General features: G+C 47.8%; 2 protein-coding genes and 1 long non-coding RNA gene across 3 annotated transcripts; all 3 read right to left on the bottom strand.

Moving 5' to 3' along the window:
- Positions 1 to 14,243: 14,243 nt before the first annotated feature.
- Positions 14,244 to 14,780, bottom strand: NEUROG1 (neurogenin 1). Its single transcript, XM_032196634.1, has one exon. It carries the CDS (start codon positions 14,778 to 14,780, stop codon positions 14,244 to 14,246), a length of 537 nt encoding a protein of 178 aa, XP_032052525.1.
- Positions 14,781 to 30,775: 15,995 nt separating this feature from the next.
- Positions 30,776 to 38,114, bottom strand: CXCL14 (C-X-C motif chemokine ligand 14). Its single transcript, XM_032196995.1, has 4 exons — positions 37,927 to 38,114; positions 36,875 to 36,980; positions 32,663 to 32,773; positions 30,776 to 31,043 (listed from the first exon to the last, which is right to left on the bottom strand). The coding sequence occupies exons 1-4, from the start codon at positions 37,988 to 37,990 to the stop codon at positions 31,028 to 31,030; spliced, it is 297 nt and encodes a 98-aa protein (XP_032052886.1). The 5' UTR covers positions 37,991 to 38,114; the 3' UTR covers positions 30,776 to 31,027.
- A 26,158-nt stretch (positions 38,115 to 64,272) lies between these two features.
- LOC116495062 lies at positions 64,273 to 65,559 on the bottom strand. The gene is made up of 3 exons (XR_004253921.1): positions 65,470 to 65,559; positions 64,452 to 64,631; positions 64,273 to 64,353 (listed from the first exon to the last, which is right to left on the bottom strand). It is a non-coding gene; the product is annotated as an uncharacterized LOC116495062 (long non-coding RNA).
- Between the last annotated feature and the right edge of the window lie 4,621 nt (positions 65,560 to 70,180).

The raw sequence follows: 70,180 nt of genomic DNA, 5'->3' as shown, positions 1-70,180 counted from the left end.
CTCGCTACTCAAAAACTGGATACTCTGTTGTGACATTTATTTTTCCGCTGGTGGACTTCAGAAAAGAAAACGTCTGCGTGCCGGCAGCACAGGGCGGCAGGTGAGAGGGGCAGTGGGTGCCCACCTCTCTGTGTTTTTTTTTTTATTTTATTTTTTTATTTTATTTTTTTGTTTTTTGTAGGGTTTAAAGTAAAGATCAACATCTGGGAACTTGTGGAAGAATACGGCAAAAAGGCAGCTGTAGTTCTTGCTATTGAGGCAGCCCCCAAACTGTTGAAGGGCCACTGGAAAAGCCATTGAGCTTTTGTCTAATAACTCCGGTGATAATAATTAGCTCAGCAAAAGCAGATTTTAGAGGGCTTTAAGACTCTTGTTCGGTGGTTTGAAAGAATAAAAAGCAACCAGAGGCTCCTCTCATCCGAACATCAATGTGATTCCCGCAAAATCCCATTATTCCCCCTTTAGATCAGCTGTTTGACCAGCTCAGCCTTTTCCCTCCCCAGGGCAACAACTTTCCCCCTTTGTGTGTTTTCCCTCCCCGAGAGCCTCGTGGTGCCACGGAGCCTGGGTGTCACCGCAGGAGCCTGGGACCTTCCCCCTGAGCCCTCGCAGGTGCCAGCAAGGGTGGCTGAGGGACTGCAAATGGGGGTAGAGGAGGAGAGGTAGAGAAGTAGGCAGCTGTTTTTCTGAACTTAAAAAGAAATAATTTTCTGTACTTCAAAGCCTGCTGAGGCTCTCGGGCTTTCCTTTCAAGGTGCTGGTGAAGTTTCAGTGCCTGAGTGTTGGAGGCAGAGCCCAACGTGATGCTCAGACCTCTGTCTAGCAGGAGGTAAAGGCAAAATCCTCATAAAGGTGGTGTTTGCAGTGAGCCGGACACACAGGAGTGGAGGAATTGATGCTGACACCGGCTCGGATCTGTCGGTCAGAGCCCTGCTGTGCCGTGCTTCTGCTGGAGACCTTCTGCACGTCCCCTCTACAGGCTCGGTGACATCTCGAGCAGCTGGCCGGCAGCTTGGGCTTGTGTTTGCTGGCTTAAACAGGGAGCCCTGGCCACAAGAAGCCAGCTTGTGGGGACGTGGAGCTACTGGGAACACCCCATCTGGATGCAGTTACAGACAAGGGCTTAGAGGGAGCTGCACTTTTTGCACTCCCAGGGGACACCAGGGAACCTTTCGCAGGAAAACTCCGTAAGTTTGCAAAGATCCACAGCCACCCAAATTTCCATCAGCACAGCCACAATCTAAGGAGTATTTCAGCAAGATTTGACATAAACAAAAACTTGGGTGAGAATAATAGAGGCAAAACAGGTGGTGAGGCTTGACGATGCGGTGCTTGGTTGTCTTCCCCCAAGGGCCGTGGTGTTGGGAGAGCCTTTCTGGGCTGTGAGATGGAGCCCCAGGTTCCCCCCAGCTCTGCACAGCCCCACCAAGCTGGGTCCTGCCTGGCCAGGAGCTTTCCTGGTTTAGCAGCACCGTGAGGAGCAGTTTGGGGCAGGGCAATGAGCTCCTCCATGAGGGAACAGGGTGCTTCTGGCTGCAATGCCACATGAAGCAGCAAGCTCAGATGCAAACAAACCCCATCTTCTGTCTTGAGGGGAGTGGCATCTCCTGGAAAGCAAGTTGTGCAAATAAAATATACTAATAAACTGCTTTGGAGTCTAATAAACTCTTTTTTTAATTATTATTATTTTTCTTTTTTTTTTCTTTTTTTTTTTTTTTTAAAGCAAATAATAAAGGAATCTAATAAAATGTGCTTTTTTCTTTTTTTCTTTCTTTTTTTCTTTCTTTTTTTTTTTTTTTTTTTGATGGCAATTTTTAAGCGGCTGGAGCAGAGATCAGGAGTTCAGCCTCTTTCCTTGTTCTGTTTGTGGTATATTTATCTTCATGAAGAGAATGGGAGCAGGGGGATTTATTTTTCTGAATGAATGTCTCTAAGCCCCCCGTACCTCCAGGGCTTAGAGCGGGGTTGGATCCAATGACAGGAGAGTCAACATTATAAGCCCTTAGAGAGGGCTGAGTGCCTTGTAGATAGTCTCAAGTGGATGCGCTTTCAGCGCGCCGCTACCCGGCTTACATTAGCTGCTGAAGAGACTTTGTCTGTCCCCGATGCCCTCGGGTGACCCGCGACCCCTGCGACTTCGCTCCGCCGAGATCTGACGCCCGCGCCAGCCCCGGCCGAGGAAATGGAGAGGCGCATTGTGCCGCGGAGAAAGAGCAACACAAACACGGGGTGTGCTCAAAGGAAACAAAACCCGCTGGAAAAAACCCTCCCCAAACTGGCAGCGAGGGGCAGCCGGGGCGAAGCGCAGGCACACGAGCTGCCAGGCAAAGCAGCCCCCGGAGAAGGGGCTGTCGGGGGGCTCGGGGCTGCCGGGGGGCTCTGCTGGCTTCAAGGGGGCTGAGCAAGCTGGGGGGTAATGGAAAGTGAGGGTCTGCTTTCCTGCATATTAAAATCAAATAGGTTTGCTTTGCTTAAAGAGTGTTTAATGAATGCAGTGGCAGAGATACAGTGCAGAGATTGTGCATCTGCATGCCTAAAACCCCAAAAAAACAGAGCTAAACGCTACTGGTGTTTTGGGCAGAAAATGCTGAAATTTCACTCGGCATCTCAAATGTCAAAAAGGGGCTGGGGCAGCTGAGGCCATGCAGCAAGGAGATTGCCAAGCCCCGACCTGACCCACTCCGGAGGTGCCACCACTGATGAGCTGGCCAGGCTGGGGGTCCCTGGGGGTGGCGGTGTCCCTGGGGTGGCATTGTGGTGGGGAAGGCAGGGAGCACAGCCCCGCAGGCAGGACGGGCAGCGGTCTGTAAGGGAGCTGGGTCGCTACTGCTGTTGTTATGCACAAGCAGTGCCTTGCTTTGAGCAGGTCTCAGTGCCCAAAAGGGCTGGGGTGGCTGCTCGCTCCCCTCCTGGGGAGCTCTGGGCTCATTTCAGATGTTGAGGGTCACCATCCTGCCCAGCTTTGGAGCTCAAAGCCGTGCCCAGCTGCTGCTGTCACCCTAACCAACTTCGTACAGCCTCCAGCCACTGCGCAGGGAGCTGCAGTGTGAGATCTGCCATAAATCACAATCCAGCAGTAACAGCATCACGTTCCCACCTTCCCTCCTGACACCAGGGCTTCCCCACCTGTGTGCTTCCCCCCATCTTGCCTCCAGGCCCTGCTGCTCCAGCTCAGGCTCTGATCTTTCTCAGCACACCACGAGGGCACACAACTTTTTCTCCTCTTTAACTGGGTGCTGCAGCGAGGAGGGTGCAGCCACGGCACCCTGGAGCAGGCAGGGTGGGGAGGAGGTGGCAGCGAGCATCTTCCCTGTCCCCTCAGAGGGGTGGGACGTGCCCTGTGCTGCTGGAGGCAGGATGGGGCATTTCTCTGCCCCCCTCAGCCCACCCAGAGCTGCCAGGCCTGTTCCGCACATGGGAGCATTTTCCAGATGCCAGTGTGTGTTTAAAGGTTAAAAAGATGAGCGGAAAAGCACATGTCATGGGTGCCTGAGCGAGCAGGAGAATTTCTCTCCGGCGTGGTGGGGTGCATTGTCTCCGGAGCAGCAGAATGGATTTGCATGCTTAATTCCTGCCGAGCGTTTTGGGGGAGCGATCTGCTCCAACCTTCAACCTGCTGATAGCATCACCTCAGCTGGGAGTGCCACACAAAAAACCTGGGGGACTCCCAGCCCCAAAATGCATGGAAAGAAGCAGGTCAGAGGCCGGGCAGAGCTGTGGGCATGTGGCTGAGCCCGGGCCCATGCTGGGAGCTTGTGTCTGGGTGGGAAAGAGTAGCAGTGGAGGACAGACGGATGGAGGAGCGCTCTCCAGCAGAAGAAGACTTTTATCCTATTGTTTTTCCCTGTGATTAATCCATCTAAAGTGCTCCTCTGAGCGTAGCCAAGGGCAATGGAAGAAAGAAGCAGTTTGAGCTTTGTGGGGCTTTTTTTCTCTTTTTTCTCCCCCCTTTCCAAGTGTGCTTTACAAACATCCTCTCCGCTCGCCCTCTGTATTTGCAAAACCGTCTCCTTCTGCCCATGGCTCCTGATGAAGTCCTTGCAGAGCTCCTTGTCCACCTCCAGTCTTTTCAGCACGTATTCAAATTAACCCTTTTGTCCCATTCACACCCCCTTTCTTTGGCGGATATTGTGGCTCTGCCAGCAGCGATCCTGCAGCGGCTATTCTAATGTAATTGCATTCTGGCAATGCCTTGAGAACCTGATCAAGATCATCCGCGAGTTTAATCCCCCCAAATTACAAAATGTTTACTATCAATCACCTTTCCGCAGCTTTATTTCCCTGGGCTTTCTTCAAGGAGCGAGCGGGACGTGTGCGCTGCCAGAGATGCCCCTTCCCGTCTCCAGCTGATCACCTCAATGGGCCCAGAGTCAAATGGTCAAGGCCATATGCGTATGAAAGCCCGGGCTGTGCTGCCCGCTATTCTCTCTCGCTCCGCATGGATTTCACACTTTCTATCCTGTTAGGGTGCCTCCCGTTTTACTTTAGCCACGATTTTTTTTCTTTTTCCTTGATTTTTTTTTTTTTGCTGGGTTTTGTTTCTGCGTCCTGTGTCATCTGGATTTAATCTAGTTAGCAGCTTTTTATGCCTCCAAATTGCATTGTTAAGGGGCAATTGTTTAAATGGGGGGCTGCGGGAACCCCCAGAGCCCGGCGGGAGCCGTGTCCCCCTCCCGGCCGCCCCGCGCTCCCCTGCGCCGCCGCGGCCCCGGGCGGCTGCGAGGGGCTCGGAGGTGGCTTTGCTTTTTTCTTGAAAGCATCCATTGCTATTTTCCGAAGCACAAACAGATGCAAATGTCTCTGCAAACATTGCACAATGAGATGCAGGGAGAGGACAGCCTTTCAAACCCGCTGAATAGCCCTTCAAAGCAAGTCTAATTAGGGTAAGTGGAGGTAATAGGCCCACTTGCGTTTTTACGCACGCATTTTTTCCCCCCTCAAAGCCTCTGCAAGGCTGGGGAGGGGGGGGGACACCCTCGCCCGTTTGTTTGCGCTGACAAATGTGGGCCTGGAAAGAAGGGGGAGAGGTGCGGGGTGGGGGGAAGCGAAATCAATCATTCGAAAAGTCCCCTCTGCTAGTTTTATTTATTTATTTATTTATTTATTTATAATTATATATATATATATATTTTTTTTTTTTGCGGCTTTTCCTGGCGAGCAGGATTGCGGCGGGGCCAGCAGCATCCCCGTTTGGGGCCGGGGTGCGGGGCCGGCAGCAGAGCGGAGGCTGCAGCTCGTGTCATGGGGAACTTCAGTAAGTGCAAAAGAAAAGCAGAAGGTATGGGCTGAATACTTGGGTAAATCAGTAATAGAGCTAAAGGGCATATGCCTGTAGGGAATATGTTGGCATAAAAGAGCTTTAAGAGGGGCCATTCATACTGACAAAGGGAGATTTGAATTGCTGCCTTCACAATAGCATGAAAGGATGGGCTTGGGGTGTTCTGAAACAAAGTGGAAATCATACTGCCCTGAACGGCTCTAATAAGCTTTTAACTATTTTACATTATGGCATTACCTCTTTTTTTTTTTTTTTTTTTTTTTTTTTCTTCTTCTTCTTCTTGTGAGCCGAGTGCCAGGCCCACTTAAAAGTGTGATTTATACTTTTTTTTTTTTTTTTTTTCTTCATGGTAACTTTGGAGGAAAATAGATGGGGCCTGAAAGGCAGTAATTCAGCTTTTTCCCAACGAGGAGGGGGAAATGCCATCATTTCTGCACGCCCCGTGCGCGGGGAGCTGGGCCCGAGCCTTGCCTGGGGATGGCAGCTCTTTGCCCCTACCTCTGATCCAACAGTGCCCACTTAATTGTGCTCATTAGCAGCTGGGCAATCAGGCAGATATCACCCCTCGGTGCCACTTGGCTTATTTCAGGGCACAGCTCAGGTGGGCTTCAGAGCGCGCCGAAACCCCACAGAAACCCTTTGGCAGACCCCAGCTTTGGGGTCGGGCGCTCTCAGCAGAAGTTCAGGGTCTCAGGCGGTGCCCGGGGGGCTCGGGGGGCTGCCAGGAGGGAGGCAGAGGCCTGGCCCGGGCCGGCTTTGTGTGTGCGTGGGGCTCGCTCCCCGGCTCCCCCCAGATGGTGCGATCGCACGACTGCACTGTTAAAATAGGGCTCGGATAGACAATTAGCCAATTACTCACTCTGTCATTGCACTTTCTTCTGGTAACTGAGATGCAAACTGGACTATGTCTTCTTTGGTAGCTTCATTCACGGGCAGCATTATTTAATGACACTTTTGTCAGCTTTGGGTCTGCCCAAAGATTTCTGAACGTAGCTTTATGAACCCAGAAAAGGCGCCCCGCCGAGCGAAAGCAGACTTTGAACCTACAGACTGTGCTAAAGACAATGAATTTCCCAAAGTCAGGGAAAGAAACCCAGAGTGTGGCTACCACAGGGCATGTGGCTCAGCCCCACATTGTCAGCAGCCGTGGCTACGGGCGGAATGGCCCAGTAGCCAAGAAGCATTAAGCGTGTGCCTGCACGGGGCACTTTCTCTGCTTAAATATGTCAGAAAGGCAATGTTGGTACAAACACTTTGTACTAGGAGGGCTGCACAGCTGGAAGAGCTGTCCTGGGCCAGAATCTCACCCAGGGTCCTCTGTGGGGGTGGCCAAAATTCAGTCCCCTCTGCTTTGGTGGTTGCTTGTCTCAGCCACAGCTCAGCACCAGGGTGGCTGTGCAGAGCCGTGGCCAGATGCCGGCAGGGCTCCCGGTGACAGGGAGAGTTCGGTTTTGCTCCTGGCAGTGTTGAGGGAAGAACAAAACCTCGCCTCCTGCCTAATGAAGGAAACTCCATCCTTCTACATATGTTTCTTTTAAGAGGACAAATGCTCTGATTATCCTTAATTTTGACACCAAGCATCATTAGCATCTCTTATTCACCTCCGAAGTTCAGCCCCGTACAGGTGCAGAGACGTTTCCCAGCTTATTTTTAACACCCCTAAAAAAAAAAAAAAAAGAAAAAAAAAAAAGGAAAAAAGCAACAACAACAAAAAAACACAAGTCCCATCTGTTTCCTTCAGGAGGGTAGAGTTTCTGTGCTTACTGCAGGATGCATCTCGTGGCTCCTCGGAGCCCTGCAGGCAGCCAGAGGCACGCACCCCTGTCCCTGTGCCCCAAGTGACCCAGGGAATGTCCCCATCACACCCAGGACCCCGCTGGTGGGTCAAGAGCGGGTGCAGGTGGTGGCCGCAGCCAGGTAGCCCCACTCCTCTGTCCCCAGTCCCCAGCACCGAGGCGGACCTCATTAGCTGCCACTTGATTTACCAAGAGGGCATTACGGCTTTGGGAGCTGACATCTTTTTGGATTGCAAATAGGAGAGGAGGAAACTGTACCCTGTGAAAAGATTGATTAAATCCTAATTAACCTCTTTTCTCAGATAATGAAAGCACTTCAGTGAGCTGGATAAACACGATGCGCATCAGTTGCTCTCCTGGTGAAGCGAGGGGTAATTGAGAGAGCAATATCCATTACTGCTGTTGTGACAGGGAAGGTTTTCCTTTCAGCTCAAAGACGACGTGGTGCAGGGTGGATGGCACTCGAATAGGAAGGAAATAAATGCTTTATTCTTTTATCTCAGGAGTTACACTCCTTGGATACTCATACCGATGAATGAGAGAAACAACTTGAGCATTTCTACCTAGGGATAGCCGAGTAAAGAAATATAGAAATGTAAATTGAGTTATGCAGGCTTTGGAGGGAGGGATTGACCCAGCTGTATACAGTTGCTGGTTTTCACTGCTAAGGTCTCCAGCTTTTCTGTGTTCTGGGAAAAATAACCTATAAATAAAAATAATTGTGGCCTATTTGTCACAAATCCAAGAGACCAAACTGGAAAAACACAGGGGAAGAATATTTGCTTTTTCTGGCCCATGTCAAGATTTACACCCTAACATCCTAAGGCCAGGTGCCATTCTTTTACAAGGAGATTGGCCTTGCCGAAGGAGAGACCTGCTTTTTCAAAACTAATTATTTTAAAGGACAAATTGAGCTGAGAAGGGCTGTTCAGTGGAGGCAGTTGAGCTTTTGCTTGCCATTAGTGATTTCCAGTCTCCGATCTCCAGCCTGTGAGATGCTTTTTTTTGGTATGTTATCCTGAAGGTCAACATGGGGAATTCAACATGAATATGACCATGCTTGGCATTTCACCTGCCTCCCTTTGGTTTTTAGCACTAATATTTTCTGTTTTACCTTATTTATCTAAACTGAAGTGCTAAATTTTAATCAGTTGTTCAGGGACGAACTATGGGACCCAGGGTGTCTGGTTCTCTAGGGTTACCTCTCCCCTCTCCTGCCACTTCCAACACACCACCTTTGGTATGGGATTTTGTGTTTTCACCTTTTCTATTTGCAGATGCTGTGTTTCTTTGGGTTTCTTAGGCCAATGGCAACGTGCAGGTTGGAGACCCATGATGTCTGCAAGGCTTGCACTGGGCTGCAGAGGCCGAATGCTGCTGCAGGCAGCCCTGCTGCAGGTACTTGTGGGCATGGTTTTTATAAAGATTGCTGACATCTGCCATGCAGAGAGGCAGAACACGCTGTTTGTTTGTAGGAATAAGTCCAATTAAGTCCTACAGATGGAACTTAATCCAGTATTTGTGCAACAAACCATTATGGTCCATAATCGCCTTGGACTGCCATTAGACAGCTTTAAATGCCTTCCTAGAAGGCAATGTTGTGAAATCTTCAAGTTAAAAAAGAAAAAAAGATTACCTCGGAATGTGCAGAATGTAATAATCCAAGAAAGAGATAGTGAAGTCCTCAGGAGCTGCCAAATCCCTGTTTGGGAAATAGAGGCATCAGTAGCCTCAGATGCCTGAGCTCCTCAGTAAGCACATCTCACGGGCATGAAACAGGAGTGGAAAGGGGACTGTGTAGTGACACAGGCTGGCCTCTCCCAAAGCACAATGCAGCTCCTGGGTGGAAAGTGAGGGAGTAGGACACTGAACAGCGTAGCTAAATGAGTGAGCTCAGAGCAGGGACTAATAAAGCAGTCCAAGCATTTTTTTTCCCAGTTAGAAATTAGAAAACCCAGCTCTCTCTGAACTCAACAGTGACACTTCCACTAGGACTGTGCGTTCAGGACCATGTTGGCTGGTCCTTATTCACTATTACTCAAAGAATAAAGCTATTCTCTCCTCTAAAAGTCCTGCTTCAGCAAGGTTTTACTCTTTGTACAACTATGCTGTTTTACATATACAAAAGTTATGTCTAGAACCAGCAGGCTCAGCCCCAGGGGGGGCTGACTGCAGGTAGGAACTGACTTTTACACTTGGGGAAAGGAGAAGGGAGAATTGGAGAAGGGCCAGGACTGGTGGGAAGAGCTAGAGTGGGGAGATCCTCATCCCATCCTGCATGTCATGCCACGCACCCCTTCCTACCAAACTTTGCCAAAATCTTACTAGCAGCCAATAAGTCAAATGAATGGGGTAGGAGCCGAGTGAGAACCATTTCTTATATCCATAAAGCTGCGTATAGAGAAGGACAGCATCTCTGTCACAGCCTCTCTAAGGTGATAGTTTTTTCTCCCTCTTTGAGCCATCAGAGTTTCGTAAGATTTCTGAATAGTGAGAAGGGAGGTGCTGGCAGATGCTGCTGCAGACACAACTAGAGGTGAAAGAGGGAGACCTGAATAATAATGAGTGCTGTGCCATCAGCATTTCCATGCTGATGGAGAAAGGCATTGGCCATTGGGACGAGGGTATTCACTCATGTCTAGTGGATCTTAAACTGGAAGATTATCAAACTGAATTATAATGATGATAATAACAACAACAACAACAATAACAATAATAATAATAAAGAAGCATTACGCAGTACACAGAGCCTTGATTTCATCTGATAAGGCAGTAACCCCAGCAGAGAGGCAGTGGGGAGGAAAACCCTATTGCAGAAGGCACAATGATTTCACCTCTCAGCTTGGCCTTACACTCCTCACTGCCCTGGTGGTTAGTGATGGGGTTGGGCCCCACAGGCCTTTCAGAACAAGGCAGGGAAACCCTAAAGTTACCTTCAAAGTCTGGACCTAACCTGCTGTTCACCATCCAGATTCTCCATACTCTCCATCAGTGACACTTCCTCTTTTTGGCACTTTCTCACCTTCCCTGGATATCTGTCTTCTGGGAGGGCTTGGAATGCAAAGCTGTAAAGCAGAGTTAAAAAGGGGCTGTATTTTTAAAAGGATCTGCTACTTCACCATGGCTCCATGACATCTGTGATATCTTCAGTACTTTTTAACATTGGTCATTCTGCCTTTTGGTTGAGGAGGGAGAGAGAAAAAAGACCGTTTGATCACGGGCAGTATTACTGGCATACTGACCATAAACTGCTTTTAACAAGTCAGTGAATTTGCTAATCAAGATTAACAAATGATTCCTTAATGTCATTTTAGATTGTAAATGTTCATTAAGGTATCAGAGGTTGGGATTATTTTATGCAGTATTTTGGCATCTCCATTCTGCAGTGCTCACGTACCTAACCATAAATCTGCCCCATCCTTAGCAACTTTGCTCCTCCAGATGATTTCTTTCTATGGCATATGCCACCAATGAAAAAGCTCCTGAAAATTAGTTCTCACCTGCCTCTGTTCTGATAATCTGTACCTCCTATACAAATCACCCTTAATGGAGTGTTTGAGCCCCAGAGATCTATAATTATAGTATGAAGTTTCATGTGCTCACAGGTAGTGGTGCAGACTGTATTTTCCAGATCATGCACAGAGTAAAATCAGAATCTACAACAGACTGACACCCAGTAATGAAAATCCTTCGGAAGATGTTCATGTTAATAACTAACCCCAAGCATTGTTTGAGACCAGCCCCAGCAGTGCACCACATGGCAGCGAAATCACAGAAAACACTTGTTATCTAAAACCTGTGCAGAGTTTAGGACTCACAGCTGTTTGCTCCCTCTGTGTATACTTTAAGCATAGGTCATTCAGAGATTCTCTAGAGCCTCATATTGGGCAGAAAAAGTAGGGACAGAGGCTGCTATGGCCCCCATGGCAGAGTACACGAGCACCTTGCGATTGGTATCAGGCTGTTTGCCCACTGTAAATCTCAAAAGAGAGAAAGTGGGATATTCTCCGTTGTGTTTTGAGCCTGAGCTAGCAGCAGGCTTCCCAGCTATCACAGATACCCTATCTCTGGGGCCATCTCACACTTTCTTACCTAATCCAAGGGGAAATGTATGAGACCCAAGGACTTCCAGGGCCTCCTGGGTGAGGGTCTCTAACCCTGGCATGCCCCAGAGGTGATTGCTTTGATCCAGCAAGGTTAAGGGATTACCAACCCCTATCAGCAGACATCTGAAAAAATGCATATTTATATATGCAGTGTGCTGCCAAGATTCAAATTCAAGCTATTTCACTGCCTCTGAGTGCCTGAGCCTGCGATTTCTGAAACCAGCAAGGGTCTTTCCACCAGTTGCACTGACACTGAGACGGGTGGCAGTTCAGGGAAATATTTTACCCAGTAATTTTGTGGTATCATCACAGAATTTCCCAAGGATTTCATCAGTTCTAGCACTTAATTTACCTATTTTTCCCTTTCTATTTGTGTGTGGAGGTGAATGTAGTGCAACTGCCAGCCACCTGTTTGCAGCCGGGGAAGCCCGTTCCAGCTCCCTGTCGGCTTGCTGAGTCGCTCTTTTCACACAAATAAACAAATTGTTGTGAACCGGGGTGCCGTTGGGTGCTGCAGCCCCTGAATATGGGCATTCCATCTGTCCCGGCAGCAGATTTGTTCAACTATGTCTGAAGCTATCATGGCTCGGGGCAAAAACTGTTCTCTGACTCATGTTAATGTATGAATCTGACTGTGCCCTCCCGCAGGATGCAGCTTTCAGTGCCCATTAGGAACATTAACACCATAAACTGAGTCCTCGTAGATGTACGGTCTTTATATACTGCATAATGTCCACGGATCTCTGCTGGCAGCTAAGGAAACACAAAGGAATAGAGGATATTTTGAAGTTTTGTGGAGTTTTTTTTTTTTCTTTGAGATTGAAGTCCAGTGTCTTGGGACCCAGTGACTTTAGATGACCTTCCGTCTCCACGGACTGTACTAAATTTCAGCCCCTGGAGGCTACGCCATACAAAACCTCCTGGCTTTCAAGGGCAGGTGCAAGCAAAGCTTCACTGCGTCACAGATCAAGACCTGTTACTGCCAGAATTAGATTTCACAAATCTCTTTTATTGAACGGGACATCATTAAGGAGCTGGACTATACTTGTTGCTGGTGTCTTTAATTAATAGAAGTATTAAAGTGCTATTAAAATTTCAAAACAATGACATTTCCTTTTTAGCATTTACCCTCACCAAAACAGAGCTGGATGTATGTGTGTGCAGGGACAAGCATGTGAAAACTATGTTAAAGAAACACAAAAATTGCAGGAGCAGGCACTTAAAAAGGAGGAGATGCTGACACTGAGTGTCTGTGCAAATTTATGTCAGCTCCTTTCTTTCTTTCTTTCTTTCTTTTATTTATTAATTAACTTATTTATTTTTGTGGCAATTGCATGATCCTGTGTTATATTTTAGATAGTATCTCCATCTTCTTTGTTACACAGGAGAGGTGACTTTAAGGCACTGATTTTGCCTTGATGTGTGCTGAACGGCTTCTTAGGGTTTTGCCCAGTGCTTTCAGTGTTTACCTTCTGCCTTTTCCCAAGCTCAGTGTATGATCCTGTCTCAAAGGCTGATTTTTTTTCTTGGGTTTTGAGCATCTGAGTGCTTTGAGCGTTTCGCTAAGTGAAATCTTTAAGCTAACCAACGACGTGTAGGGATGGTGGTATCCCAGCTGTACAGATGGGAAACTGAGGCACATGAAAGTGAAATCAATTAATTCCACTAACCATGGGCTGTCCCATCCAGGATGTATAGGACCTGACTTTTGAGCACACTCCAGCCCGGACAGTGCCCTATACCCAAGCACCCACCTCCTTTCCCCACAAACACCCCATTTACTGCTCTTATAGCTCACGTTGGTCAGAGTTCTGGAGACAAATGGAGAGATATGGTTGAACTGCCTTAAATCCCACTGTAAAACAGGGGGAAGAGGAAACTATTGCTGAGCCATCTCTGTACCAGGACCGGTGCTGTGCCTCCCTTCTCTGAGCTCCCTGTGTGGCAGCAACCAGCACCTCTGGGTTTAGGGGGGAAGGGGCAGCTCACACCAGCCAACCTTACCCCAAACAGGGATGCAGCATCCACTCCTCACCCCAAATCCCCCAACAGCTCCCTGTAAGAGCCGTGGGAAGGCTGGCCCTAAAAGCCAGCAGTGCTGGAGGCACCACTCTCTGCCCGTGTGTCCCAAGTGGGTCTCTAATCCCTTCCCCATGAGATGCAGGGGGCAGCTGATGTTTGCAGGTACCCCGGGCTGGCTGGGGGGATTTGCACGTGTCTGTGAGCGGGGTGGCGTGAGAAATGCTGGTGTCACCTCGGGGCGAACCTTTCCCTTCCAACCCAGGCTCCTCACGAGGGGTGAAAATCCCGACTTTAAGAAACCAAACTCCACAGGCACCACCGCCATTCAGTAAAAACGTTAAAAAAATTTTTATTTACAGGGTAAAGCACAATTTCTTAGAAAAACAAAACAAAACAAAACAAACAAACAAACAAAAAACAAAACCCACTTTGATAAGAGGCATAATAATAGAATAAAGCTCTTTATGTACAAAAATACAATTTTCATATGAATGAACATCTTGAATAAATTAAACCGCTCGCTGGCCCGCTCGCTGAATACCCCGTGTCTGCTCCCGCTCCGCGCCGGGGGTCAGCATCTATAATGCATGAGCCGCTGGGTGCGGGGGTCCCATCGGGCCCGGTGCTGGGGCCCCCCCGGGAGGGGCTGAGCCGCCCCGGGCGCTTGGGGGGGGGGTTTGGGGGCTGGATGCGCGCTGAGCCCCGTGCTGCGCCCCGGGCAGCATCGGCCCCCTAAGCCTTTTCATGGCATTGTCAGGGCGTTCAAACCAAATTTTCATGCTCGTTTTTCTTCGCCGGAGAGCTACAAATTGTAAAATTGACTTTTCACCTCGTCTGCGGCAGCAAATCTGTCGCTTTTCTCCCCGGCTTTTCCAAGGAGGAGAAGGGAGGAGGGGGGGTGGGGTGGGGGGCAGAAGGGGCACCCGGGAGAGGGGTTTGGGGATGGGGGGGGTGGGGGGGGTGTCTTTTTTTTTTTTTTTGGAGGAGGGGGCTGGAAAGTGCAGCGGGAGGGTGCCCCCTCCTTTACCCCCGAGGGGAGCGCTAGCGGCAGGGAGCCCCGGGGGGCGCGGCGGGGGGGGGCAGCCCGCGGAAGCCCCGCAAGCCGTCGGGGGAGGCGAAGGCGCAGTCCTCGGAGGTGGCCGGGCTGCTGGGGCCCGAAGCGGAGGCGCAGAGCGAGGGGGGGGCCGGGGAAGAGCTGGAAAGCCACGAGCCGGCGTCGCTGCCGGGGCTGGGGGGAGCGGGGGGGCCGCGGCAGGAATGGGGAGGAGGGAGGCACTGCTCGGCCAGCCGGAGGGTCTCGGAGAGGGCCCAGATGTAGTTGTAGGCGAAGCGCAGGGTCTCGATTTTCGTCAGCTTGGTGTCGTCGGGGAAGGTGGGCAGGACGCTGCGGAGCTCGTCCAGGGCGGCGTTGAGGTGGTGCATGCGGTTCCGCTCCCGGTCGTTGGCTTTCACCCGGCGGCTCCTCTTCAGGGTGTGCAGCAAAGCCTCGGTGCGAGCCCGGCCCCGGCCCCGTCGCCGTCGCCGTTCCCTGGGGGCTCCGGGGGGCTCCGCGCCGCTGCTCGCAGCCTCCGCGGGCATCCTGCGGGAGAGAAGCCGGGCTCCGGTCACTACGGGGGGGGGGGGGAGAAGAGAAGGGGGAAGGTGCCAAGAGGCTGGGGAAGGCGTAAAAGGGGTAGAGGGGGTAAGGGGAGGGAGGAAAAAAATAAATCCCAGGAAATCGAATAACCCAGGGGAAGGATGGAGGTGGGGGGGTGCTTGGCCCCGACGGCACGGCAGGTGCTGCTTCCCCCGGTACTCACATGGCAGCAAGGCACGTCCCGGGGCCGCTGTTAAGCGCTAACGGCGTAAAATAATGATAATAAATAAATAAATACTGATAATAATAATAATAATAAAAAGAAAACACGCACGGGAGGAAAATAAATAAATAATAATAATAAAAAAAAGCGAAGCTCCTCGCTGCAGGGGAAAGCGAGGGCGGCCTTCAGCTCCTCGGCGAGAGAAAAAAAAAAAAGGAGAGTTAAAAAAAAAAAGAATAATAAAAAAAAAAGAATAATAATAATTAAAAAAGAATAATAATAATAATAAAAAGAAGAATAATAAAAAAATAAGAGTTAAAAAAAAAAGCGAGCGAGCGGCGGAGAAAGGCGGGGCTGGGGGGGGGAGGAGGGCTGTTGGAGAGGGGGGGGGGGGATGTGGGCCACGCGACCGCTCTTGTCTTTGAAGTGCTGCGGGCAGCGATCCGCTCGTGTGAGCGGCGGCTTTGGCACACGACGGCGCCGCGGCCCCGTACTTATAGCGGCGGGCGGACAATGGCCCCGTGGCCGCCCCGCGGGGCCGCGCCGAGGCGGCAGGTCGGCCCCGTGCGCCGCGCCCTCCGGAGCGTGCCCGCAATTACCGCGGGCAGCCGCGCATCTGCCGCCACCCCCCCGCCCCGCCGCCGCCTCCGCTCCCCCGCCCCGAGCCCCCGCTTTTGTCCCCCCGAGGGGGTGGCCCCAGCCCCGGGGGTCCCGCTCCCACCCCGCCGCCCGCTTCTGGCCCTTGGGGGGGGCTTAGTTTTAATCTCTCGGTCAGCCCCGTGCTCAAAGTTTCTTGGGGTTTTTCTTTTCACCTTGCAGATTTTTTTATTTTTTTTTCTGCCCGTCGAAGCGAAAATGTTGTGAAATGGTAAAGGTTCAGCTCGAAGCAGGTTTGTTTTTTTTTTTTTTCAGCACTGAATGTCTGGGTATTCTTTGGTTTCTGTGTGCTTTGCTTCGGGAGAGCTTATTGCAGGTGCTCAGAAAGTTACAAACTCCACATTAATTTCATTTTACGAATTTCAGTGTTTCTGAACGTGTACAGACGACCCTCTCTCTGTGGATACAAACGACCAAACAAAAAGGACCGTGCTGGTTTTATCCTAAAGCTGCTATAACTGCTGCCATCACCACGAAGTGCCCCGTTATCACTGTATCAGGCACAGCTCCGGGAAGATCAGTCCTAGAAGTGTCTGATAGGTTTCCTGGGTCTGACATCTGGCTTCTTGCACCCTGTGTCCCCGTGCTGTAAGGCAGCACTCAGGTACTTGGCTCCCTGGATGGTTTTCAGTTTCACCATCCATTAATAGCCATTTTTAGACTTCTGTGCCTAAACTTCTATTTATTCACATAATTTCCCCTGACATTACATGTAGATTCATTCCCACTTCTGTAGGATTTTCTCCTATGCCTTTGATAAATGGGGAAAACTGACAGCAGAAGTTAGTGTCTTTATCTCAGCATTTTAATTTCGTAGCCACTGTTCTTTGGCTTGGACCTGAGCGAGCAGTTTGCTGATTGGGGTTATTTCTCCTGCTTTCCACCCTCCCCACTTTGAGACTATCTGTGACACCAGCAGACCACCACAAACAATCTTCTTTGTGCTAAAAAGATCACTCACAGAAGTGAGCAGTCCGAAAAGCCCTGGGTGATGAATATTAACGAGCCTCAAAACAGAAATACTTTTCCAAGGGCCGAGCTTGCAGGAGCAGCTTGCTTGGTGCTTTTTACCATTTTTCTGGGGATACGGACCTCAGATGCACAAACTACCCAGGCAAAAGCAGGGCCTGGCTGTGCTGTGCAGGGCCCGAGCCCTTTCCATCACCAGACCTGCAATCCAGCTGATGTTTTTAGGGCCCGTGCGTACCTAAATGACTTTCTGCACTAAGCAGTTCCACTCCACTGGGCGACTCATGTCCTTAAGTGACGGCACGATCACAGGCCTCGGCCAGCAGGCAGAGATCTGTGGCAGAGTTTCCAGCACAAACCAGGAGAAAGTCAGAAGGGGCAGAAATTTAAAGGTTATGGAAGCATATGGCCAAAAATGTTAAACTTTTGTTAGCGTGCACTTTGTATACAGTGATATAAACTCCGGTGTTGTCTGCAACACTTTTATTGCCTTTTGTTTAGGTGTCTTTGAGCAGTCAATAGTTTATTCATTAAAATGTTTATGATTCCCTAGAGTTTCACAGACTTTGGCACAACCGATCACTTGTCTGAAAGTTTGCAGTGAAAGCGCATTATTCATTAGTCCTTATCCATCATTTGCAGTTTGTCATTTGTTATTCTCTTGTTTTAAAAGTTTGTGCTCCAATCAAGGAGGGGAGAGAGCACCATGTGTCTCTGTGATCAGTCACAGCCATGAATAGCCAGCGCTGAAGTGAGTGTTTCACAAACAACCCATAGGCTGAAATTTGTTTGCATAATCTATTCACTGAATACTTATGAATAACGAATGCATTCACAGAACCAGAATTGTTTCAGGAAGCCTTCGCAAACAGAAAGAAGTGCTAAATATCTTGGATAATTTATTCCCGATGAATAATTCAACCAGTCCTATCGCAGGCAGTCTACTAATTTTGCAGATAAATTATTCAGCCGATGCAGATAATAGCTCCTACACCTTATGGGCCTGCTCCTAGGGAAGTCAGCTGCCAAACTTTCACCAACTTTTCTGGGACTGGGAAAGAAAAAATCCACAAATGGAGCACAGATTGTGTTCCCAGCACCTTGCTCGTGGCCATATTCTGGCCTTTGTCCTTTGATATCAGACTCTTCACCTTGATGTAAGGGGAACTGGTCTCTGATAGACTCGTAGAGGTTATTAGGTTCGTATTTTGAGCTCTAAGGATGCCTGCCATAAATATGTTGTCTGTTTGCTTTGAGACACATTGCTCTTAAAAAAAAGGGGTAGAAAGAAGTGTGAAGTGGCTTTTCTGACTGGGGAACTGGTAGGAGCACAGCTGGATCTCCCCACATGTGCCATGCACTGGTGGTCTGGCGTGCAAGGTGCCAAAGTGGTCCCTTGAGACTGGAGGGAAGTGTCACGGGGCAGCTCTATGCAGCACGTTCATCACTTGTGGGGCCCAGTGTTGAGTATGAAGCTCACTCCTCTACCTGCCCTTGGTTGATGTGTTGCTTCTGGCTGGAATCCCAAAGGCTGTGAGCTGTGGAAGGATTGGGAAAGGCTGCTGGAGAGGTGCCGCACGGCTCCTGTGCCCGGATCTGCTCTGAGTGTGCCACATCCAGTGGCCGCTCAAGGAGAGGAGCCCATGCCCTGGTAGGGGCTGAGAGCACCCCGTGAAGCTGCACAGATCTCTGGGTTAGAAACAGGCCTTGCATTTCCAAACTGACCAGAGCTGTGGGGATTAGAGCAGGGAAACACACAGCTCACAACACAGCTGTGCCTGAGGTGGGAATGTGCCTCTGAGAAATTAGAAACTTTGCCTTTTTTTTTTTTTTTTTTCAAAGGTTTAGGACATGCACAGATGCAACAACTCACCAAAGTATGTTTTGTTACATGAGGGCTTAAAATAATGTGGTGAGGAGCATCAGAGCAGTGTGTAGAGCAGGCAAATGCCACTTTTGTGCTCACAGTTTGACAGCATCACCAGAGTGAGGGGGCAGAGCTGCCTGCAGAAGGTGCTCGGTCTGAATTTGGAGACGTGCCGTGGCTGGTGGCTGTGTCGTCACCCTGGGAGCAGGGAGCTTGAGGGGGAGCCTTGCAGGAGCAGAGGGAAGGTCAGGGTGCCCAGGTCGCTGCCACAGCCCCATTAGGACAGCTCGGTGGGGCTGTGTGGGCAGCACAGAGCGCGGCGACTGCTCGCAGGGACGGATGGACAGGACAGACGGACAGACAGAGCTGTGTCCTCCGGGAACGAGCCAGAGTCAGCTTACAGCTCACAGCTACCGGAGGGTTCAGGGGTTCACACACTTGCTGCAGAGCCCTGCCAGCCTGTGCTGGAAGGGTCTCAGGAGGTGATGTTAACCCCTGCTGCAGCAGTGACTGCTTCTCCTATAGGTGAGAAACAGCCCTGGGAGCAGCTCCAGGGCTCTTCCCGAGGCTTTATTTAGCCTCTTTCCTTACCTGCCTCCCCAGCGTGAGGCTTCAGGCCATGTGCTGGGGGCACTGCAGGAAGGGCACTGGGTGCTGGGGGTCCTGGCACAGCACAGCCGGCTCCATACCAAAATCCTACACAAGGGGCTCAGCATAGTGGGGATGTCCTGTCTGCAGGTTTCAAACGTGTGATCCAGCTTCTTCTTCTTCATCTTCTTCCTTTTTTTTCTTTTTTTTTTTTTTTTTTGGAAGGGGGGGGTGGTAGGTAAGCGATTGTTCCCTGCAAGCACAAATGTATTTTGTTTGTTGTAATTAAAATGTTTTAATGAGACAACCATAAAATCAACCATTAATTATTTTTTTTCAAACACTTCTGCTTCCTTTTGAGCTAGGTCTATTTAGAAATAGTTTAGAGAGTAGCCTGCAGTTTTATTCTTTCTCCGGTATTATACACAGGAGTGGAGAAGTCATTTATAAATAATTACACAATGTTTTGGGTCTTTGGGTTTGTATAATATATCAAAGCGATTAGTACATGCATTGTTCCATTGTAAATGGTTTTTTTCCCTTCCTTTCAGTTTCACTTGCCTTGTCTTCTATCTAAACCTTTTTCGTGAAATCCTTTGTCTTCCTCATTCTTTTAGCTTGTTACAGTGCAGGGACATTCTTCTTATTCAAACACTCACAGCATGAGCAAAGAAAGCTACTTCTGTCGCATCTTAAGTTTTACCATAACTTTCTGGCATTTTCTTTTCTTCCAGTTTTCCCAGACTACTGATAGGGTAATGAAGAATTATAACATACATCAATTATTGGTGCTCACGGTGTATTATGCTCCTGAATTCAAGGGGAGATAAAGAAAAAAAAAAAAAAAAGCCCCACTTTCTGTGGTTTTGAGGCACATGAGAGAGGACTCGGCGCAGATTATTTATAACATCTTTTGGGGCATCAATTATGTTTGACTCCTACAACCACTTCCTTGTCCCACTGGTTTTATGGCCAGAAGGAATCATTTTTGTGTGTGGTAGCTGCGGCATTTAACTCGTTTCTTTTATGAGGAGCCCAAACAATGCATCTTCGGGCCAAACAATCTATCTCCCCGAATAATAGCCCAAATGTCAGTCAAGCGCCCGGCGCTGGGAAATATATGATCATCCTAACGGGAGATGGGAAGAAAGCGTGGGGCTGCAGGGCTCAGCCCGGGACCCTGGTGCTCCCCCCCTTTTGGCAGGGGCACCCCCAGGCTGTACCCAGCATGGTCCTGAGCTCCAACAGCCCTAATCTGGGGTCCCAGTGATCCCAGAGGAAAAGGGCCGGACCCTGGTGGTGCGGGCGTGCTGCCGGGGCACGCTCCCCTCCTGGCCCTCCCCAGCCTCCCGGCTACCACATTAGCTGGGAAAAATGAGATTAGGATGTCACCCCCGAGAAACGAGCCCTTTTCTTCCCCCCACCTCATTGTGCCAGAGGTTTTTCTTCTCTTTTCTCCCCCCCGTCCACTTTCCCCCGCCCACAAGTCCCCCTCTTTTGTGGATCTGTATTTTGTTAATTGAAGCTCGAACACTTATCCTAAAAGAAAGGGACAAAATTCACTGACCGCGGTGCGGATGAAATCCCCCCGGCGATGTGCAAAGCAGCAAGATTAATACATGCTGGGATGCTCGGGTTTTCTTTTACACCTTTCACATCAACAATTCTGTTTAGGAGAAAATTTGGCTTTTCCTTTATTTTTTATTTTTTTTGTCGTTCTTTATTTTGTATTTATTTATTTTTATTTTTAATTTTTATTACAGAAAAGATAATGGGGAGAAAAAAAAAAAAAAAAAGTGCTGTAGCTGCTGGGTGGAATCAAGCCTGGGCTCTGGGGTTGGGGAGGATGCTCCGGGACCACCGGCAGCCCGCGGGTCCCCACCGCCCGCCGGGGGGGCTGGGGGATTTGCTGCCATTTGCATAGCAGGTGTTGGGTCCCGGGCCTTTCTTCCTTAAGGGAGTTTTAATACGGGATAAATTACCAGGAATTAGGAGGAGGCAGGCGACAAGAAAAGCGCTCGTGGGGTCTTCTCCCGGCCGCAGCGGGGGAAACTGAGAGAATGGCTAAAGACAAGGAGAAAAAAAAAACCAAAGCTGGGGTTTTTGGGGGCTGCGGGCAGCTCTCCCCACTTCACCTGGCAGTGGGGTTTGAATCCCGGAATGCCACAACCCGGAGGCAGCAGGAAGATTGCTGGCCTGAGGATCTTGGAGTCGGAAAGGTCTGGAGAGGGAGTTTAAAATGTTAATCCCGGCATAATCCCTTCCCTGGCATTGTACCGACACGGGCTGCGCCCGCAGAGAATTGCCGGCTTCCTTCCCTGGGGTTCAGGGCGGGAGGGGCCGGGCTTGGAGCCCCCCCTGTGCATGCCTGCACCCTCTGTGCACACACAGGAGCACAGCACACCCGTGTGCATCCCCACGTGTGCGTGCACACGCGTGTGAACACGGGCACACAGGTGCATGGGCACAGCCATGAAGTAGGATGAGCAGGGCGCGGAGGGGCTGCACAATCCTAATTCCCCCCTTCCCCAGCAGGAAGGCCAGGAAGGACCAAAGAGCCAGAAAACACCCCAAGAAAGGATCCAGCAGCTGCATCCCACAGCCTCTGAGGGTTTTTATTTTGCACTCCTGCCTCTGGCCATAGCTAAGGGCAAGACAAATGCCTGAGAGCAGTGATGTAGCCCGTACTTTTTGCTCACATGCATTTTGCTCACAAAATGGGAGAGGAAAGTCAAGCCACAGGTGGTCTCGTGGGGTCCTGATGAAATTTTCGTATCACACCTAAGTCCTTGCTGTGCTCTCTCAATTAGAGTACAAATACGTTAAAAAGGAAATAGTAAAAAAAAAAAAAAAAAAAAAGAAATGTTTTTATATTGAGTGGTTTTCAAATACATCCACCCTCTCATTTCAGGTAGGAAAGATTTGCCTCTAAAAATAATCATCTCTCTCTGTTTTTATAATGATTATCTCAGTAAAATTTTTATGTGGCTTTGAGTGCAAGCATAAAATCTTCAGAGTGAGAAAAATTGACTTAGAAGAGCTTTTTTGTGTGAATACCTCCCTGTGCATGTAATGTCCAGCAGGCTGTGTCAGCCTGCAGTGCATGTCCCGCTGGAAGCTGCCTCTGGCTCTGAGAAAATACAGCATCAAGTGTGAACACTGCAGTGCAGGAGCAAACCAAATGTGAGTTTTAGAAAATGTCAGGATGAAATATTTGGTTGCTTCTGAAGGAGGATGCTTCAGTGACAGCACAGTGAAAAGGATGCACCAACAGCTTTTAAAGTAACTCACTTTTTTTTTTTTTTTTTTTTCTATGCAAACACATCTTTTTGAAGGATGTCTTATGGCTTTTCAAACAAATTTCATTAAACTTGGTCAAAAGCAAACGGTGAACAATTTGGAGATCTGCTCTGCTTTCTAGAAGGTAAAGGAGTGCTTTGCATTGGCTTAAACAGCCATTTAACAGGGCTGCTTTGCAGTTCACTACCTTAGTATGAGATGTGCAGAATATCTTTTAATGCTCCTGTTCTTCAGGGACAAAAATACAGGTTTGAGGATCTTCAGTTCTTGCTTGAACCCTCCCACTGTAAGCATTTGTAGCGAGGGTAGGGGATTGGTGTTGCTGACACTGGCAGCTGAGCACCAGCTCTTTCAGTATCTCTTTGTGATAATCCCTCCGGGTGTATATATAATATATACACTTTATATAAATATAGTGTTAAACTGCAAGTATAAGAGCCCTTGGCAGCTCCCAGGCAGCACACTGATGCTGGGTTTGCTGGGACCAGTACTTACAGATGCAGCTGAACTGGGCACAGTGGGCGGCACACGGGTACCCACAGGTATTTTAGTTTTTAGGGTATGCATTAGGCCTGTGACTACTGACCACGTTTCTACCAGGGTAGCTGCAGTTTTTGGGTCTGCTAAGGTGTTTTAGAACAGCTTGAAGGTGTAAAACACTAAAAAAAAAGTATGAATTATTAGTTATAGGTGCCAGGAAATTAGAAAGACAGTGGAGGAACATGGTGAAGGAACAGCAAATGTTGTTTCAGGTGAGTTTTTCCTGGGGTTCATGCAGCTCCACAAGCAGCTGAAGTCGGTCTTGGCTGGTGTGTTTCTGCTGTGCCTCTGCTGCAGGGATGCTGCTCACTTTTCCGGTTCAAGCATGTATTAAATTGCATTAAATTCCACACTCACAGATAAATAGTCAAATAAGTGCAGTCGCTAATTATCAAGTGAATGTAGCACTTGAGACTATGGCCTTTCCTTGGTTTTAACCCTCCTGGAGAAAGGCCCAGAGGACTGATTTTTTTTCAGAGCAGGATTAATGCACTGCAGATCTTGATCCTGTTTCCATTTACTCTGGTGGGAGTTCGAGATAACTTCTCTGCAGTCAGTGCAGCCAAACTTCTCCAGAACAGCTGCCAGAGGTAGGAAAGACTCCGAACCTCCTAGCCCACTGTGCAAACTGCAGAGGGGACCCGGATGTGGCTGCAAAATTATAGAGATGTCCTTTACAAGATCTCTTCTTTATTACTTGTGTATTTTTTTGTGTGTACAGGTGGTCACTATCCCAAAGAGGTGCCTTTTTTCCCCCCAGAAATAAACAGAGCATTTTGTTATTTTATTTTATTTTATTTTATTTTATTTTATTTTATTTTATTTTATTTTATTTTATTTTATTTTATTTTATTTTATTTTATTTTATTTTATTTTATTTTATTTTATTTTATTTTATTTTATTTTATTTTATTTTATTTTAAAATATTTTCCAGCCTTTGGTGTTATGTATCGTGATCAACCTGTCAGTGACCCCAGGGGATCCCCGGGCTTGCAGGTGATGGATGCGGCCAGGAGGGGGCAGCCCCTACCAAGCCGCGGGGCTGCGGGGCGAGTCTGGTGCCTGCTTCCAGTAAGGGCGGGGAGCCCTCTGCGGCTTCTCAGAGCAAGGGAATTTTTTCATTTTTATTTTTATTTTATTTTGTTTTATTTTATTTTATTTTATTTTATTTTATTTTATTTTATTTTATTTTATTTTATTTTATTTTATTTTATTTTATTTTATTTTATTATTTTACCACTCTTTGCTTTAGAACCATTTTTTTTTTTTTTTTTTTTAAATCCCTTTGATTTCTATTGCATTGAACTTCTTCTGCCAAATTTCTTGTCGTTGCTTGTAGTGAGTTCTAGGAAGGATTATCCAAAAAAAAAATAAAAAAATTCCATGCCTCATCTCTGTGAGAAGCAAGTCACTGCAGAGTGCAGGGATGAAATTCTAGGAAAACAGGAAAAAGGCTTTTTTTTTTTTTTTTTTTTTTTTTTTTTTTTTTTTCTACAGGGAAACAACACCTTTCACTTTATGTCTCAGATTTTTGAGTTTGATCCTTTCCAGGTTCTGTGGTTAATTAAGATAAAAACAATTAAGTCCCCAGGCAATGGCCCTTGGCACCTGGCCATGCCAAGACACCAGGGCGGTGCCAGTAGCACCAGGAGGACTTTTGGGCTGGGAGTGGGACCCAGTGCACTGGCACCGTGGTCAAAATGAATGAGTTGAGGTCAGATCCTGTTGCTCTGATCGGTAATGATGCTGATTTTTTATTTATTTATTTATTTATTTTTGAGCACTGTGCTGGTTTTGTCCTCCTTCATCCCATCCTTTTCCCCCCCTCATATTAGAAGAAGCTTCCCAGGCATGATAAACCCAAGAAGCTTTTATTTTATTTTATTATTTACTTTTTATTTTTTTGAAAAAAAAAAAAAGTTCAATTCGACACCTTTTCTATATTGTTGGATTGCTCTTTTTTTTTTTTTTTTTTCTTGATTCCTTGACTGTGCTCCCTTGGGTGGTGGTCCTGCCCGTGGCCCGAACTCTGCCCTGCTTATCAGGTGCAAGTGCTTTCTGCCAAAACTCACCCCAAGTGCCTTCAGACTCACAAGGCATCCCGAGGAGGTCCTGCTGCCTCACCCCTTAGCTTCGCAGAGCCTGGGCAGGAGGCAGTGGCTGGGTGGCATCGCTCAGGGCCACGTGTGACAACTTCACAGGGATTCCTGCAGCAAAGAACTGGATTTCCCTGGCAGCTTTCCTTTAGCTGTTGCACAAAAAAAGAGAAGGAACACCCTGCCAGTCACTTACACATTGAACTGGAGAAGTAGCACTTGGCAAACTGGTTCCTGCTGGGGAGGAGCGGTGCCTGACTGGGAATTACTGGTGGAAGAAGGGAGCTGAGCAACTCCAGGTTCACTCATTTTTCCTGAGGTATTTGCAGAAGTGCTAGGTCTCCCCGAGTCAGAGAAGAAGCTGAAGTGAACCCCAAGAAAAAACTGTAAATGGTGCAATTCTGAAGGTACTAGAGAAGAGTTTTTATGCAGCACAATGAAATGGGCAGGAATAAGGCAGAAATGCCGAGGGATAGAGACAAAAGGCATTTCTTCCGGGATTACAAGTGAGCTCAAAATTGCCAAAGTCTCCCAAAAACAAACCCCAAAAACTACTGTAACATTTCTTCTCCTTTAATAAGCTTCTTTTGCTGGGAGTCCTGAGTGTTCAGATGTAGCACTGAGAGCGCCTAGTAACCCAACAAAGCTCCGAGTGGTGGCTCTGCAGCGAGGGCTTCTTTTCCTTGCAGGTTTCTAACCATGAAAAGACACAGGGATCAGTTGCTTCGGAATCCTTAATTAAACACAACAAAGAAGGGCAATTAGAGCTGCGTTTTGCTTCTGTCATCCAGCAAATCTTGCAAGCCTCAAAATCCTTTTCTTGCTCGAAGATTTATGATGGGAATAAATCATAATTACTCCTGTAATTATCAGCCTTAAGCAAACAGCAGCAGGCTTTTTTTTTTTTTTTTTTTTTTTTTTTTTGAGGTTCTGAAACCCATCCAAAAGGAATTCACTGACCTCTTTTGTTTTGTGGGAAGAAAAACAAAAACACGGGTGTGGTGATTTTTCCCAGGCTTTGGCTGCCTGCCTCCCTGTCACTTCGTGTCGTGTCGTGTTGTGTCGTGTCGTGCACAGCTCCTGCTGGGCTGGGTGCCCTCCACCTGTGTCACCAGAGCAGCCTCTGCCCAAGGAGCTGGTAGTAGAAACAGGCAGAAGATGAGAGACAAATCAAAGGGGAGATGAGTGCTTCACAGAGGTCAGCAGGAGCACCAGAAATCCACCTGCCACTCATCCTTTCTAAGATAAATGTTAGTGCACGTCTATAAAACATTTTCTCCAGGGATCTTGGCTTTATTTTGATGGTTGCTTGAAGGTGTGCTTATACCCAGCAAGAAGGAGCAAGTCGTCCTCTTTAGGCATTCAAGGTGATAGCATGATTTTTTTTTTTTTTCCTTTTCTTTAACTGTTGGGAAGTTGGGCAGTCAGGTGTGAGGACACAGAGTGGATGCAGCACCTGGGGAATATCAGCTCTCCTGGGTCCTGGGCTTGCTAGGGAGGAGGCAGCAGCAGGGGGAGAGATGTCAAAACTGGCACGATGCCATGGGACATGGCCCATGGGACAGAAACTGTGGGTCTCTTGGAGGATTTGGGGCAGGCTGTTTGGGAGTGAGCCTTCCCAGGGCTGTGCGGTGAAGCAGCACCCTGTGCAGGTGTGGTGGCTGTGGTCCTGCAGGTGTGGTGACAGCCACTTGTCCTAAGGGCCACAGCATCCTTAGCATGCACAGCAGGCGAACACACCTGTGTGTAAGCATCCTCTGAGCAGCCCCAGGGCTGGAGGTGTCCCCAGGCTGGCTGAGAAAGCTCGGGGCTGCCACTAGATGTCCTTTCAGCCCTGCTTTCCTCTTTCCTCCAGCTGCTGGCCCAAGAAAAAGCAGGGCTGAGCCCCTTCCCAAACATCCCTTGGGTCTTGCACAGTGCTGGGTACTACAGGCTCACAGGAATGGGGGTCTTTGGAAAGAACCCCAGGGCCAAATTCTGGGTTTGTGCTGGGTATAAACACTTCAGCACCTCTAGTGTGACCTGAACACGGCTATGGCATCGCTGCCTAAACGCCACTGATTGAGGTGATGGCCCAAAGATGGTCACTCGGCTCTTTGCAGTTTGGGATCAGAGGGAAACCAGTGAATGACAGATGGAGTGTTCCTGATAGAGCAAACACAGGGAAAGTGAGAGCTACAGACCCCTAAAATACTTCTATCTCCATGTGTGACCACACGCCTCCCACTGAAGGGAACAGGCTGAACAAGCAGAAATCCCAGCATGAGTGCTCTGACGGAAAATTTACAGAGTGCTGAAAGTGAGAGCCACCCTGAAATGAAGTCAGTGCGGCTGAGGCTTTGAAGCAGGCTGCCCAGCCTCCTGGATCCTGAACACAAACTCATCCAAAAACAGTTTCCCTGTTTCCAGAGGCGCTGAGCAACTTGGTGTCGGTGAGATCCTCAGATGCTGTGTGCGTCTGGATTGAGATGCCTCATTTTTAGGAGCTGGCCTCGGAGGGGAAAAGAATATCAGCAGGGTGCCGAGTCCTGGGGGTGGTGGGTTTCATTCCCATTTGCTCCTGTTCCCACAAATTGAGGAGCTCATGGGGTGGGGGCACAGCAGGAACGGGACCAGCCCAGAGACCGTGCCGTCCTGCACACATGAGCCAGCTATCGCCTCAATAAACATTTTGGCTATTGCTGACCCAGAGCGTATATGAGCAAGTGAAAGGCAAGTGGTGAAAGGATCTGTATAACATTACTAATCCCGTGTAGTGCGCTTGCTGAAAAGGCCAGGCAGGTCCCGCTGCTATTGTGTCCTCTCCCCGCAGCTGCTTGCTTCACCCTCCTGCTTTTATTGAAATAAAACCTGAGAGCGCTGCTCCTCAACCGGTGACACCCACGGCAGAGGGCAGAGAGGGACAGGGGCACCAGGGAGGTCCCTGTCCCCAAGGTGGGGATGACAGGGCTTTATTTTTCAGCCCTGAAGGGCAAATATGTGGCTTATGCATAGGGGAGGGGGATGGACAGGGCTCCCGTGGCCTCACGACCTGCAAATCTGCTGGGGGAAACAAAGGCGAACCCTGAGGTTGCCACCAAACCTAGCTGGGGGAGGTGCCTACATTTTTCATTTATTTATTTTATTTTTATTTTAACTATTTATTTGTTTATTTATTTATTTATTAATGTTTTAGCAAAGCTGCTTTGGTGTGAAGGGAATCAGCCGGCATCTCCCATGTGCAGCCATTATTCCGGTGCGCTATTTCCCCTTGCAGTAGTGGGGAGCGCAGCGGGTGCTGCTCCTGTTTGTGGGGCCTCACCCAACCTGCCCAGAGCTGTGGTCTAACAGGCATGCAATGACCAGCTCAGAGCAGCAGATTTTTCCTTTCCTTGGTTTTGAACATTTCAGAGAGTGGCTTTATCCTAAAGTCCTGATGGATTTCAGCTTAAACATATTGTACTGAACAGCCCGTTTTCTCTAGACTCCCATTGTATCAGAGGGGGAAAAATACTTACTTTTTTCCTCTGTGTCAAATTTTCTCCAGTGGCTTTGGTATGTTAGACCAACCCTGGGCTAAGATTTGCTCGTACAGGCTCTGTCCTGTGAAGTGTGAATCACTGCGGCACGTCTGGGCACCCGGTGGTGCACGGCACCTCTTGTGCAACCTCGCTGGTGCTTCTCCAGCAGATTCATCGCCTAGTAGTTGTTAAATCAGCATAAACTCTTTCTTGAAGTTTGTCGGCATGTTGAAATCCAGCCTCCTCAAGGAAAAAAACTACTGGTTTCACTAAAATGTGACTCAAGGAATGCGAGGGGCAGCTCGAGAGCCCCCAGGCCTGGGTTTGTGCGTAGATTGGTGTCAGATGCTCGGCCCGAAGCAGCGCCTTGTGGTTAATGTCCCCAGAGGTTTTGTTTTTATTCCTTACATACTCTGAGATTTTTCTCAAGCATGCTACTAATAGGAATCTGAAGTGTGCAGCTGCCTCCTTGTGCAGAGCAGGAAAATTGAAATCTAACAGCTCCTTCTCCTGCAGCTCTGCACAGTGTATAGGTGTATAATGTGTGTGCATGTTTTATTTTCTATCCAAACTGGAGGAACCTCTTGAGCTGAAGCCAGGCACTGCCTTGATATAGCCCAGAGGAGTGTCCAGCCTGGACAGCATGGATCTCCACGGCAGGAATTACACCGATCTCAGCAATGGAACAGGCGAGCGAGGGCAGCAGGGCTGCCTGGGGACTCCGGCTGCCTTTCTGCTGTGAAACTCTTGCTGCCTTTACTGTTTCTTTCTGCTGCTTTTCTTTTCAGCTGCTCGGGGCATGAGGAATTTCAATCTGTTGTGCATCGAAACCCAGTTAAGATCTAGCAGGAGCATCACGAGAGATGGGAGCTGTGTATGAGCTGGGTGGGCCATTAATTAGGTGCAAAATCTGTCCCTTTGGGCAAGGGCAGAAGCTCCAAGCTTAGAAGAAATGCAGGCTCACAGGCTCACCTGACTTCCCCTGTATAACCCACCCTCATCTAGCCAAGATCTCTTCTAACTCACTGCCTTTTCTTTGCTTTTATATACACCTGGGGTGGTTGGTTTATATTTATTTAGTGTAACCCTAGAGTAGTGGCTGTAGGCACAAGGCATAGCCATTGCTTGTGTAGCTGGATTCCTCAGTATTTAAGTAAAATCCAAATCCTAAAATGAGAAAGGGAATTAAACAGGACCAGAATAATGTTTTCTAATCCCAGTGTCATCAAGTTGCCCTGACTCTAAATCACCCTCCCTGATTTAGTGTTTTTCCCAAAGCAAATTTCCCACTAAAAATGTTATTAGAAATGGCTGGAGTTCCCTGGTGGTTTAAGGAAATTTAAGAGCAATCGTCAGCTTTTTTAAATATATTTTTTATTACTTTTTTTTTTTTTTTTCCCGTTTGTCTTAGAAAGAAATATGAAATCTGCATGCAACCTTCTAAATATTTCAAACATTTAAATAGCATATGATAATTTAGCAGTACAGTACATTATACAGAAAGATAATATAGGGAGACTTCCTATAGTGTATTTACAAACGAAAAGGTAGTTTTGTTATTTTATTTTAAAAAGAGGAATGCACTGCTTAACATTGAAGTATTACATTCAAAATAATGAATATGTTGTATTGTGACTAAAACATATATAGGTATTTATATGTTTGCCCTATCATATTTTTCATAAAAAGGTACCTTTTAAAGGCTTTTTTTTTTTTTTTGCTACAAATCTAGGAAATCATACACAATAGTCTCGAAGCTTAAAATGTCTCAGTACTGAAGCCACAAACTTCCCGTAAGAACTTCAGGTGGGAAAAAAACAAAAACAATTTCCTTAGTGGTAATAGAAAAAACCAACCAACCGAGCTGGAAATGCTTTCTGATGCGGGGATGTGTGGTTCGCTTTGCCTTGTAGCCAGACCCCGAGTCCGTAAGAGAAGAGGTACACACAGGATGGTCACACGCACTTGATGACAAACTGAGGGACCTCACGTCAGGCTGGGTGGCATCTCGGTGGCACCCTCCTCTTCATCCTGGGATGAAGGCGATGCCCCGACAGGCACCACCGCCTTCCCAGAGCAAAAGGGTGAGGGACACGGCTGTAAAATACCTGTACAAACCTTGCTGTTTGCCTAATGAGCTTATAAAGCTCGATTGCAATCATAGTGAAGTATGAATGAATAACATTTAAAAAAAAAAAAAAGACAAACAAAAAACAAAACAGAACAAAAAAAAAAAAAAACAAACAACAAACTCTTTGAAATGCAAAGCATGAGTTTTCCCGACCTCAGTACAAAGCAGACAGGTGTGAAATCTGAAGTGCAACAGATGCTCGTGAAATCTGGAAGCCTTTTGCACGCGGCTATAAAATGTAAAAACTGACCCTTGGTAAAAAGTGCTTTATAATAATATAGAATTTGTCTTGTGTCTGTGAGAGAGGAATAATCTTCTGCAGAGCCCAGTCCTACACCAGCCAAGGGAGTCCTTTCCATTCCTCATGCCGCTTCCTCTTATTCTTCATAAACCCTGGACAGGAGGAAAGCCAAGAGCAAAGTATTTAAACCATGAATGAAGCAGCTCCCTTCCAAATAATTAAAAACCAGAAGCCAGCCTTTTAGCCTCTGCTTAAGTAAATTGGGAAGCGAGTTATTGATGTGTTCTGCCACAGCTAGTGGGACGTGTAAGATGAGGAAATCCCCATCCTATAATACTCTTTAACCGCTGGAGAATCCGTCCCGCATACCCACGTATGAAGTACATCACGAGTTGTATATTTGCACTAGAATGGATAATAAATTAACAGTACCTGTCATGTTTGCAATAACAGCAGACTCTGTTTTATTTTTTTTCTAGTTTACAACCTGAGGAGAAGACCTGGCAGAGCTGTTTGATGAAAAATCCCTCTCTTGCAAAGTCTTTAGGTGGAAGCAGTCTTCCTTGGGAAAAGGAAGGGGAAATCCAGGAAAAAGGAATGGGAAAAACCAGGGGCAATGCTACTTTGGGGAAAACATTCATGCTTGACTTCAAATTCCCTGCCTTCCCCTGGGGAGTAATTCAGTGGGCTTGGTGCAGCTGGCCCAAAGGCACTGACAAATTGTTTACTTATTATGGAGCTTTGGTTTAAATCAGGCCCTTTACGTCTGACACATCCACTTGATGCTGCTTCAGCTGCAGCCCAGCTCGGCTGCTTTGCTTTGGGCTCTGGAGGAGACGGCGAGCAGCAGAGGGGGAGCCTGCGCCTCTCCTGAGCACACAGCTCGGGGCTGAGCATCCTCTGTCATTTTAATTATGCTTTTTTTTTTTTTTTTTTTTTAAGTGTTTAAATGTGTTAAAAAAATGTTGATGCTGTGTTCATCATCTGGGCCCCGTGTAGCTGCACTGGAGCTTGGTGAGCCCTTGCTCATCTCTGCAGGAGATGGGGCTTGCAGCTCGCTGTCTGCACTTAGATTTGGCTCAGGGAGTGAATTCCCCAGTGGGTAAGAAGGGTCGGGCTTTGGGGGGACTGTGCTGCACACGGAGGCTCTTTCCTGGCCGCAACAGGAGTTTGGCCATTCCCTTCATTATGGCTAGGGGTTATAACACCAACCATCAGGCATTTGTTTCTCTCCTTCTCGTCTATCTAGAACTGACAGCTTGCAAAAAAAGAAATTAAATCCTCCTTGCAAATTAGAAAGTGGCAGTGCATCTTACCAGCAAGTCACTTTTCCCTGGGAATGATGCAGTAGATAAAATTGGCACAGATTTGTGGCATTAGAAGGTGTAAGTTCTGGTGTGTGTGACATGAAGTGGGGCAGTCTCTTCCCTGCACGGCTGACTGCTTTCCTTGTGACTGTGTGGAAGTAATTTAGCTTTTCATCTTGGCTTTTTACCCGTAAAAAGGAGGTGAGCGCACGTACATAGCTGAGGACATCAGCTGACAAATAGTTTAACAGAAAACAAAGACTATTTATAGCTGTAAGAGCCTAATCCTAAAATAGAAGGGAGGAGTGCATGTGGCAGGAAAGAAATCGCATCGAGCATCCGCTGATATTTGTAGGTTTGGAAATGAAATGCCTCCTCCGTGACGGATGCAGCGGTCGCAGTGCGTGCCTGTGCACCACTGCTCGCCTCCGAAATTTCCACCTGCGGAGCAAACTCACACTTACCTGCCTTTCTCCTTCCATACTCTGTACCACTTCAGCAGCCTCACCGTGTTTTGGCGTTTGGGGTTCAGGCAGTGCTGCTGCTCGCCTCTGACCCGCGTCCACAGGGTCACGCTGCAAGGGAAGCCAGCAGGGGTTAGGGGCACCGCAGCAAGCCCAGCCCGCTGCTCACCCTCCAGGAAATGCCCACATCCCTCAGAGCGTTCACTCAGGCAGGCAATAACAGGGTTTTCCCGCTGAGTTTTATGGCAGGCATCTGAGTTGTAAAAAGGCTGGAGCGGATCTTCAGCTGTTATCAATCAGTGCGTGTCAGCCCTGTCCACAGAGCTAGGCTAAGTCGTACCAGATGAAGACATACCCGGTATTTTTAATCAGGGAGCTCGCTCTGCCTGTCTGCTGGATATTTTCTTTTGAGGTTAATAGCTGACTTAATTAGGGTTCAGTCAGGCAGCCGCAAGGTCCTTGCAGGAGAGGGTTCCCTTAGGCTCAACAGCATTGCATGAAAGGGAAAAGATCCGACCTGGATCATCGATCCCCCCCCCCAGCCCTGCCCAGTCAGCAATATTTAAACACTTGCAGATGGCAGGGTGCCCACCCAGAGGGTGAGCTCTGAGCCCAGGGCACTCAGTGAAGCCCTCCTGGTCAGTCTGCCACAGCCGAGGTGATGTGGGAGACCTGGAGCTGCTTCCCAAAAGGGTGGCTCTCCAGAACTATTAAGACTGCTACCATAACTCAGGAATCAAAGTCAAATGGTTTTCCATTTTTGTTACTCATTTTTTTGTGATCAAAAACCCTACCTAAAAACCTAAATTTTTGTGTTATTTATTTATTTTTTTTAATTTTTCATTTTCTTTTTTTTTTTTTTTCTTTTTTTTTTCTTTTTATATTTTTTCATTTTCTGTAAATACTGTCTGTAACAGGGAAACGGTTTTCAATCTAACCAAAATATTGTAATGGAATTAGTTAAACACTGCTAGAAGCACGAGCAGAAAAATGGCAGAAACCCAGACGTATCTATGAATATTGATGGGATTCTAGCGTGGTTTGGTTCCGAAAGGAGCTGTATCTCCCCCAGCCCAACAAGAAGCCCCTGCAAGCTTTCCCAGCTCCCCTCCTGGTGCAGAGAGGGCAGCCCTCACTCGACATAAAACCCTGCAGGTTGCCTCTCAGCCCAGCTGAGGGGCTCACCACGTTTCCTAGGTCAGTGTCGGGCTCAATTTCTTCTTCCCATCCAGCTAATCTCCTTCCCTGCTTGCTGTCTCCACTCCACGTCCAACAGGTACAAGCTGAATTCATCAGAACAGGGCAATTTTGGGGTGATTTGTTGCCAGGACTTGGCCCTTCCCAATGCATAGAAAAACAGCTGATGGCCTCAGAGAGCCTCTGGGGCTGCAGACAACAGAAGGGCAAGGTCTCTGCTGAAAGCTAGGGTCTGTTTCTGCTCTAAGGGCACTCTCAGCCAGCCCTGAGGAGATCAGTACATTGAAGAGGAGGAGAGCAAATCCAGGAGCTCACTGAAGGCATGAGGCATGCAAGGTTTAAGGGACTCGAGGTTAGCGTGATGTTTCTCCATCCAGCAGCCACCTTCCTGGCCGTGCCGTCTGCACTGCCTGATGTCAGACCTTGGCTTGAGTTTCCCGTATGACAGAGCACAGGAGGTATTTCCAGAAAGTGATGGACAGGCTAAATCTCGGGAGGAGAGGAGCAGGAGCAGCTCTGGAAACCAGCAAGTCCCAGTTGTGCACCAGGAGTGAAGGAGGGCAGATTGGGGATGATTAGAGCAGTGAGGAGGAGATCCATGGTGTGTGTGCCTCTCGGGGAACGACCAAGGCTTTTCTCACAGACACTTTGCTCTGATGCTGGGTGTAGTTTTTCTCTTCTGGAGGTGGGATGGCAGAGGGGACATGCCTGAGATGTCCCTGTGGTCCCCAGTGATTCCTGTGCGCTCCCTGGTGCTGAGGGCACAGCCTTGGGTGGTGGCATTTTGGGGCACCCTGAGCTAACCTGGCCCTGCTCTGGTCTCCTGGCGATGCCCCCTTAGGGTGCAGGTGTGCTGCAAGATTTTTTTGGCAGGTGTAATGGGACATTAAAGGACACTACAAGACCTGATACTCTGGGCAAGGAGTTGGCTGAAGCTCCTTTCTTACATAAAGGTGTCTTACACCTTTATGAGCTCCTTCAGGTGGGATTTGGGTATCTGAAGGTCCCTGAGCCCAAATCCTCCTGATGTGTCCATCCCTCCAGCACTGGGACGAGCACCCCTGGGTCAGCATGTGACACCCCAGAGCTTCATGCCCCACACATCTTTTCTGCAGCTCTGCCTACGAGAACCCTGTCCCCAGGGCCATCAGGGTTCTGGTTTGAGTCCTGAGGGGTTTTGACCAGGCCGAGGACTCGGTTTGGCTCTCTCTTACTCTGTGCCACAGCTCTGCTGGAGGGTGTGTGGCCAAAGACACATTCCTTCCTAAACTGCGTCCACACACCCACGTCTAATCTGCAAAACACCACGAACATCACGTTCCTCTCACGTGAGAAGACACAAGAGATTTTGAGGAGGGCAGGAGGGGAACCAGCTTCACCGACTCACTTCAATCACCACAGCAACAAAAACGGGGGTGCAGGAATTCAGCTCTTCCGTGCCTCATCCAGAGACTCCTGACAAATTGGCTCTATAAATATTAATTTAAGCTTGGTTTCAACATGGACCTCAGGCTTTGTTGGGGTGGTTGGAAGGGCAGTGGTGGCAGCACGTCAGCTGGCCCCGGGGGTGTCCCCAGGAACACGGGAGAGAGATGGGATGGGATGGCTCTGTCCCAGAGCTGCTGTGAGCCTCCAGGCTTGAATAGCATCAACCAGCCTGCTCGTGTGAGAGGTTGCTGATTCCCCAGCTTTCTTTTTCAAGCGAGAAGTTGCATCAATGAGCTGTATTTCCTCACCCGGGTGCTCCCCTCCCTGCTGGCTGCTGAGCCTGGCCCTGCTGCTCGTGGGCTGCAAGGAGCGCTCCCCTGTACCACGCTAATGCTGCTCCAAGGTCTATGCAAAGAAAGTAAAACTTCAAGGAGCTGATTTGGGCAGTGATGCTCCTCTTCAGTTGCCGTTAGCTCATCCTGGCTTCAGAGAATTGGGACTGAAGGTCCCTGAGCTGTGCCTTGCTCATGGGGATGCTGGTGTAAATCCGGAGAAGCCCGGTGTGGATGCTCCGTCCCTCCTCCGTAGCCTCTGTGGAGCCTCGCCAGCCATTTCTTTGGCTTCTGGGGTCTTGCCGTGATCATGCTGGTCCCGTGGGCAGGATCTGGCCCTGGGAATGTTACAGAGCACAGCGTGGTGGGGCAGGGTGCTGAGGTCCTGTTACAGCAGCTTTCTGAGATGCTGTGTTGTGAACGCTGGAGTAAATCAGTCTGTGGCTTTTTGGGGTGTGCGGCTGCTCTCAGGATCCTTTTTTCCCCTCTTAGGTGACAGGAGCTCATTGCAGTCTTCTCTGTTAACCTGTCCCTCTGTTGTTATCCAGCCCCATGTGCTGGTGCTTTGTGGGGCATTGTAAATTTATACAAAACAGGACAGAAAAACCCCACAAACCACCCATATTTAAAATGAGGGGGAAGAAAACACCTCCTCTTGATCCAGCCCTCAGAGATATCAAAAATCCCTGTACCTGCCTTGGTTTAATTCACCAGGGCATTGCTTTGGGATCTCAGCAGCATTGTTCACAGCTGGCAGTGAGGGTTGGAGGGAAGCACCCGCTGATACCCGGGGTGCTCCCACCGGGCATGGGGGGATCGATCGCCGCCAGCCGAGGCAGGCAAAAAAAAATAAAATAATCAGGCTCTGTCTGGGACAACAACTCCTTGCAGAAGGCACCGCGGACCAGATTCTGCTCTTGTTCTTACTCTGCTCATCCAAAGAAACTTGAGTGAATAGTTCTGGGTTTTACAGCAACAGCTCGCGGTCGTGTCTGTCCCTGTTTCCACTCAGACTAACGATTCTCCTCTCCTCGCTGCCTGCTCAGGAACTAATCCTTTGAGCAGACAACTCTGTCAAAAACTGATAGCTGGGGTTTTGATCAGAGTTACAAATTTTACTGCATCTGTTACAGCAAATGACTGTTCCTGGGAGTGCCACGGCACGATGAAAGCAGAGAACAAAGAGGGAACTTGCAGGGTAAAGCAAGGCAACTCAGTGACAGGGAAACAGGGCAAGAAATGAAGGAAAACTTACATAATCATCTCCTCCACGCAAAACGGGTACCTCGGCTTTATTTCCAGCTTCCGTACATTAGAGAATCTGATTTTAGGACCTTTTCTGGAACATTTGCACTTTACGCCTGGAAGAGAAGGCATTTACTGCAGAGCCTCCTGCATACCAAGCGTCCCTGCCCGCAGCCTGTGTGCCCCTGCAAACTCCAGCTCGGTCTTGCAAGCCTCAGTGGAAAAAGCTGAATTTTGTAACACTGTTGGGCTTAAAAAGGGTAATGCTTCCTTTGCTACGTCCCACGGAAAGGTAGCGGCTCCCTGAGAAAGGGACTTCGGAGCACTACGTGTGTTCTGGGGCTCGGGAAATAGGGGAGCTTTTGAAAGTGCACCTGCTGTGATTAAATGTGATTGCGTTTAACAGGAGGAAACGAAAGAGTCGGGACTCACTTAGAACTGAATAAGCAAACGCAGTTCTCGGTGAGGTTCTCACCACGCTCGTGTCTCGCCCAGACTTTGTGGGACTTTCAGTCCTTTTGCCTCTCCCGGGTGCTCCGATGCATTTGCAGCCAGACAAAAGCTGAGCATTTTTTTTTTTTTTTAACTGGGGTTTTTGTGTGCAGCAGAAAGCGGCACGCTGGCAGCCTCGGTGCAATTCGTGCCACCACGTCCAACCCGGCTCTGTCTTCCCCGTGCAAGCCACCGTGCGTTTTCAGGAGATATTGGAGGTGTGTTCCTGAATGACCAGGGGCACAGCCTGGTGCTCAGCACCGGGGGCTGTTCGGCTTGCAGGGAAGCCCCAACTTTGCCGTTTGCACTTCCCCCCTGTTTCCACTTTTGGGGCCACCCACAGCTGCCTTACACCTTTCCGTGCATCACCTTCCCGACATGCAGGGGACCGCCAGACCCTCCTCGGAGGTCTCAGGAAACGAATCAAAAAATAGTGGAGAAGCAACCCCCGGAGAGAAGTTTAAATAGGAATAGGCAGAAAAAAAAAAATAAATAAAAAACAACAAAACAAACAAACAAACAAAAAAAAAAAAAAAAAAAAAAAAAAAAAAAAACAGAACAGACCCTTACCTTCCGCGCTGGCTAAGCACATCGCGATGAACAAGAGGAGCAAAGCCGCTGTCAGGAGCTTCATGGTGAGCCAGCGGGTGCCTCAAAAGCGCCGGGGGGGTTAATTTGTCCCCTCGCCGGGTCCCGTCCCGGTCCCGGTCACTGTCCCTATCCCGGTCACTGTCCTGGTCCCTGTCCCCGGGGCGGCTGCGGGCAGGGGAAGGAGCGGCTGCGGGCGGTGCTGCTGCCCGAGCTCTGCCGCTTTCCCCCGCGTGTCCTCTTTTAAAAGGGCTCATTTAAAGCTGCCGGCTCATTAATATGCAGAGCGACCGCGCGGCTCCCTCCGCTTCCCGGCCCCGGGAGAGAGGGCGGGCGGCGGGGAGGGGGCGAGAGAGAGAGGGAGGGGAGGGGATGGGATGGGAATGGGGTGGGAAGGGATAGGGCAGGATGGGGCAGGATGGGGTGGGGTGGGTGGGATGGGGTGGGTCGGGATGGGGTAGGATGGTACAGCACATGGGATGGGATGATTGGGATGGGATGGGATGATTGGGATGGGATGGGATGGGATGGGATGGGATGGGATGGGATGGGATGGGATGGGATGGGATGGGATGGGTGCCCTGCATGCTTCTGCTGGGCAGTGGGAGCAGGGCAGTGTAGTGGTGGGAGCAGGGTGGTGGGGTGATGGGAGAAGGGCAGCGGGGCATCCAGACACAGAAGGAGAACTGGGGAGGTCTCACCTGCCTGCAGGGTCACCTAGGGCTGCTTTCAACCTTAGAGGAAAATTTGGTGAAATTAATGGCAAAACAAACAAACAAACAAACAAAAAAAACAAGAACAAAAAAAAAATCTCCTAAGAGCAGTGTTAGGTGGGCTTGGTTTATGGAGTATTTTAGGAAATCCGATCGGTTTAGGGTTGCTTTAACAAATGCACAAGCTCTGTTCCACTCTGTGAGGAGCAAGGTGACAAGAGGCAGAAGCCCCGTGGATGCAGATGCTCCTTCCCTCTCCTCTCCTGGTGCCGACTCCGCTCACAGCGAACAGAGCATCCTTAAAACCCCCACTCCAGATCTCTGCCTGTGGGGCAGAAATTGTCAAAGATCACTCGGGTCTGATCTCCTTCGTTGAAATGCATCCGAAATACATCGCTAACAAACACTGCTGCCCATCCCTGCTCCATGTCAGCCCTTCTCCCAGCACATTTACCCACCTCACGTACCCACAGACCCCACGAGCGACCCAAACCCCAAACCCATCCCTGGGGGTGGCTGGGGAGCCCCCTCCACGCTCTCCTGGCCCCGGCAGCGTTTTAAGTTTCCCCCCCTGGCTTTTTTCCTGCCGGCTCCCATTGGCAGCGGCCTTCCCGCGGCGTTCCCTGCCGGGGTGTTGGCAGGCAGCGAGTACAGCCCTACCACACACAGCCTGCACGTTGCACGCAGGCGGTGGAGGCAAACGCCTTGTTCCCGGCCCTGGGCTTCATGCGGGACGTGCCGACACGCAGGGAACAGCCTGCGCCGGGACTCAGGCCTGGGGGGGCGGTGGACGTGGCTTTTGGGGGCTTTTGGGGTGAAAAACCCATTTGTGGGTAGGGTTGCGCAGCTGCTACTGGTGTGATGGGGCAGGGGGGGCGGTTTTTGCTGGGCTCTGGGTGTTTGTGCTGCACAGCTCTACGCCAGCTCTGAGTCTCCTGTTGAAGTCTGCTGGGGATGTGGTGCTCTGCGTGCTGTTAAATGCTAAAGAGATTTTTTTTTTTTTTGTTGTTGTTCCATAGCCTGGTGATAAAAACAATCACCTGAGGCATGGGGGAGCTCAGCTCAAACCTCTGAAAGGTGCTGCCGGTATCCAGCTGCTTCCACGGGGAAGGGAAAAAGCTGGAGGGGAAAAAGCTGGGTTCAGAGTAGGGGGGACGCTGGCAGGGCACTGGGGACACTCAGCATCAGGTCACCCCCATCCCATCCCAGGGCTCGATCCTGCCCCCTGCACCTCGCTCTCCATGCACAGGAGCAGCCCCAGGCTGTGCTCATCCTGCACAGAGGGGGGCTGTGGGAAGAACAAGCTCTTTTTTTTTTTTCCCTCCCCCTCTGCTAATAAAAATTTGGGTGCAGCTTTAGCTGTCGGCAATTTGAACTTCCCCCAAACCAGGAAACTCGTGTCCAGGCTGGAGAAAAAATGAAGGAAATTCTTGAGCTTTCCAAAAAGCGAATCCCCTCATCTTATGTGATTCTTGTTAGTGGTGAAAGAGCCAAGCTCGTGTGCTGTTGGGTAAGCAAAGGGCTGCCTTAGCTCCAGTTTACGTGGGGAAATGGATTTGTGTGACATGTGTGGGTATGGAAAATACACCCTGTGTGCCCGGGCAGTTTGGTGCCTGTGTGCCAAGTGCTGGCTTTGACACTAATTATTTCTGAGAGCTCAAATGCTTCTCTGGCCTGCTAGGACAGATTTTGGTAGCCATGTATGGCTGCCCAGACACCTGCTCAGTCTCAGAAGGATGGTCACAGAGGAGGAAGGAGTGCTGGCGAAGGATTTGAGGGAAAGGAGAGGTGTAGGGAATTCACCAGTCTGACCCTAAAGAAGCCCCACTCATCCAGGTGTATTTCCTATGTGCGAGTACACGCCGAGCTGATAAGCACACACTGATGCCTTGTGTGCCTGCTGTGTCTCCAGGAAATCTCCAAAGCCTGGCTTTGCCCCTCAAAACGGAACATTTAGGACTGAGGTTTGGTCACTGCCCTCGGTCCTGCAGATGGGATGTGCTCGGAGAGCTGTGCCTGTCCCCAGGGGAGCACCACGGTGTGTGCAGCACATCACCTGACTCATCTAGCTAATTAGAAAGACATTGTTCCCCATGAAAGGTCTGTCATTTCATCACATTAAATGCTGGTTATTTCGAGTACAGGATGAGCTTCAGCTTGGATTAACTGTCCTTCAGAACTTCGTACCAGGAAGATGAAGATGCTGCCATTGTGGGAAATCTTGACAAAATGGCCATGAAACAGAAAACTTATTTATTGCCAGGGAAGCAAACTGATGTGACTGGCTCCTCTGTGTTTAACGTATAAGAATATCCCAACCTGTCCGGTGAGGAGAAGATTAAGCACTTGCAGTGACGTGACATAATCCCTGCAGCTCCTGTCAGGAACTCGGGGCAGGAATTAGACTTAAATATTCACTAAAAAAATGCAGAAATGAGGTGGAGGCGCAGAGACGTGTTGTGTGCTGTACGCAGCGTTTTTCCTGGGTGGTGCAGTTCACTCTTCGAGCCTTTTTGGCTCCTCAAGCAGTCTGTGTTTGGCATCAGATCCGACGTGTGGTGTGGGCGAGGTGGTGTGAGCCTCCTGGGGCTCACGGGCCCTCAGCTTCACCACAGAGCCAGCCCCAGATGGGAGTGAGTGGGGGAATTGCCTCAGATTTCGGGATTGTGTTGCAAGTCTGCTCCTGCTGTGCCCTCCTCGGTCATCGGCAGACGTGCTAAGGGCTGTGGTTGAGGCTGTGTTTTCACCTTTAGCTCCAAACGGCCTTTTCCTTTCCCCAAAAGCCATGAACAGTAGTTGTGTCATCCGTGCGTGTGTTTGTCTATCGTCGGTTGAAAGTCAAGGCTTTGGGTTTCGCCTTTTGTCTCGGGAAACATGAAACATAATTCAGGGAAAACAGCTGTGTTCCCTTCTGCGGAGTTTCACAACGGATGAGTTCTGCAAAATAAGCCGCGTATTGTTTTTGCAGTCACTGCTTTCTTTTGATATTTTCTTTTTATTTTTATTTCCATTATGAGATTAAACTCTAGACTCCGCTCCTTCTCTTGGGAACAGTTTTAAGACCGCTCTCTTCACAGGCCTAAATTATTCACTGAGCAGGGTTGTTTTTTTTTTTTTTTTTTTGCTGAGATCAGAATGAGTAGGTCTGATCTGGGGCTGCTGTCATGTGTGGGAGCCCTTTGAAGCTTGTCATCATGAATCATTAAAAGGGGCTGCAATAGCATGGCAAAACGGAGACCTGACACTTTGTGTGGGTGATCCGAGAATCACCTTTGGAGATGCACAAAAGGTTTAATCCCGCCCGTGGCTTTTTCTGTTGAGAAAATAGTAAGTTGTGTTTAATTTTCTACTGACTCACTTCCTTGCGTGCTACAACTTACCGTTTGTTTTCACGTGCAAGCACAGTTTGCACTTCATGCCGTCCTCTCAATAGGCATTTAAGCCGAGAGTCACTGCAGGTATTTATTTTGCATGGCTTGACGCAACGAGCTGGATCATTGTTTTGTTACCCACCCTGGCACCTGCTGCATTGTAGGGGAACAAAGCCAAGGCAAGCAAGGCAACTGCTTTTATATGATTCAGGATGACACCAAGACCCTGCTGCCTTCTCTCTTTCCTAAGTGGTTTTAATCCTTGGTGTTGGACTGTGAATACTCAGGCAAGGATGCTGTGTGGTTTTCCTTAAAGGGCATCCCTGTCCCTAAAGTGCTGCTGGCTGTAATAAGCTATAGGCAGCCCCCTTCTACACTGATTAATGCCAATTCTCTGAAAAGGAACTGGCTCCTCAGGTAGCCCATACACATTCAAAGCCCTGGGGAATCCCAAAAGCGAACCGCAAGGTGTTTCATTTTCACAACAGGACATGTCCAAACGAGATCAGTGCTGAACAGGTCTCTAACTCAGTCCCAGGTGAGCTCTTAGGGACATTCAGAGGTGTAGAAGCACCAAACAAAAAACCACCCACCCCCAAATTCAGTGGTTGTGTGGCTGCAGCATGTAACCCCCTGCAGACTGAGGGTTTATTTTAAAGCTTGCTCTAGGGGTAGCTGAGATCTGTTTGCTCTTGCCCTGTAATCACAGCAATGATACTCCCCAGAATCAAGAGTTAGAAGTATTAAACAAAAATCCCCATAATTTAAAGCCCTTGCAAGCCCTTAATTAAGCCCCATCTGCTGCAGCCAGGATAGGTGCTCCCCATCTCTGTTCTTTTTCTGCTGAGCTGTGTGTTGGTAATGATGGGTATTTTTCATAGACTGATTTCCACCTCCCCTTGGGATAGAAAACATATGTAACATCTTTAAAAATAAACAAAATGAATGACCTAACGATGCAGACTTTGAAAATTTGACGGAAGATTAGTAGGCTGTAATCAATCATAAAATCACACAAGGATGGCACACTGGAGAGCCGACGTGGTGAAGAAGCACGGGTGTTAGCTGCTGAAATTAAATGAGGAATCAGCTAGAGAACAAGGTGGGGATGATAAAGTGTGTAAATGTTGAACACAACGATGTTATGGGGCTGCACATCGGCAGTGGGACAGGGACAGGACAGCTGCCAGCTGCCCGAGGTGTCTGCCCCAAACTCAGGGCTCCACCGCCTTCACTCTTGGGGACAAAAATATGTCCGGCTCACGATCCTTTCCAAAGGCCTTTCTTTGGCAGCCTTTCCTGGCAGTTGGCTGTCTCTGAAAAGGCAGGCAGTTGTTGCTAAAGGAATTTGGAAGCAGAATGGAGCCCTAATGCTGCGGGAGAGGGCTGTGCCCAAGGCTGTCCCCGGTGTGGATGGGTCTGGCTTTGTGCTAGTGGTTCAGCTTTCCAAGGAGGGGCTGGGTGGGCAGTCAGCCTTCCTCTTTCCCTTCACCCCCTGTGCTAGGGCATCGCTTTGTCCCCGGGAGGATTTTAGAGAAACTCAATGAAATCAGACATTGCTGCTGCATCTTGGTCCCAACCCCTACAGGTGACAGCCAGGCCATGGGAGCTTCCTCAAGATGTGGATTTATGGATGTTCTCTGAGACCAGGGGACCTAAGAGTTAACATGAATTTCAATCAAGAAGACATTAAGAAGGGCAGAGGGAAAACAGATTAGCTGTCCTCTTGCCTCGCTCTATAAGATGAGACAACAAGAGAATGTGATGAGACCAATGGAAAAATAAAAGGAAATGAGAAATCAAAGGAAATGCTGCTTTACGGGTTATTTCATATGGCGAATTTGGGAAATTTTCCCTGTAGGAGATCAAATATTCTCTTATATTTTTAGCAGAGCTGGGTAAGACATGACTGCAAGGACGAAACCCGTGACAGAGGCTGATCCCCTGCAGGGGTTGGGCAGGCAATGGCCCATCTCAGACGAAGCAGCGGGGTGCTGATGGACGCTGCCCTGGGCTCGTGGAAGCTGCAAAAATAATTGCTGTGTTCTTAGGCTGGTGTGATCACCCCGTCCTTTTGGTACCAGCAGCCAGCGGCTGGTGCCCAGCCTCCCGTGAGCAAAGGCTCAGGGTTTTTGCAGTGACCTGATGCTGCCAAAGCCACCTCCTCTCTGCCGGTGCTCCAGCAGTTGGGCTTTGCCCCTGCCCTGACACACAGCCCCTGGTCTGAGGTCTGTGCCAGCTGGCTGACAGCAGGCAAGTGCTGCCAGAGGCCGAAATGAATGATTGATCTCTGTGCTGCTGTCACTGCTTCTTAAGACTGAGGGCTCTCTAATTAACTCCTTCGCCTTCATAAATTCTTCATCAGGATTTGTATCTCCGGCGCTTTGCACATGTTTGTGGTGGTATCAGCTACACTAGGCAGTGGTTTCCCGGTGGTATCAGCTACATTAGGCACCAGTTTCCCTTGCAGGCATCTCATCTCAGTGGGCTTTTCTTTCCACTTCGCAATGCCTTTGGCTGTGCCATGAAGCACCCTCTCCCCTTGCCATATTGAAATCTCCACAGAAGTGGCACTTCGGTGACCTACGAGCTACATTCCAGCAACAAGAACACCTCAATTGCAGTAACAGGCTCCAAAACCAAAACACAGAGAACACCACGAGAAAGCTTTTAAGCAGCAATTGCTCGCCCTGCCTGCAAGCAGCAGTGCCAGCACAACGCAGGCCAGCTCCACGTGTCCCGAGCCTTGCTTCCTGCATGTGAGCGGGTTGTTTTGATACCCTACACTCGGAATATCCTGCTTTCTCTAATTGCATTTTGTGCCTGCCTTGGGAAAAGGCTGCTGTGCGGTGAGCGCAGCTGTGCCCTGCGCCCCCGCCGTGCGCGGCCCACCCCGTGGCTCCGAGGGCGCCAGGTGGGATGGCCGCCCTGCAGGCTCTGCTCCTGCCAAGGAGACACTGGGAATGTTGGCCCTGTCTTCAAAGGTCCGCCGCGGCCCTTGATGTTCCTCACCGGAGAAGGTCAGCGGAAGAAAGTCGCCTGGGAGCCGCTCTCCGGAAGCGAAAACGGGATGCTGGGTTGGGTCCTGGAGAGCAAAGCGCGCTTTGTGAGAGGGAGCAGCAGCCCACACAGTCTTTAGGCATGTTTGTACCCGGAGCAATGGCCTGAGCACGTAAATAGCTCCAAATGAAGCTATCAGATAAGGCTGGCTGCAAGAAAGGGAAGGAGGCAGGAGAAGTTTGCCTTTCCCACAGCGCTGGCCTGATGCTCTATCTGTGGTCACGCTAGCTGGTCAGAAGGACTTCGTCAGCCAAGAACATAATTACTGATTTGGTCATTGTATTTGTAGGACAGGGTGGCCTTGTTTTCCTTTAAGGAGCTCTTAAAACGGCCCATCTCAGTCTAAGGAGACATTTCCCCCCCTTCCCTTCTTCACCCCCATGACTACCCACAGTGGTATTTCCAGCTATGCTGAAACTCTCCAAAATGTCCCCTTTATTTCTTTTTGGAAGTCTGGACGCAGCAGCAACAGACAGCTGAGGATGTAGTACCCTAAAGTCTCATTTAAAGACATTTAAAGACAATTATGTTAACTTTCAGACACCTCTGGGCCTGCCCCAGTCCACTGGGCATTACTGACGTTCGTGATTTCAGTGCCAGCCCATTCCTTCTTTGTGGCCTCTTGTGCAATTCACTCGGCGTCACGCTTGGTGCTGCAGAGATGGGAATCTGGCTGGTGAGGGCAAATGGGAAAAAAGGTGCTGTAAGTGTTTTCTCAAGTGTCAGCCCGTTATTTTAAGGGATAATTTGTGCCTCTGTCTGTACAAACCCATCTGGGGCTGGAGCATGATAAGACAAGCCGATCTTTAACATTCTTCAACTTCTGTTTTCTGCTGCTGGGAGACAATTTCCAGGGCGAGGCCCCTGGATTTTGTATGTAGCCTGTCTCTAGCAGAGGCAGGCATGGTACACATGAGGTCCAAATTCTCAGATTCCCTGCAATTGTGGAAAAAAAGGAGCAAGAGATTGGTAGACGTTTTCAGCAGCCTTCAGCTTAATGCCCTTTGCTTTGTTTTCTTCAGCCTCCAAGGAAAAAAACATTTCTGCAGTGTGTCAATACTTACTGCTGTTCAAACCTGTTCAGTGCTTGTTGCATGTAAATGAGAGCTGGTCTGTGGACAGCTGTGGTTCCAACATCTGCTGGGCAAGATCAGGGTGGGAAGAGAAGCACCACAATGATCGTGGTGCAAAGAACAGCAATCCCAGTGCAAAACCAGGGGCTGCTTCTGTCATATGGGGAGCGTGGTAAAGACTTCCCACTGGGGAAGCCCAGCCCCTCATCCCTGCAAAGGGCAGGGCAGGCTGGGATTTTAATGTATTTCTTCCTCAAAAAGCTCCTCGTGGTGTTCTTCAGGCCCAGCTCTGGCTTTGCAGCATTATGCTTTATTGTTCTTGAACATTTCCATGTCCAAGACACAGCACCTTTCCATGGTGGAGTTTGCTGGAAGTAGGACTGGCAGGACTGACAGAGTATTGTATGGAATCTGGGGAATTCCTTAAACAATATAAAGCATCTTCAGAACATGTCAGGCAGCACGGTCCTATCAGCAGATCTGCTGTGGAACAATCTGGCTCTTTTCAGCGTGTAGTTTTAACCAACTCGGTGGCCAGATCCCATGTCTTTTCCCTAATTTGTTCAAGATGCATGCTATAAATCACCCCGACTTTGACCCGTGAAGGAAAACTAACTTGACAAATCACCTTCTGTTTTCATTTTTGTCAGGATGTTATTTATGAAAATGGGCAGGTCGCTGATAGCTCTGGCTATTGTTGCCCAGGAGCCTGTGGGTTTGATGTATATTCAGCCTGGGTCCGGGCGGGTGCCTTTCCTCCACTCTTCGTTTCTCATGTTAAAACTTGTGCCTTATAGTGAAGAATTTGATTTATTAAAGAACACTTCATAATACAGCAAGGCAGATGTCAGCTATGTTAAATGCCTCCATAAATTTTGCCTCTCTTGAGCAGATTAAACATGCAATTATTTGAGGAATGATGAAGGCATCCTGCACCAAAGCAACATTTCAGTAACCTGATAACGTGAGCAGCTTTAGCCATGTCTCTTACGGAAACGAAGCTGTGTGATTGCGCTGCCTCTCTCTCCTCACACAAGAATTATCTAAACCTGCAAGCTATTTCCATTGCAGCTTAACAGAGGGCTGATATCTCACAGGCAATTTCGGAAGGGTTGTAAGCGATGGGGCTGGGTGCTTTAGGGTGATTAGGTGACCCTGAGCTCGTGTACCTGTCTGCTCTGTGCAGGGGCACGCTGCAAGGACTCTTGTTCTACAGGTGCCTGCTGCACAAGGGGAGGCAGGATAGGGCTGAGGCAGTTTGACACCACTGCACCAAGTACCAGGAACTTGTAACACAGCCTCTAGCTCTGCCTTGAGCCTTCCTTTAGAGAGGCGGGGGCTGCAAGGACTTAAAATATCCTAAGTGCTTATTTCTGCCTCCATTTGTGCTTTCCCACTTATTTTCTCCTATTCCCAGGGTGGTGTCTTTATGTGTCTCCACGCTGTCACTGCTGGGCTCTTGAAGCTCCTGGGGCCGTTTCCAGCCCACAGGATAATGCTTGGTGATGCCAGAAAGCCAAAGGGCAATGGGACAAGGGTAGACAGGGGCATGGCTCGGGGCTGTGGTCTCCAGCCCCAGCTTGTGGCTGAGCCTGGACATCACTTGCTGTGCCCTTGTCCCACTCCCCCTGCCTGTAAAACAGCAGTGCCCATTGACTTAGGGCACTTAACTTAGGAGGGTTAATGACTTCATGGCCATGCAAAGATTGTAAACTATTCAAAGAACTCCTAGAACCCATACCATGGGCTTGCACAGGCAAAATCATGAGACCAGTCCTTTCAAAATTGGATTTTTAAGGTTTGATTTCCTTTAAGCAGGGTGAATTTTGCATAATCAGTGCCTTAGCCCTCTTGAGCATCCTTGTCCTCTCCTGGCTGCTGGAGCCACGCACGCTGTGGCCCTGCCCTGGCAGCATTTCTACCCCATGGCTGGTGGGTGGGTGCCCATGGGTGTCACTTTTCTCTCCGGCAGGATGAGAGAAACCGGCCCCACGCCTCCATTTCCATGTCTCCAGCACAACCTCGTCCAGCCTTTGCAGTTTTCCAGCTGCCAAACCTTGTATAAACTGCTGTTGCATATTGCTGCCATCAATCATCAAAGCCTTTTAGAGGGGTTGCGTTGTGCTTCCTTACAGACTATAACCTCCTTATCATCCTCACATAATCTTGTTATGGCTTCATGCCTACCTGCACGATCCACTTATCAGCCAATAAATCCCAGCAAGTTCGCCAGGTGGGTTCACTGCTACAGGTTCCCCAGGCTCAGACTGATGTGCTCCCTGCCCAATATTTTTTGCAGTGATGCTTACAGCAAACACACCTTGCCTCAGCTCTCCCCAGATGAACCGGCTTCATTTTTATTCCCCAGCCATTACTACTTGCTGTTTTCACCCTGAGATGTTTCCTGTTTAGCTAGCCTCTTTTCCTATCCTATTCTGGAGGTAATGAAATGTTCTGCTCACTCCTTCCATCTGCAGGCATGAGCAGAGCAACCCGAATTCCACATCTGCACTTCGGAGCCTTCCCACTCTGCCTTGCCTCGATATATTTATGCTGCAAATATTTAAGGGCTAAAGGTGGAACTTGAGGAGAAAGTTGACTTTTATTCTGTGAATAAAAAAATCTGGATTAGGTGCTAGTCTCTGTCACCTGGATCAACATGTTTCTGCTGAAGATGCCAAAAAAAAAACCAAACAACAAACCACAAAAAAAACAACACCAAACACCCTCCAGAAAAATCAAAGCTGGAGAATTCAAGTACAACAACTTTCAGGGAGTTGCAGGTGATCTGGGAGATAAGATTTAAGTTGCAGTTGAAGGAGTTCATTGAAGTAGTTTTAAAATATGTAGGTATAAATCCCCAATTCTCTACATGCAGAGCTAAGTGTGTTCCTCTGCATTTCTTCTGCTGAATGTTAAGTGGATCAGTTTTACTGAGGTAACCTCAGTTTTTTTTTATTTTATTTTATTTTTTTTCTAGTGGAATTTAATTCAACACAAAACCTACTATTTAGTCTTTTTGGTCGTATATCCTCATTTAGGTGCTTGTGCAAGGAAAGGTTGAGAGCAATCAGAAAACACTGGAAGCTAAACAAATGTTCCCTAATCTCTCTCCAAGCCCGTACTGAAATGTTATTAGTATTTTTGGGCTTGTCTGGATTAGTTTCTTAAGAAGCTGAAGTCGAACAGATCTAAATAGATTATTAATTTAGTAAAACACGACCTCTCCGGGGGCTGAGCCAAAGGAGTGTCACGTTGCTTTGCTTTTCTGCCATGTACACACAGGTTTTTGGGGTGGATACAGGGGATGGTGTGAACAGAGAGCTCTTAGCACATGTCGTGTGGATATCCCATGGCAGCAATGGGAGCCTTCATCCACTCCTCCTCTTCCTCACCATGCTCATGGTTGTGTGTTTGACTTTAAAGACCTGAGCTGGAAGCTCCTTGTGCCTTAATGTTTCTACCCCAACGTCAATTTGAACTTTAGCTTATGGTGATGGATGTCATTACCCTTCTCAACCACAGTCATTCTTTAATTCTTCTGAAATCTGCTGTCTTGTATCTCTATCCAGTGAGGAGAAGCTGCATAAATAATGGGTACAAGTACCGGCTTGAAAAAGGAGCTGGCAGAGCTCTGAGGATGGGGTTATTGTCTACCTCTGAGGATGGGGTTATTGCCTACCACTGGTGTTGGCTGGATGGAAGCTGAGCTTCCCATGGGACAGAGCTAGCCAAAGTGGCAATGCCCTGGGAGGCATGAAACAATTGATCAGTCAGTGGCATTACTTCCAGGAACACAGCATGAGTAGCAGTATTTGTTATTTAAACCACTTCCATTGCGTGCTGGAGGCTTCGCCCATCCATCTGGAGACAGTGTGAGCAACTTGCCACAGCAAGTTTTTTTCCTGTGCCCAAACTATGCTGGAAAAAAAAAAAAGTCCTAATTGTCAAGGAACTTAGAGTTCATAATTGACTATTTAATAATCAAGGAAGGGCTACAGCTGAACAGGTCTGGCTGCAGGAGGACCCCGTAAATAAGAGCAGCCTGGCCCAAGGCCTCCCACTTGCTGCACAGGACTGACGGCCGGCTCCTGCCCCTCATCCTCGGTCCCCTTCCAGCAGGACCGTGTGGCCTGGAGCAGGGTCATGCATTGGTGTCCCTGGCAGTGCGATTTGGCTCTGTGTGTCCTACAGCTGAGACAAACCAGCCCGCGAGATGTGGAGAGTCCGTCCCTGCTGGCTGAGCGTGGCTGATTGCAGCACCTGGGCCTAAGTGTGAGAGCAATTCCTGCGGGCCTGAGCATCGGTGGTAGGGAAAAGGTTGTGTTTTGGGAGTTTTCCCTAAGTGACACCTGCTTCAGCAGCTGAAGTGCCCTGAGGCCGTTCGCTTCTCATTACTTGAGGGTTTTTTTTTTTAACCCTTTTCACCAGGATGGCTCCTGTGGTTGCAGTATGACAGCAACGCTTAGGATTTAGGGCTGGCGTTACAGGGGGAAGAGCCTTCCTGCAGGGCTCAGACTGGATTTATAGCATTTCCCTCCTTCCCTTGATGATGCCTATGGTGGGAATTGGCTGCCCTGAACTGACGGCAGATGCTGGGGCAGTCACACCGGTGTCTTCGCTCACCAGCAGAGATGGGGCTGGGCTTCAGGCATGTCTGTCTCATCCCACAGCCTGCTGAAGGACCTGCAAGGACTGCTCAAATACTGCCATGCCCGTGGTGAAAAAGTCTTGTCTTAGGTTATTCCTAGAGCCAAAGCTTTCACCGAATACCAAGAAGTGGGAGGTGTGTTATTCATTCTGCATAAATGGGTCAAAATCTCCGGGGTTTAGGTCGCTGTGTTGAAAAGAAAACCTCCTCACATTTAGGGACAAAATATTTTCACAATTGCTATGAATCTGCCAAAGAAAATACAATTCTCTGGTCTTTAAGGTGTTAGGAAGGAAATCAGAATGAAACTTGCTGAGATCAGAATAGCAAAGCTTGGAAACACGAAGCAATCTGTCTCGTGTAGCAGCTACATCCAGAATCAGCAGCAATAAGTCTCAGCTTAAGCAAAGGCTGAATTTTTCTGGGTTCTTTTTCTGTTTCCATAGTTTTCGATAGGAAAATGGAGTTTACACATAGCACTGACATTGTTAGTATTCTTCCAGCTGCTTTCTGTTTAGCAGAGTGAGTGTCTCACATTTATCTTGTACTCTTTAAATAACCAGAATTTTATTAGTGCCTCCTTCTAACCTCTCTAAACAGAGTACTATTTTGGGAAGAACAAGACAATTTTGCATAGGAAAACATGGAGTGCTATATAAAATGTGAGAGGAAGGGAAGGGAGTGATAATGAGTAGAGCTGAGCAGAGTGTCTCTGGATGGTTTTCTGAAGGAAAATGCCCCTCTGCAAAATCAGCATTTACAAAGGACAAATTTCAGTGTCATGATGTACTTTTAATTTCCTTTTGGAAAAATTAAATGGATATCATAGATTTACTGGAAAAACACTTCTCAGTTCGCATTCCTAGGAAGGGGCTGTCTGCACTGGCAGGAAAGAAATCTGCACAAGCTTTGGGACTGCTCCGTTCCATGAATTTTCCCCAAGGAAGAGCGATTTTGACCACTTGGACTGATGCAGACCCAGGATGAGTCTGCTGGCCTGGGGGTGCTGTGAGCAACTGCCATGGTTTCATGCTTGGTGTCATTCCCCAGAGAGATAAAACCGAGTCATTTCTAGGGATACAGGGCCATTGATGCAATTGATGCAACAGAAGGATTATTGTCCAGTTTGGACGTTTCAGATTTCTTTTCTTTGATTTCTGAACAGGCTTCCAGGAAAACCCATCTAGGTTGCTGAAGGTACTACTATGATTCATGACTTGTTCACATTTTCCAGTAAAAAATGGCTTAATCCATTTAAGTCCCTTCAAAATTAATTGGCATGTTTAGCAGTTTCCAGTAATAAATATTCTTACATCTGTTCCATTGTTTCCTGCTGAAAACTTGTTTTGATTTTAATTAATTTCTGACCATTCTCCCTGGCCTCTGTTTGGGGAAATGGTACACTTTTTTTTTTGTGTGTGTGTGTCATTTGGGGCTGGGAGTGGTGGCAGAGGGTGGCAAAGGCATTTGCCAAAATGGTTTGAGTTTGTTGTGGAAGAGAAAACAGCAGGGCAAAGGTCTAACATGCTGCCTGCAAAATATTTACAAGTCTTTTTTCAATGACCGTCACAGCTTATCGCTCGGTGTTTTAATTATTGAAGTACCTCCCGAATGAAAACAGTGCATGCTGCCCTCAGCTTGCGGCAGCGGGGTTTTGGACAGCCCAGAGGCATGCTTGTAAATCCAGACATTTACAGGCACATTTCTTGTGCTGAAGAGCACCACAAATCTCCTCCCAGACAACAACAAATTGCAGCTTTGGACAAGGCAGCATTCAGCCCCAACTGCTGAGGTTTGATTACCTGAAGCCACTCCGGATTTATTTTTTTCTCATCCATATGAGCATGTAGCAAATTCCCCTGAGCAATGTGGTTAGCTTCTCCACCCATACGACAATGTTATGTCAAGCCTGTGTTACATATTGAGTAGCTGGTGGTGGTGGTTGCTGTCATATTGCTGCTCAATTGCCCCAGGCTTTTCTAAAGTCAGCTTTGCTCAATGTAGATCTGGGGTAAAACATTTTGCATGGAGGGTTTCCTCAAGTGTTTATATTTTAATTGCATTTCCCGTGAATACTCCCTACCCTGGAGTGGGGAAGTCCAAGGACAAAGCCGGACAGGAGGCACAGATTCCCTCAACGGCCCCTTTCCCCCAAACCCTTGGCTCCAGTCGTTGCACTGCAATCTCTTTGGTGATTTATTTTAGGTCGGTTCCTGCCGGCGGTGACAACTGACTTTGGGTGATCTGTGTGCTTAATATAACCGGTAGGATCCTTGGGGAATGTTATTTATCTTGAGTTATGGACTGGTTAGTGACATGTATGTCTTGTGATGCACAACTGGTTTATAGATTTGAGTAAAAACACATACACACATATTGTCAGCAATCCATTTCCAAGAATTTGGTCCTATTATCTTTTTACTTTTCAGAGTGCAATATGGATGAAACTATTGACATGGCAAGAAACTGAAGTGCCTATTGAGAATTTTTAGCTTCCTCTGGGATCCTTAGAATAAATTAAAAGATAGTTTATGGAAAGATACCATGTGAATTACAGACTCCTACTCACATGGATGACTGTTCAGTCAAAGCAGTAAGACCCACGCTCTGCCCGGACTGTGCAGGAGATGTTTTGATTTTCAAGCAGAGCTGGGGAACCAAGAAATAGAAGGGACTGAGAGCTAAATACAGTGTTTATTTTTTCCAGAAAAACAAGGTTTCCAATGGGACTAAGTACCTGGAAGTCATCTACTGCAGTGGGTATTCTGTGGCTGGCACTTTCTACAAAAAAAGGCTCTGTTAGTGCACACAGGCAAACCCACCCAAATCAGGTCACTTTTGTTTGTGCTTCTGGAAGTCATTTCAGCCCCTTGCATGTGCACCCCATCCCTGAGCTCTTCTGTCTCTCCAGCTGCTCTTTGGGTTCCTTGAGGTCCAGGTCTGAGACTTGGATGCTGTGTTATAAAGGTGCAGCCTTTGTCTTTCCCCCTGAGCATCAGGTCCTGCTTGCTGTGACTGTCCTCCATCCAAATTTTGCAGATGTCCTTAAGCATTTTTGAGTGCTTGTCACTGTGCAGAAGGGACGAGTTGTGTGGTATTTTAGCACCTTGATGAATAAAATAATGTGCAGTGGAACAGTGGAAGGGGCCAGTAGGCAGGATGGGTTTCGGTGGGGAAGAATAAGGTGATTGGGATGAGAAATTAGAGGGTGGGATGGCGCCTGCCATAGCCCGGTCAGCCTATTGCCCATGGAGAGGTTTCTAGGACAACTGCTGGGCTTTGGGAGCAGCGAAAGAATGGAGCCAAATCCTAAAGTCAGATGAGGAGCAAATGAGTAACATCTGCTGGGACGTGTGAAAGAGCCATTTGTGCTCGCTGCAACCCGAAGCGTTGCTCCAGCAGCCACCGCGAGCGTGGGCTGGGCTCTCTGTCCCCACATGCATGCGGGTCCGTGGAGGGGGTCGTTAGGGATAATTTATGTGCTCATTACAGCCGTGGATCTGGACACTGCCCTGTGCTTCACTGGTGCATCCTGCTGGACATGGGTGCCTGCACAGGAGCTTTGCTTCACCTCCGTGTATTTGCAGAGAAGTCTCCATCCTGTCTGGAGCCTACTGAGAGGTGAGGTCCCAGAGATGCTGCTGCTCTACCTACCTTTGTTATTTACATTCCTGGGTCATACATCATGGGATTCTACTCTTCTTTCACCCCCCTGCTCTGGTAGGCAGCTCTCCAGCCATCTGACCACTGGGGCGGGAGCTGAGGAGTGGGTGCAGGGAGCTGAGCATCCTCAGCACCTCACCGGGGCTGCCTGCGGGTGAAATTCCTATTGACTTTGACAGGGCGAATAAGCCCCCCTGCTTCTCTTTCCGGCCCCTCTGCCAATTTGTTGGGTCAGCTTCTTGTCTGTAATTAGGCTATTTTTTGTGCTGCAGAGTGCAGTTGGAAGCGTTGGAGCCAGAGGTAGCGAGGAGCCCAGCAGGCTGGCACCTGCGGCGGGTAATCAGCGCCGCTTCACTCCGCTCGCACTCGGGAAGCACACAAAAGAGCGAGCAATTTTGAAAATGAGAACGAGCGGCCTGAAATTTCTAACAGCAATTATGTTCTCACAGCTGTGCTGCCTGCCCCGAATACATAGAAATCAAGTCAAAACCAAACTCCTCTACCTCAAAGAAAATTAACCTTCAGATTTAAGCTCAATGAGAAGTGAACTTACGTTCCCTTCAAATGAATAATATAGTCCTGAAAATCCTAGTGGCAAATTATGTTGTAATTACATTCTTTGAATGAAAGTTTGTCAGTCCAAACCAAACAAATAGAAACTCAGGCAAGGCAATAGAGAGATTATATTTGGAATAAAATTTGGCCTTGGTATATTGTTTTCATGCTGAAGCTAAGCCAAAGTTAATCTACTGTAATTGCATCTATCACCAGCTTCTAGTATAAATAACGGAGACAACCCCAGAGCTGTTGATACGATGCTTTCATTACCATCTCGTTGCCACCATAGCAGGAGTAGGCCAGATCTCATTTCTCAGGGATTAGACCAAGAGTTACTGAGTTACTCAGTATCTGTGAATTTTGCTTTGAAGGCAGGCAGTGAGCATTCCTCTGGAGCTCCCACTCTGACTCAACTGAGGAATAATTGTGGGGAACAGGAATGCAAGAGCACTTCCCTTTCTATCTGTAAGAAACACAAGGTTTGTAAGCAGAGCAGAGAAAAAGGGGGACATTTTATAAAGCCACAAGCACTTCCTCTACCCTTCCAGTGACCTTTTGGCCAGCAGATACCGAGAATTATTTACCAGGAATTCCTGGTAGAAAAAGCTTGTTGCAGCATGATACAAGGAGAGAGAGAGCAATATCTTGTGAGGATGGGATTTAATCTTTGAGTACGCTTTTAAACGGTCTGATCTCTGTCCAGCTCTCCCCTACCTTCAGAGGGCAGGCAGCCCATGCCTTGCTCCCATCCTGAACAGCACCAATGGGTGCCTGGACTGCCATGATCAGTATCTCTATCCCTTTGCACAACACTGGCTTGGGGTATCCCAGAAAAACTTATTTTAATTTTATGTGATTTAAAAAAGAAAGATGGAGGGGATCACTGGAGATGGAGCTCTCTCTAAAATCTCTGTGTGTCGCTAATGTAATAGAAGTAGAGAAAGAAATAGTTTGACACACATTCCTAAAGTTATTAAGCAGTAGAAATGAAAAAAAAAATCCTCTCCTATGTTTGATACATTTTTCCCTAAGTGACTATTACTTGTTACTTTGCATCCAAAATAGGAAATTATCAAGATTATGAAATCCAAAGGAAATAGAGAAAATTGTCAGACAGGGTACCGAGGAAATGTTAAATCCGTTAGCAAACTGTGTCTCCTTATATACAGTATTAAATATTCCAGGATTGATCATCTGCAGCTTATTTTAAGTTCTTTATATTTCATTGTTTTCTCCATCGGAAACAGGATTAATATTTTTAGCCCGTCTCTATGTGAGATCAGATGTTCATCAGTGCTTTCCCCTCTCTTTCCAAGTTGGGTTGTTTCCTGGGAAAAGTATTTAGGGGAAACCCATTCAATAAAAGGCGCTCTCTGGTTATAAACAAAGTGTTAAAATATGTTCCCTTCCCCATTAATTTTGCATGCATTGAAGTCTAACATCTTGATTCAGCTGTTTCTCTAGGGCATGGCCCAGGTCACCCTGCCTGTGGCTGTGGGCACGTCCCTGTCCCCCAGGCACATGGAGCATCGCCTCCCTGCTTCAGCATGCACCCATACCCATGGCTGGGGAAAGCACAGCTGGGAGCTACCACAGCATCCTGCTGTAGGAAGGATCTTAGAAACAACAAGAAAAATGTTGATGGTACAGGGAACCATCAGCTGTGAGATCCAACCCTTGTTCTCCCTAGGCTGATAGATGGCAAGCTGATTGCATCTGTCTTCCTGTGTCATTGCTCCTTGGGTATCCTGTAAAAAAAACACCCACGTGATAGAGTTCTCTGTCTTACCAACAGACTGAGAAAAAAGGAGAGAAACCAACAAAGCCCACAGACATGGGTGAGGATTTATTCTGGTATGTGTGTCTCTGGTGAGGCACCCAGCTCCTGCCATTCCTCTGGTTGATCTCCAGCTCACCTGCAAAGCTGGAACCAAAAGCTGCCTCCTCAGATATTTTCCTCCTTCCATGCAACAAGGGTGTGGCATGGCCCACATTTAATTTAATGCATCCACACCCCATGAAAATCTCAAAAGCCCTTCCCAAGGAGGACCTTACAGCCTGATCTGAAGCTCTGGGAATGGCCCAGGAGAGCTCCTCATCGCTGCTACCAAAGATTTGGAGCCTTGAATTCAGTGGCAGAGACTCAAAGTGGCTGACTGTAACCAAACCCAGGACTTGTCACTCAAAATTCAAGTACAGATTTTCAGCTAATGAATGCTGCGTATGTGCCTAAAAATTCCTTAAATTTGAGTGTTACTGCTATGCAGTAAACAAAGATTTTGTGCCTGTTTTCCTACATAAATATTTACAGCAAAGCTGGTGGCTACTGGTCAGATGTGCATGTTTGTTGTTCTCAGCATTTTTGGACATAATCTACCAAAGATTTACATGTGTTTTTAATGCACAATAACTTTCTACTGCTGGAAGGCCTTGGATTAGGATCAACTACCGAAGTTGCTTCTAGAAGAGAGTTAGGCAGAGTTTGACACACAGAAGGTTTTATATGGTTGTTGATCAGAGGCTGTTTTGCTAAAGAAGCTTAGAAATACTCAGGTTGCACACAGGAACGTGGCAGTAATGACTTTAGATGACTTGTGACTGTTCCCTTGTTGGGTATAAACGGATAAATAAATACAACCACTTTTCTGCAGCTTTTGAGTGGAGCTGTGCAGAAACGGACTGGGTTTTGTCACTCCGAACAGACTGCTGTCATCTGGATGCTCTTTTGCTGGGACTTGTGAGCACCAAGAGAGTACAGAGGCCAAGGGAAAGATTTTCAAAGAGGGCAGAGCAGTTACGGGGGCAGTTGTCACCTGAGCTGGGGACTGGGGTGGGAGTCAGGTAGTCAAAAAGCAGAGCCTATATTTGAGTGAGGTGTTTTTAAGCTTGCTTTGTAATTGGGGAGCAGGAATAGACACCTCTGCATGCAGTTTCAGCCTTCTGAAAGCAGATACCCAGGCAATATCCCATTCATACCTCCCAGCTGGTGATGCTGGTGCTGTACCTGGTCCCAGGTGTGCGTCGGTGTTGGCTGGGGCTGCTGATTTCATTTTGTAAACCATGCTGGGAGTAAATAACCCTACCCACGTCCATCTGTGTGGTAGAAGCCTTGCCTCCCAGCTGTTCCCAAAGCCTTGCAAAGCCAGAGCTTCATTCATCCGTGTTTTTTCCTTCGTGCAAACTGAACAACCAGAAGTTGCATTTGAAATGAGTTGGGATGAGTAGTAAACAGCAAGGTGTGTGGGCAGCACAAAGCTCTAGGCCCCAGCTGGGGTGGCTCAGAGTCTCCTGCAGTCACTGCCCACGGTCACGTAGGGAAGGAGAAGGGAAGATGCTGCCCTCCTTCAGGAACTCGAGCAAGTGTTCCCCATAAAAGCAATTTACTCAAAATGCAAACACTTACAATTTGATAATCCATGTTTTGATGGTGAACAAAATGCAGAGCTCTCCTTGATTAGCCAATGGGAAAATCATCGGAGTTTATTTTAATCAGGACCAGACTCCCCAGATTTGGGAAGCAGAAGGGATTGCACTGCTGATTGAGGAAAGAGGTAAAGTGGGATGAGCAGCTTAAGGCAGGCTCAAGCACTGGCAGCAAACACGTTCAGCTCTTCTTTTTTCCCTCTTTCAATGGGGAGTTACAGTCCCAGCTTTCTCGCAGTGTTATCCCTCCTGGGGCATTTTGCAGATTGGCAGTGGTGGAGAGCCCCATGTTTTAAAACCTTGTGGCCTCACTTGAGGTGTTTGAATTCCAGGGAGCCTAGCACAGCTCGCTGCTTACATCCTTAGCATTTGACTTCTGAGAACATCTTGAGGACAGCAGCAGGCAGCGTGTGGAAGAAACATCGTTGGTATTGCTAGCCAAAAGAATGCTGAAAAGGGGATGCCCATCACTCAGTGCAAAGCCCAACCCTGATCTCACTGCTGTCACAGACAGAAATCCTCATTATGTTCAAAGAAAAACAATCATCTCTGCTGCATTTGTGCCTCCTTCCCCACACCTACACTCAGGACAAGTTGTTTTTCCCCCCGCAGGCTGCATCTTCAGGACACTCAGTAACTCTTGAGATATTTCACCCGTTTGGAACCTCTTCATTCCTCCCTTTAGGTAGAGACAGATGTAATCCTGCCACTAGCAAAACACAGCAGGTAATAAATTACGCTGTGTATAACAGCACTCTTCGCAGTTTCCATAACTAGTTTGGGCTTGTTATGGTTGTCCACAGCCTCCCCACTGCATCAACACGAGAGCAAAATACCCATTGCGTTTTAAAAGAAGCCTTTGGAGATGCGAAACGAGCAGCGATGAGAAATAACACATTATGTGTGGACTGTCCTGTTTTGCTTTGTTTGGTTTGCTGTTTGTCAGTGGAGCAAAGAGGTGCCCTTGACAACAGATGGAAAATTAGTCCCTGTATCGAGCAGGGGCTCCAGTGAAGATTATGGCCCACTGCATTCACACACAGGAAGGATGCATTCGCTATCCAGAAGATCTTACAGTCTAATTTAAGCCAGGAAACAGAAGGAAGGTAGATGAGGAGGAGGAGAGGGGGGAGAAGAGAGATAGCCTCCAGGAAAGTCATTAAGAAACACATGCCTTCCTGACTTCATGTCTTTTTAAAGTATACTTTATCTCTCTCTACTGGGCTTTGAACCTCTAGGAGTTTATTTAAGCTATTGCCAACTTGCTGACTTAGGGAGCAAATAAGCCTTTGGGATCAAAGCAGCTGGTATTGTCAGAGGTATTGAGGGTGAAATAACACATTAGCAGAAGGAGAGCTGAGAATAAAATTGGAAAGAAAATCCTACTTGATATTTTGTTCTCTTTTATTTTTAACCTCCTTCCCAGCTTGATCCCTTTCATTTGAACAGGTATTAATTTTCTTTGTGTGGATCCCAACAGTATAAATATTTAATGGTCCTAGATTACAGAGCTGAAATATGAGATTAGTTCCAAACTTAAAGATTCATACCGAACCTCTTCTTCACACTCAAACAATTCCCACACTGCAGCGAGGAATATCTCCCATCTCTGTGGGAGGAGCACCTCCGGCTCTATTTCGAGTTCATTTTCTTTTTTTGGCCTTGCTCAAGGCTCAGCAGACATGAACACCTCGCCCACTCCCAATTCTTCCGTCGCTAATTTTGGTGGCATGCTGTGACAAACCAGTCAGAGCTCCAGGTTCTGGGGGACACGGCAGGCAGGCTCACCAGCCTAAGTACCAAAGGCTTCCTGCTGCTTTATATACATAAATAAGCAAGCAGACCCGTGGCTTGGGGGCTGTGTGGTGTTTGGCATGGAGAAGTCCATGCAAGCGTGGCTGCTTGCCTTCTCTTTTGCTTTCACTCTCAGATAAGGCAAGAGAGAGGTGGAGAGTAGAGGCACATTGGCCACTGTTTTTTTGGTGAGAGAACTGATGTGGAAACTATATAAATTCAGGTGCCTAATTTCAAGACCACAAATGTGAAAAAATGTCCTTAACTAAAATGATGTAAAATCACAGTTGGTAAAATTTTGGGCTCTAAGCCCATGGGATATCAAAAAAAGTCTCCCTTTTGGGACTAATGGAGGTTTTCCAAGGCAAATGGCAATGCCGCAGGAGAGAACAAGTCCAAGGTCCAAATACTCCTCTTGGTACATCAGTGGATCAAAGGAATATGAGAAAGAGCCAAAAAACATACCCTAAGGAGCTGCCCCATGCACTGGAAGCCAATGCCTGTGGGCAGTGCTGCTGGTGGCCTCGCCACCGCTCATGGACAGGGCAGTGCAGCTCTGCCTGCCTCGGGAATCTGGCAGCACTTAAGGTGATTAATTAATTAAGCACACCAAGACATAGAGCCTAATGCACTACAGACAAAAAACAAAGCGAGAAATGATCTGAAGAAGAGACCTGAGGCATCCCCTAGGGCCCAGCCCGCAGGGGCTGCGGTTGTGCACCATTTTGGCACCCAGGTAATGAGCTTGTTTCGCTGAGCGCGGCCGCACAAATGACGTCAGAAGCCTCCAGGATCCTCCACTTGTCTTTTAAATCCATCCCTGCCCCAGGATCAAGCGCTGCAAATGTCAAAGGAGCTTAGAATATTCATTACCAAAACTCATCATTCCAGCCCAGAAATGTTCACGGCGATTTTCTCAGTTGGTTTCACTCGGTGTTGGGTGGGTGCCAGCTGCATTATGTGATAAGCCACTGCTAGTCAGTATTGACAGAGAAGTCAAAAATAAAAGTGTAAAGGACTGTCTGCTTTCCTCTTCCTCCAGCCAAAAGCAAGTTTGGGGAACTTATGTGCTCCGTTCAGAAATCCTTTTACCCAAGTGACATCTAAGTCTGCAGCTCACAAGTGTGATTTCACAGCATTAATACGACTCTCCTATTAGCATGTGAGAGTGTACGTGACATTCCAGCGCTCATATTTGTAGCAAAAATGGAAGAGATTTGCAGCTCTTGTAAACCACTGAGTCCCTTTTTATGGCTCTCCTTCAATTTATGCAAGCTGGGGTTCTGAGGCAAACTCAATAGCCTGTCTTTCATCCTCTTTTCTTTAATTAATGAAATCAAAGTGTATTCTCTAGAGAGAGAGCTAAGATATAACAATTTTTCCAGCCAGCTGAGTGATCTAAAACCTTGTTGAAAAAAATGATTTCCAGGCATTTCAAATGATAGAATCTCTTCCCCCAGTTTTCAGTAGTTGCAAAAAGAAAAAAAAAAAGAAACAGCATTTTTTCATATAAAAATGTAATCTATTTCTTTTAGAAAATGTTGAAAAATGTAGGCAATTTTGGAAATGCATTTAATTCTTTTTATAAATATTGCCAAATGAACATGAATATGTTATTTGAACATATTCATCTGTCTTTGAAAACCTTTTTGGAACAACCAAAGAAAACTATTCCTGCTGCTAACAAGAAGGCATTCACTGGCTGCTTCACATCACTTTCGGTTGAATTCTGTATGAGTTTGTTGCCTGGATTTACTTAGTATTTAAATTAATTCATCTCACCTGAAAAAGGCTTAAGTTGCAGTTTTCAGTAAATTTATCTTAGTGCATCTCAACAGGCAGGACATTAATTACTTCTGTAATTAAAGAAAAGGTGCGTGGGGAACAAATATGCCTTCAGGACTTTTGGATGCTTGCAAATACCTTCCTTTGAGAGGTGCTGGCCAAGCTGGGACCTGCTGGGTGGCACCACAGCCTCCCTGCTGCTGTCCTGACCTGTGCTGTCACCCGTAATGTGCACTTGGGAATTGCAACTACCATTGCAATCGGGGCTGAGAATCAACCAGCACCCCAGGTAATTTCAGAATAAAACCATTACAAATGCTCAGCCTGGAGGCTGGGCTGGCCGGGCAGTGGGCACAGCTCTGCTTACAGCTCCCAGCACCACGTCCCCGAGGACTGACCATCCGCAGAGGGGTGGAGAGCTTGAAATTCTGCACTTCAGTTCAGCACCCTTCTTTGCGAATGCATTTGGATTGGAAATTTGACTTTTCCTCAGTGTCATTCCATGTGAGTCTAAGTCCCTCCTGTCCTCAAAACTGGGCTTGTATAGCGGAGCTCTCAACAATTTCTCTTCTGGCCATTTACTCGTTCTTGAGGAGCAAGACCGTGCAGTACAGATGTTAAGGCACAGCTGTTTGCCATTTTTTTTCTGGTCAGTCATGTGAACTGTCCCCTGGTAGGTTGCTGGGTTCTTTTTTTAAAGTCTAATGTCTGCTGGCAAAATCTGCGATTTTCTTTTTTTTTCCTCTTTTTTTTTTTTTTTTTTTCCTTTGCATAATTAGTCACAGTGCCTGAGAAAAGACATGAAATCCTCCAGCAGAAAAACGCGTGTGTCAGCTGCGGATTCCTCCCTGTCACCTTCCCGGCGAGGAGGCGTCCCAGCAGCTGTGCTAGGAGCGTGGGCTTCTCGGCTGTGTGGTCCCGCTGCTGCCTCCCACCTTCCCCCTTGGTTCCCGCTTGGCCAAAAATGCTCATTTTCAGCTGAGGTCACTTCAAAGGAACCCCCCAAGCCTGATTTTCCCCTCACCAGTCTTTCCCCTGGGCTCATCATGCTCCTGCAGGGCGCTACCAAAACCTCAGCATCCCGCGCTGCCCGTGCTGAAGCCACCGAGCACGGCTGCAAGGTTTGAGTGGGAGCTCCTCCAGGCGTTTGGGACCATGTGGGAATCATCATTTTCCAGGAAATATGCTTTGAGTGCAGCTCTTCCGCTAACGCGCCTCCTCCGACGGCCTGGGCTGCAAGCTGCTCTGCGAGGCGCTGGCAAACCCAGGTCCGTAGGGGGAATGCCGTGTCCCACGGACAGGGAGGGAACCTGCGAGGTGAGGCAGCTCCTAGGCCATTAAAAAAAATAGGAATTTATGAGCCACGCAGCCAAGGAGCATCCCATGCTTGGCCTGCACGTGTTTCTGAAGATCCCTGTGGTTGGGGCAGGTGGCAGGTTTCTCCCTTTTCTCGTCTGTCCTTGCTGTTTTTTGGGATGTTTCTCCTAAAAATGCAGCTGGGGAAACAACGCTGACTCTCCAAGGGCTGGGTGCTGTGGTTCCGAGGGCTTCCAGCCCTGCCCCTCTGCCCCTTTGGGCCTTTTTACTTTCCCCTCTCCCCCTGCTGGCATGGCCCCATGTATTCAACACCTCATTCAGCTGGTGCAGGTCTTTGATCTTCACTTTTTTTGGGAATCCCTCAGCGCTCGGTGCTTTCCTTACAGCCCCAGGAACGCAGAGCTGAGAACAGCTTTTCCATTTTCTCAGTAAGTCTCTCACCCTAAGGTAGCAATGAACGAGCTCTCTAAGCTCTTGCAAGCCCAAGGCCCTCCGGCAAGTGGAAAACCTTACAAATGTTCGTGGCTTTCGTGGTTCCCCGGGTATGACGTGGGACTTTCTTCAGTGTTTGGGTTTGAGATTCGCTTACCCAAACCCTCAGACGCTTGCCACAGGTCTGCGATAGCTGAGAGATTTTGGCAACTCAGTAGGAATAATATACCCCAAAAGGGTTTGTTTTGGAATTTTTCAAGTTGTTAAGAAAATGTCAAATATTTCCACTCTGACATTCAGTCTGCTGTTTAAACCAGTGACTAACTGAGTTCCTAGCAATGATTAAAACTTCAGCAGCTAAGCTAGAAAAATAATGTGATTATTGCCTTCCTGTAACACATACGGACAGGACACAAGCTGTACTTATCCTTTTCTGCTTCACCGTCGGGTCACAGACTATTGGAGTGCACGTGGCTGCTTCCCTCCTGGCTTTGGGGATGGAGCTCGTGAAGGCAGGGAATGCCTCCTTCGCCCCAAATTTAGTTGCATAAATCCAGATTTGTGTCCACCTGGAAGAGAGTAGAACAAATTTCTGCATGCTGCTGGGGTGTGTGTCCACAGTTCCTCATTTCCTATTGCTTTAACAGGCTCCTATACATTTACTCACCCTTTACAGACCATAAATAATCTCCTGTTGTCCACTTCCAAGTGTTTGTAATCACAATCTGTTTGTAAACTGCAGCTTTTAAACAATGATAGCTGTGATAAAGAAGTGATTGTGAAAGAATTGTTTCATTGAAAAAATACCGTGTCAGATGATAAACAGCTGGTAACTGCGGAGGGACGTCTGGAATAAACAAGAAATAAAATTGTTTTAGCAATCCAACAAAATCCTATTATAACTGTAGGGTTGACCAGGGCAACAAAATAAATGTAAAGATCCTTGATTTTTCTTTATATCACTGTGCTGGATGTGTCACAGAATAAATGGCAATGTCCTTTCTGTGCCAGGAGATAGGTGAGAAAGGGATTTAGGAAAGCTAATTATTTCATTTAAATGAAAGGATAGGTTGCCCTGGCTGCTACACCAGGTTTCCCATATCTGCACATGCTTCTCTCCACTGCTCTTCCCCCTTACAGCAAGTTATGGGGCCGGGTAAAATTTGGGCATTCTTATGGTGCGAAAATACAAGCCTATTGACCCTTGCATTGCAGTATTCACGGGGGTCAAACCCTTCTTGGGCTGTGCAAGATAATCGCCATGCAGCTTATTTCTTCTCCTTAAAATCACCCAAAGCTTCAATTCCTGCCCATCCTTGCCTTAACCACGCCGCTTTCCCAGCGAAAGCAGAGCTGGCTCCCCCCGTACAGCAGCACTTCTTCCCTCAGCCCCTCATCCTGGGTGGTGCTCGACATGCACCCCTGCCTACAGCCGAGCCTCTTTGTTCAGCCCGGGGGAATTTTCCACTTTCCAGACCTCCTCCGTGCAATAAATTAAGGCGGCCTGGCTTCATGCTCAGCCCCTCGCTGGTGCGGGGACGTGGCCGTGCTCGCAGCCCAGGATGGGGGCTGGTTGCTGCCAGTCTTCTGCAATGCAGGGGTCTGCAGGCTCACCCCAGCAGCATGGCATGTTAATGAAATTCATCTTCTGTGCATCACCCCAGCCCACAAACTCTCACACCAACCTGTATTTATTTTGGAAGGTTCAGACATCCCAGATGTGGCACCTCCAATCGCACAATAGATAACGGAGTCATTCCCTGTTATATGCAGCACCTTATACCAAGAGGCTGTTTATAACAGCACTTTGGCATTTCTTTCTTTCTTTTTTTTTTTTTTTTTTTTTTTTTTTTGCTCTGCTTTAGTTCTAGACTCCAGTATAAAATCTGTGGGTGGATTGCCTGCTGCAGCAGGCTGGACATCTCAGGCATGCTGAAACCACCCCGTTGTTTGTCCCACTGAACACAGGGCACGTTCCTGGCACCGCCACAGAGAGGGAAGCAGGGAACACTGTGGGCACACAAAGGAAGAAAAGTCCTGGAAAAAATTACAGCGATGAACGAATCTTCTGGTACCCATTAAAAGGTAATAATTCTAACCGAAGGAAGGGGGATTTTCCCATTGTGAAATGAAATAAACATTCAGAAATGATTTGTGTGTGTGTGTGTTTAAATTTAAATTTAGTACTTCATTAAGTATGCTGTTCAAAGGCCTTTTTCTTCCCAGGACTGTTTAATCACAACCTTCTCTTACGAAAGAAAATCTTCTCAAAGTACATAACCTCTGGAGCTTACTTTGCTCAGCCCTCACCCTGCAAATAATGCCACGCTGGTATATCTGGCAGCAGTTCTTTCACTTTTAATCACCACTGTATCCCTGGTAGATGCACAGCACCCTGGGTTGAGTTTTGGGTGTTCCTGCACTGGGGTTGTGCCACCACGATATATACACAGCCATGGGACAGGTCCCTGGGGGCACCTTGCTGGGTGGCCAGAGGTGCGTGGCAAAACGCAGTGGCCAAGGCGCTGCCAAAGAGGGTGGAAAAGAAATAAAAGAAATCGAAGAAGAAACAGTGGGGAAATTAAGAGTGTCGCTGCTGAACTCAGAGCACTGCTAGGATTCAGCTGGTGCCCAGCAGCCCCATTGCAAGCATACTGCCCCGAGCCCAGGCTGCTGCGCTGTCACCATTTGTGGCCTGGTTCCCTCTGTGAACCCTAGCCCCACAAATAAAGCACCCAAGAGTGTTTTCTTTAAGCCTAAGGCCACAAACTTTGTGAGGTTTTCCTCTTCAGAGGTCAGGTTTCAGGCAAAGCTGCCTTTATGGAAGCACTTAGGCTGGGTGCAGAGTTTTCAAAGTAGCTGCAGCACTTCTTGTGCTTAAGGACCCATTGCAGAGCAGTTATTTATGAAAGGCAAGTTAGCACCAAGGCCTTTCATGTTGCTCACTTCTTGATCAAAAAAGGTACTTTTGTGCATCTTGAAGCACTTTCCTGAGCGGAGGGGAACTTGCACTGAAACACGTGTGCTGTGCTTCCATGCGGGCAGGCTGCAGTCCACGCCATGAACAAAGAAGTGCCCATGGCTAAAAGTTTTCCTCTTGCTGAGCCCAACTAATGGAAGCCACAGAAGGAGCCATCAATATTATCCTGGCTCTACTCTGAGAGTAAAAATCAGCTCAGCGCTGTGTCATTAATTCAATAACTGTGTCATCTGAGTAATTGCTAGGATCTCAGCTTTTTTTTTCCTATCCTACATGAATCTCCAGGTTTTAATATTCAGGTACATCAGGCTATAATTTCCTATTGATTTTTCACCTGGGAAGATGAAGAGAAGAGATGTAATTTTACGAAGCGCTCTCAGTTATTTGATTAAGTTAATTGCCCCCCTTCACGTGCAGTAGTCACACAACATCCTTGATTTGACGGCAGCATGAAGGTGCTGTTTGCATTTCTGAATTCCACGGTGTGCCCTCATCTTTCCCTTCATGCCAGTGGCTGTTGGGTGTTTGGCAGGAGATGGTGGACACGGGGAGGTCAGCTCTGCTTTGGGGTCTGGCGATTAAACATTGTATCTCTGGGGTAATGAAGCAGGAAAATAAAATTTAAATTCACACTCCTTTTTGTTCACTGTCTGTTTTTTAATGAGTAATATCTTTCCATAAAATACAACTTGGTTCTTCCTGCAGGACATGGCAGGGGAATGTCCTGGGGCACCGAGTGATGCACTCTGCCAGGTTGTGGCACCTCCTGCAGCACGCAGGGCACAAGGGCACACGGCTGGGTCATTACGGGGCAGGATAACAAATTCCCAGCCCCAGACTCCATGCAGAGCCATGGTCACAAGTGTGCAGCTCTCCTTTGTCAGCCCTCCATCCCTCCATGAAGGATTCCTTCAGGCATTTGCAAATGTCAGATGTGCTGAGTGTCGGGATTATTATAATGCGCTCAGAAGCCTGACAGAATAATACCTGTCCTGTCCCTAATTAGCTCATTGAGATGCTTGATTGAAAAATCGCAGAGGGCTCTCTGCCTGCTGCAAATGAATTAAAGGGGTTTTATGCAAAAGAAATCATATAAAATGTTTTTGAAAGAGTGTCTGTTCAAGAATAATTTTTTTTTTCTAATAAATAAAAATAATATATATGTATATTTTCAATGTGAACAGCTCATGCCACATTCCTTACCTTGAGCATTTATCTCCTGCACATTTCCAAGTGCTTTGTAAAAAAGAAAAGATTATTTTCCTATTTTTCACATGGGGAAAGGCAGCAAGAGTTGCCCAGTCATTGGGACACTGACAGAACAAGGATCCTGAGCACGATGGGGTCTGACCCCAGGTTCGGTGGGGATGCCTGCACCCCACTGGCACCTGGGGGCTCCTCTGTTCATGCAGGAGTCCCCAGAAACCCACGGGGGCTAGGGCTGGCTCCCTCACTGTGCCCCCTGCCCACTGCAGACATTGACCCTACGTTGTCTCAAACACAGCTCAACCCCCAAAATAAACATTTTTCCCCACCGCTCAGGGTCCAGATGGACAAACTCAAGCTGGGGGCCTGATTTTGACCCATGCCTGATTTAAATGCAAAGTATTGTAAATCGTTTAAAGCCATTCCCACATGTGTTTAAGCTTACCCATGCGAGCAGTCTCAAAGTCAATTATGAACAATAGGATTGCTTTCTCCTTTATTCACTGCTGATTTCTGGTACAGAGTGTAAATGACTTCTATTGCCTTTGACACTGAAGTCCCTTAGCCAGCCACTAAAGATGTATCGTGTTAACTGATAAACACTGATTTGGGGCTTTTAATTTTATAATCCTATTAAAAATGATACATCCATCAAATATTTACGCCTACTGGACAGAACATATTATTCTGCCCTAAGGTTTCCAGTTTAATTTTTTGGTAAGCAATTGAGCAGGATCACTGATGTAAGACAAACAGATGCTCTTCAGCTGTACTTTTCCATAAATGATTTTGTTCTGATTTTTTTTTTTTTGTCCCCCTACCAGGCATATCAAGTTCAAAAGAAAATGTTGCCTCTCACTAATGAGAAGATTAATCGTATTCACATATGCAGCAGACTTTGTCAATTCTGTTGAAAGTTTGATGACCTTTAAGAGACAAAGTTTTAGTGTGCCCAAAATAAATAATTCATCCTTCACAGATTTGCCCTCCGTATCCATCTGCCTAAATCTGAAGCATGCTGATTAAAGCTTCTGAGTGCAATTATCATCATACCTCATTGAGATAAAGATCTCTATTTTCCTATTGTACTTCAAAGCACAATTGCTCTTTTAAGGATATCCACAATCCGATATGCAGTCCTGAGGTTCAGTTTTTGCTCTGACTTATGTGTAGATCTCCGTAGCGCTCTTCAAAATCTTACTAAAAGCTCTGAATTTCTCTTTTCCATATGAGCTCTTTTTCCAGATGAAATGTGTAACTAATCTTCTTGCAAAATCTCTGAAATCGTTGTCTTCAAACGTAACCGGAAAATTCATCTCTGTTGTCATGTACAGAGAGAAAAATGTCATCTAGGCAAGTGGCAAGATGTGATTCACTTTGATTACTGCAATTATTGACACTGCTGGGCTCCTTACATCTATGAAGGCTGCACGCAGCTAATTGCCACCCCCTCTTGCCTCTTCTATCCCCTTGCCATGTCCACGTGGCCGATTTCTCCCCACCTGTTGTAGCTTTGAGTCTCAGCCCAGCTTCTGCAGATAATGTTGTGTGCAAATACCATCAAACACAGGCGTAGCCAAAGGGACTACTGATGGGGTAGAAAATGCAGGGGTGGACTTTGGTCTCGTCCCAAAGAATATGCAGACACCAGTGCTCCCCTCTGGCCATCAGCTTCGGGGGCATGCTTGGAGCCTCCTGTAGTGGTCACATGCAGATAAATAAGCTGCTTATAAAATAGCCAAGCAGATGGCCTCTTTTGTTGCTACCTGTGGAAAGAAGCACAGCCCTCTGATTTCCCTGGGAGGAAGGAAGCAACTCAGCAGACATCATGCAGCTCTTAGATTATTTAGGCCACTCTGAAAGAAGCACTGAATGTATATTACTGTCATTTAAATGAATCTTTCCTGGCCCCATGTGAAATTAGACTGAACTGGCACCATGTCACCTTGTTACTAGAGATAGAACAAATATTTGTGCTGGCAAAAATCCTTCTTCAGACTTTTTTTTTTCATAGAGAAATTGAAATTAGTCTTAAATGCTCTCTGGATTTAATGTTGCTTGTTATAGATGAGACAATGAAAATGAAAGAGGAAATAATAAGGGATTGCTGGGTTTTTAAAGGTGATTTACAGAGGAAAGGAAATCCTCGAGATTAGGAAGTTGTTTAAATACCAGTGACAGTCAAATATGGAAATGGTCCAAAATCAGAG

Source organism: Aythya fuligula, chromosome 14, assembly GCF_009819795.1.
Source record: "Aythya fuligula isolate bAytFul2 chromosome 14, bAytFul2.pri, whole genome shotgun sequence".
Classification (NCBI taxonomy): Eukaryota; Metazoa; Chordata; class Aves; order Anseriformes; family Anatidae; genus Aythya; species Aythya fuligula.
The sequence above is the reverse complement of the archived record's forward strand: the minus strand, read 5'-3'. Positions and strand labels throughout refer to the sequence as shown.

Excerpts from the sequence above, each read along its gene's own strand:
- NEUROG1 (XM_032196634.1), bottom strand. The coding sequence starts at position 14,780 with ATGCCCGCGGAGGCTGCGAGCAGCGGCGCGGAGCCCCCCGGAGCCCCC.
- CXCL14 (XM_032196995.1), bottom strand. The coding sequence starts at position 37,990 with ATGAAGCTCCTGACAGCGGCTTTGCTCCTCTTGTTCATCGCGATGTGC. Across the intron at positions 36,981-37,926 it reads GTGCTTAGCCAGCGCGGAAG|GCGTAAAGTGCAAATGTTCC; the intron begins GTAAGGGTCTGT and ends CTTCTCTTCCAG. Across the intron at positions 32,774-36,874 it reads TGCGTGGAGGAGATGATTAT|CGTGACCCTGTGGACGCGGG; the intron begins GTAAGTTTTCCT and ends CTTCCCTTGCAG.